Source organism: Schistocerca nitens, chromosome 2 (genome assembly GCF_023898315.1).
Source record: "Schistocerca nitens isolate TAMUIC-IGC-003100 chromosome 2, iqSchNite1.1, whole genome shotgun sequence".
Classification (NCBI taxonomy): Eukaryota; Metazoa; Arthropoda; class Insecta; order Orthoptera; family Acrididae; genus Schistocerca; species Schistocerca nitens.
The window spans coordinates 406,771,330-406,843,418 of record NC_064615.1 but is presented as its reverse complement, the minus strand read 5'-3'; positions in this window follow the sequence as shown (position 1 = coordinate 406,843,418).

The window sequence follows — 72,089 nt, the reverse complement described above, 5'->3', positions numbered from 1 at the left end:
ACATACTACATCGTACGATCACGCTTAATGGAGAGGGAGTACTTCCGATCCTGGCTCCCTTTCAGATGCCGCACGGGAATGCAAGTTTTGGCATTGCTGTAAAGGAACGATGATGTGAGTTTAGCACGAGTGGCGAGTCCGTTCCTCTTCATGCTGAACGGCCAAAGCTGTGTCCGCAGCTCGTGGTCTAGTACCGAGCTTTGCTGTCGCTGGATCCCGGCCGGGTTGGGGATTTTTCTCTGCCTGGGGACTGGCTGATTGTGTTGTCTTCATCATTTTATCATCATCATCATTGGTGACAGTGGCTAGATTGGATTGGGTAAAAAAACTGAACTATGTAAAAATTGGGACTTTGTACTGGTGCTGACGACCATGCAGTTGAGCACCCCACAAACCAAACATCATCATCATCATCATCAACGTTATTGTGACACTGTACATGTTGCCCATGTACGTCTTTCGAGAGTGCTTTCGATCCTGACTTCATTTTTGTGGATGACAGTGCGCGCCCGCATCAAACAGTACAGGCGGAGGAGCTCTTGGAACGAGAGGAAATTCAGCGAATGAACTGATCTGTCCCTTTCTTCCCAAGTTGGCTTTCTTTGAACTGCATCATGGCTAGTGTCGCTGTGGAAGAAACTACTTTCATTCAGTTGTTAATGGAAAGTGATGTGTCTTTCATAAAACTCATTGTGTGTGTGTGTGTGTGTGTGTGTACAGAATTTTCTCTTAAACCACTGGATCGATTTCAACCAAATGTGTTACACATAGTGGTTGCCATATGAGAATCACCACCATGGGGATTACAATCTCCCAGTTGTCATAGAAGTGGAGATAGTTCGAAAAAGTGTTTTCTGTAACTGATATGTAGCCTACTCTGCATGCCAGGTATGCTGTGCAGGTAGCATTGGTATCTGTTACAGGGGCTACATGGGCATGACTGAGTGGAGAGGGCAGTGCTGGAGGTGCATAGTGGGAAATAGGATAGGTTGAGGTGGACAAAGGGAGGAGGAGGAGAAGGACAGGCAGTGGGAAATGGAGAGGGAGAGAGTGAGTGTGTGTGAGAGAGGGGGGGGGGGGGAGAGAGAGAGATTGGAAGGAGCAGATGGACTGAGAGGTGGGAAGGAGGAGATGGGCAGAGAGAGGCAGGAAGGAGGAGGTGAACAGAGAGCCAGTGGAGAGGATGAGGTGGAGAAAGAACAGGTAGGAGGAAATGACAGAAAGGGAGCAGGCAGGAGGAGGTGGAAAGAGAGCGGGGTGGAGGAGCTCATAGACAGTGAGCAGGGACATGGAGACAATCGGAGAGGGAGGGGAGGAGGAAATGGCCAGAGAGAGAGAGAGTGAGGGAAGGTGATATTGTCATGGATAGAAAGGGGAAGGAAGCCATGGTCAGATAGATAAAGAGGGAAGAGGCGATGGTCCGGAAGAGGTAGAGAGATGGACAGAGACGTGGGTAGAGTGTGAGAGGAGAGATGGACAGAAAGGGAAAGGAGAAATGGATGGGGAGGGAGAGGAGAGATGAACAGAGGAAGAGGAAAGATAGACAGAGAGAGGCCTGATGGCAGACAGGGAGCGATAGAAAGAGAGAGGGCAGAGAAGAACCCGTGCGTGTACTTTATTTACCCTATATGTACACAAGCGAAGCCATGGGATAAAGGCTAGCTTGTTAATTTGACGTGTTGTGAAGCCAGACTAGAACGATCATCACTGAGTAGTTTCCCAGTCATTAACAGTGTGCACTTACATTAATGATTCGATACAGCGTTGTACTGGCCAGGATAATAGTCATTATTGTAAACGGATATGACCAACAGATTGCTAATAAAACAGTGATCGCCCAAAATTAAAATGCGGTAACCATGTACTAGTAAAGAGGTTATACTGACCAACACGGTATTTTCTCGTCTTGTAGTATTGTAGATATATGTAAAATAGTAAATACATGAGCACTCACAGACTGTTTGAAATTACCTGTAATGTGGAAGTGCACTTAAATGCACACTGCAGTCGTTGCTTAGTTCTTAGTTTGCAGATGAACTATTTACCTGTGCCACATCTCAGAGGGCAGCACTCTTTCTCAGTCTGAGTGAAGATCAAGTAGTACCAGTTTCTAAGTCAGAAAAACCTAAGTAATTGCTACTCAGTAAGTGAGTGGAAGGACTAAGTTGAGATGAATGTAACACTTTTCTTCAAAATACATTACACTTCTATTGCGCAAAGAAAGACTCCTATTAGAGGAAAACAGTGTTCATTACTCTCATCCACTCAGTTTAAGACAACATATAATTTTGTTCATCTAGATTGCTATACCTCCACAACTCCCTCAGCAATTACAGACTGCGACTACAATCATTTATGATAGCCACCACAATGAAACAATATGTGTAAAACCAATAATTTACTAATCCCTCATTTTACGTGGTTGGAAAATACTGCTGTAACATAAATGGCATGAATCCTCAGCTAAACAAAATATATTGTTTTAACTAGGCAAACAACTATTCACGTATATGAATGGTTAATAAATGTTAAACAATACAGTTTGGTGTTTCTTCCACGACTGCGCTCCTATCAAATAAGGCAATCAGCAAGACTGGAGCCACCACTTAAAATAATCTTAAGAGAATCGTCTTAGGCCAGGCAAACCAACGGTTTTCTGAACCATGGCCAGAGCCTTTCTGGAAAATAATCAAAGCCGCCCAGCCACCCAGCCACTTTCACTTACAATGAGCTACACAACCACTAACAGACACGTTTCACACGTTAGAGCACTTGAATTGATCGGCACTGTCGAGAACACAGAGTCCGAAAACAAGCACATCCAAGACGTGGAAACTGTGTAGTTCGGCAGGACGTGTCCCGTCGGTGGCAGTTACAGGTTCCAAGCTGGCGGAGGAAGAGAACTTCTGGAGCAGACGGCAGGCGCCTTCGTTTACCAGGCGCCACAGTCGCACTGCCCACAGTGCAGCCGAGCACCGCGCACGGGAATTCCAATGCATTTCAGCTCGAATGCATGAATTACGGCTCGTGTGCAGGCGTATAAACAATCGTTTTTCAAAAATGGTTCAAATAGCTCTGAGCACTATGGGACTTAACAGCCGTGGTCATCAGTTCCCTAGAACTTAGAACTACTTAAACCTAACTAACCTAAGGACATCACACACATCCATGCCCGAGGCAGGATTCGAACTTGCGACCGCAACAGCCGCGCGGCTCCGGACTGAGCACCTAGAACCGCTAGACCACAACGGCCGGCGTTTATCCCTCGCTCTATTTGTGAGTGGAAGGGGAAAGGAAATGACTGGTACCGGTACACGGGGTACCATCCGCCACCACAGTACTAGGATTGCACAGTATATATGAGGTTCATTCAAATGAAACTTGGTCAGTGTGTCTACCTTTGCCTCACATGTAACGTGGCCCCACGTAACGGCGGGTATGTTGTTGTTGTTGTGGTCTTCAGTCCTGAGACTGGTTTGATGCAGCTCTCCACGTTACTCTATCCTGTGCAAGCTTCTTCATCTCCAAGTACCTACTGCAACCTACATCCTTCTGAATCTGCTTATTGTATTCATCTCTTGGTCTCCCTCTACGAGTTTTACCCTCCACGCTGCCCTCCAATACTAAATTGGTGATCCCTTGATGCCTCAGAACATGTCCTACCAACCGATCCCTCTTCTAGTCAAGTTGTGCCACAAACTCCTCTTCTCCCCAATTCTATTCAGTACCTCCTCATTCGTTATGTGATCTACCCATCTAATCTTAGGCATTCTTCTGTAGCACCACATTTCGAAAGCTTCTATTCTCTTCTTGTCCAAACTATTTATCGTCCATGTTTCACTTCCATACATGGCTACACACCATACACATACTTTCAGAAACGACTTCCTGACACTTAAATCTATACTCGATGTTAACAAATTTCTCTTCTTCAGAAACGCTTTCCTTGCCATTGCCTGTCTACATTTTATATTCTCTCTACTTCGACCATCATCAGTTATTTTGCTCCCCAAATAGCAAAACTCCTTTACTGCTTTAAGTGTCTCATTTCCTAATCTAATTCCCTCAGCATCACCCGACTTAATTCGACTACATTCCATTACTCTCGTTTTGCTTTTGTTGATGTTCATCTTATATCCTCCTTTCAAGACAATGTCCATTCCGTTCAACTGCTCTTCCAAGTCCTTTGCTGTCTCTGACAGAATTACAATGTCATCGCCGAACCTCAAAGTTTTTATTTCTTCTCCATGGATTTTAATACCTACTCCGAATTTCTCTTTTGTTTCCTTTACTGCCTGCTCAATATACAGATTGAATAAGATCTGGGAGAGGCTACAACCCTGTCTCACTCCCTTCCCAACCCCTGCTTCCCTTTCATGCCCCTCGACTCTTATAACTGCCATTTGGTTTCTGTACAAATTGTAAATATCCTTTCGCTCCCTGTATTGTACTCCTGCCACCTTGAGAATTTGAAAGAGAGTATTCCAGTAAACATTGTCAAAAGCTTTCTCTAAGTCTACAAAAGCTAGAAACGTAGGTTTGCCTTTTCTTAATCTAGCTTCTAAAGTAAGTCGTAGGGTCAGTATTGCCTCACGTGTCCCCGTATTTCTACGGAATCCAAACTGATCTTCCCCAAGGTCAGCTTCTACCAGTTTTTCCATTCGTCTGTAAAGAATTCGTGTTAGTATTTTGCAGCCGTGACTTATTAAACCGATAGTTCGGTAATTTTCACATCTGTCAACGCCTACTTTCTTTGGGATTGGAATTATTATATTCTTCTTGAAGTCTGAGGGTATTTCGCCTGTCTCATAAATTTTGCTCACCAGATGGTAGAGTTTTGTCAGGACTGGCTCTCCCAAGGCCGTCAGTAGTTCTAATGGAATGTTGTCTACTCCCGGGGCCTTGTTTCGACTCAGGTCTTTCAGTGCTCTGTCAAACTCTTCACGCAGTATCATAGTTCCCATTTCATCTTCATCTACATCCTCTTCCATTTCCATAATACATCGCCCTTGTATAGACCCTCTATATACTCTTTCCACCTTTCTGCTTTCCCTTCTTTGCTTAGAACTGGGTTCCCATCTGAGCTCTTGATATTCATACAAGTCGTTCTCTTTTCTCCAAAGGTCTCTTTAATTTTCCTGTAGGCAGTATCTATCTTACCTCTAGTGAGATAAGCCCCTATATCCTTACATTTGTCCTCTAGCCATGCCTGCTTAGCCATTTTGCACTTCCTGTCGATCTCATTTTTGAGACGTTTGTATTTCTTTTTGCCTGCTTCATTTACTGCATTTTTATATTTTCTCCTTTCGTCAATTAAATTCAATATTTCTTCTGTCACCCATGGATTTCTATTAGCCCTCATCTTTTTACCTACTTGATCCCCTGCTGCCTTCACTACTTCATCCCTCAAAGCTACCCATTCTTCTTCTACTGTATTTCTCTCCCCCATTCTTGTCAATTGTTCCCTTATGTTCTCCCTGAAACTCTGTAAAACCTCTGGTTTAGTCAGTTTATCCAGGTCCCATCTCCTTAAATTCCCACCTTTTTGCAGTTTCTTCAGTTTCAATCTGCAGTTCATAACCAATAGTTCGTGGTCAGAGTCCACATCTGCCCCTGGAAATGACTTACAATTTAAAACCTGGTTCCTAAATCTCTGTCTTACCATTATATAATCTGACACCTTTTAGTATCTCCAGGGTTCTTCCATGTATACAACCTTCTTTGATGATTCTTGAACCAAGTGTTAGCTATGATTAAATTATGCTCTGCGCAAAATTCTACCAGGCGGCTTCCTCTTTCATTTCTTACCCCCAATCCATATTCACCTACTACGTTTCCTTCTCTCCCTTTTCCTACTACCGAATTCCAGTCACCCATGACTATTAAATTTTCGTCTCCCTTCACTATCTAAATACTTTCTTTTATTTCATCATACATTTCTTCAATTTCTTCGTCATCTGCAGAGCTAGTTGGCATATAGACTTGTACTACTGTCGTAGGCGTGGGCTTCGTGTCTATCTTGGCCACAACAATGCGTTCGCTGTGCTGTTTGTAGTAGCTTACCCGCATTCCTATTGTTTTATTCATTATTAAACCTACTCCTGCATTACCCCTATTTGATTTTGTATTTATAACCCTGTATTCACCTGACCAAAAGTCTTGTTCCTCCTGCCACCGAACTTCACTAATTCCCACTATATCCAACTTTAACCTATCCATTTGCCTTTTTAAATTTTTTAACCTACCTGCCCGATTAAGGGATCTGACATTCAACGCTCCGATCCGTAGAACGCCAGTTTTCTTTCTCCTGATAACGACGTCCTCCTCAGTAGTCCCCGCCCGGAGATCCGAATGGGGGACTATTTTACCTCCGGAATATTTTACCCAAGAGGACGACATCATCATTTATTCATACAGTAAAGCTGCATGCCCTCGGGACAAATTACGGCCATAGTTTGCCCTTGCTTTCAGCCGGGTATGGTGGCGCCATCTATTGGAAGACAGACTGCAGCATGTGCACCATTTGATGATGCGTAGCGCCAGTGTGGTTTCACGCCGAAGAGAAGGGGGTCCAAAGATTTATCGTCCACTACCGAACCAGCAGGCGAGTAAGCACGAACAAGGAGGATGTAATATCTCTTTATATTCTACTAATTATCCCTGCACAGCCAAACGAGAATTATCAGCAGTACAGTCTGACCTGCATAATAGGTTAAGTGAAAATCGAACCGAATTACAAAATCTTTTACGAGAAAGCTTTAATGAACTAGATCACAGGTTAAATACCAAGACACAGGAAATAAAAGAACAGGCAGAAAGAGCCGAACAAAATCTCACTGCTCAAATTGAGCAGGTCCGTCAGCAATGTCAAGAAACTACCAATAAATTAAAGGCAGAACTAACCGAATATGTATCTGTCAAGATAGACACGATACGAAAACAAGTCGAACTTGTTCCTCAATTAATACAAGCACAAGAGGACATGGAGTGTGCCGTAGCTATGATACCTCAAATAATAGAATCACAAGACAATCTAAAGAAGCTGTTCGACGAAGTCAAGGAAAACCACACGAATTTTGAACATAGAATCAATGTACGTACCGGAAAATTTTCAGAAATAATATTAGAACGGCAGAGTTTTTCTTCTGAAAAGATCGAAGAAACAGTGAAAGTAGCTTTGCAGTCGATTTCTGATAGTTCCGAAGAGAATTTTTTTAACAAAGGGTTGAAGGAAGTCTGTGACCAGCTTGGCGAGGAATTTTCGCGTTGGAAGGAGAATATTGAAAGATCGTTAAATCTCTCTCAGGAAGATTTGGAAACCGCGCGAAGCAAGAAACAAAATTCTCAATCTATACGTGACATTCCGTCAACGTCAATATCAGACGCAGACAGAAGCATAAAGTCACGGGTTAGATGATCTACCAGATTGTCACCATGAAGATTTTGAATAGGATGATTTTTGGAGTCGTAGTACGGTAGACGAAAAAATAATTAAACAAAGACAATTCCAAATCTTTAATCCTGAAAAAGGAATGTCCAACCTGTAGTTTTCATTAGAAGCTTTAGAGGTCTATTTCCACGATCTTGGACAGAATGGCAAAATATTAGTTTTGTGTCTGGATATATTCAAGGATCAGGAGCATTGTGGGCATCTGATCAAATATCGTCCTGTAAAGTATATAAAGAATATGAGCAGACTTTTCTAGTAAAATACTGGTCAGCTGGAATAGAAGAAAGACTAAGGCAGGAAGTATTATATCCTGAGCCTTTGTCATTCTCTAGAGGATCCCTAAAGAAGTATTTTGAGACATATATTAACAAATCATTATACTGGGACGTACCAGTTCCTTTACCTGACATACTCAGAATACTTAAATCCATATTACCCACGAAGATAAAGAATCAGCTTTTGTAAATAAATGATAAGGACTTAGACTCGTTTATGACCACTCTTGATCACATTGATTTAATTGAGGAGGACGATCAAAGGTCAAGAGAAATGTTCCATCAAATCAGAGAAATTGAATCAAATCCGAGCTACACCAGGAACGGAAATGGCAATAATAGTAATAGTAATAATAATCAGGACCAACCATCTTATCCGCGAAGACTTATAAATGGATTAAATGGAAACAACAATTATTATTATAATAGAAATTTCAATATCTCGAGGGGCAGTTTCAGGAGCAACAGAAATTTTAATCGATTTAATCCTATGTATGGGAATGCAAGACAGTTCTATCAACAGCCGCAGAATAATAACAATAACTACACGAACCAATCGAGTAAATACCGACCAAATTCACCTCAACAGACAGGATGGAATCACGACTAACCACAACAACTGACCATTACTGAAATAATTGACGATACAACTAGCCATGGTAATACAAATCAGTCAAACTAATCGTGACTGCATCGTTCCCCGGAGGAGCGGTCAGGGGATCTGTTAGGGGCGAGTCAGTAAAAGTGCAAATGTTACGATATAATGATGATGAGCTAGTAACTGAAGAGTTGACGAAAGATTTAACAATGTGTCAGAATGAAAGATCGAGTGTTCCTGTATTGGAGGTATTTGTCGAAATAGAGGAGAATCCAACGAATGTAATACTAGACACCGCCGCTTCCGCCAATGTCATCTCAGGCGATCTTTTTAGGAGAATTGTTAAGAAGAGGAAGGTACCAATTTTACCGGTACAACATCATCCGAGCTGTAGGAGCACGCTCTCCCAGTGTCAAAGTACAAACCCAACTGGAGATGAAGATGGGAAATGTAGCAATAAAATGCACGTTCCTTGTAGTAGAGAAGGTGTTAGTTCATTGTATTCTTGGTATTGGGAGTATGCAGGAGTACGATTGTAAGATTGATTTTTCGGAAGGGAAGGTCTAAATTTAGAATAAATGGAGGAGAGATAGCACTGGACTTAAATAGAAAGGAGACGGTGCATAAGAAGTATTGTCGCGGTGCCACCATTCAACTAATTGATACTACAAACGGTCGTTGGAAGCATTTTTCAAATAATTCGATGCAGAATGAAGACTCTAATCAAACAGCAATACTTAAAGCCAGTGAATCAAATCAGCTTGCCGTAGAACAAAGGCAGCAACATCATCTGTTAGCGGCTTATGAAGAGATTTTTGATGAGGAACCCGGAATTATGAGAGGGTATATTTGCCACCTGAAAGTAAAGCCACATCAAACTTACTGTCACACTTAACCTTTCGAAAAATCTGTGCGCAGTGCGTTCCCCACCAACTGACCGCCGAACAGCGCAATACCCGAATAGCGCTGTCTTTGAGTCGTCTGCAACGTTGTCATGAGGAGTAATACGGCTGTCTATCGGGTATTATCACAGGTGACGAAACCTGTTGTCACCATTTTGAACCGGAAAGCAAGCGTCAGAGCAAGCAGTTGGAAACATGTGACTTCACCACCTCCAAAGAAAGGTGGTAAGGTCGTGTTGTCCTTTTTTGACCACAAGGGCCCGCTGCTTGTCGAGTTCCTGGAACGAGGAACCACCATCAATGCCCAGCGTTATCAAGCCACTTTACAGAGCTTTAGACGAGCCATGAAGTCGAAACGCCGAGGCATGTTGTCCAGTGACGCTATCCTCCTGCATAATAATCCCGCCCACACACGGCTACTGCGCTGAAGACGACGTTGCAGCAGTTTCGGTGGGAAACGCTGGAACATTCACCCTACAGTCCCCACCTTTCACTGTGTGACTTTCATGCGTTTGGACCTCCAAAACAAGCTATTCGCGCCGGCCGATGTGACCGAGCGGTTCTAGACGCTTCAGTCTGCAACCGCGCGACCGCTACGGTCTCATGTTCGAATCCTGCCTCGGGCATGGATGTGTGTGACGTTCTTAGTTAGGTTTAAGTAGTTCTAAGTTCTAGGGGACTGATGTCCTCCGATGTTGAGTTCCATAGTGTTCAGTGCCACTTTTTAATCAAGCTATTCGCGGACATCGATTCGCAACGGACGACGAAGTGTGTGACTGGGTCCAGGCCTGGATCCAACAGCAGCCTACTGTAGACGTAGGTGTAGATTTGGATTGCTATAGCGGCGACTTTTGCGTCAGCATACCCTCCCACGACGAAACTTAAGGCTGTGGCGTGGGGGGGGGGAGGGGGGGGGGCGCGGAGGGGGGCGGTCAGTAATGCAGCTGAAAGAATTCGCACATTACTATCCCATGCCATCTGCTATTCTCACGATCCATAACGAATAAGTAATAATCCATATACTTCACAAATTTAAAACCACACCAAGCCCTCTCTACTTGTGCCTAACTTTAATATTACGGAACTACTAAAGCTGCGGAAGGAATTCGTATTACCTCCGACATGCTTACACAGTAAATTAAAACTAGTTACTGAATAACAACATTTATGGAGGTGCATTCTCTTCAAAATATGATTTAATCTCTGATATGCTTTCTGCAAAAATTCCTTTAGTTTGGGTGTTCCTTACCGAGAGGTGACCAGGGTCACAAATGCGTAGGATCTGAGGAGGCCCCAAAAACCTGGAAAACAGCTTTCCCATAGCCTTGTCGGCTTACCTCACCGAATTTTGTCACCCAAACGCGATCAATTGGTTTCAGTGAGTTCGGCCGTCTCCCGCCATCATAACGCCGATTCATACTTTCATGAGCCACCTATAGGTTATTACGGGCGCGCTTCCAATTAGTAAAGATATGTGCAGCGTCCTCCTCGAGCAGGCCATTTAGCGACCATAAATTGTCAAACTGAGAGTTGGGTTTGAAGGCAAACAGAAGATCAGCAACGATTTTCTTCCACGTGGGCCCACAGCCTAAACAAATTTGAAGAACGACATGTTTCAACCAGACTGCGTACAAAACTTTTTTATTTTTCATTGTTCAAGTGTGTCTCTAGTAACATTTAGTGTGTCTTTAGTAGAATGGCAACGCCCAAAACCGGTAGTATGAAAAATAAAAAGCTTTACATACAGCCTTATGGAAAACTGTCGTTATTCAAATAAGATCAGCAGCTGTTGCCTTGTACGCATCGTGTACCGCGGTATTAAAGAACTATCCCATCTGGTGTAGTCACTATGCTGGAACGCAATCAAGGCCCCTCGAAAACTGCGGTTCACATGTTCCGCAAAGTCAGGGTTCTGGTAATGTGATGTAGTAGTCCTATGAGCCACTTCTATACCAATTAAAATCTGCTAAACTCAGTAGATTTAAACGCCGTTGCATTAGCCGAAATTAAAATGCGACAAGGCCCAAATGTCCAAAAATCCCATATAAACATTTGATTAACACTTGAGACGTAAAATCACGAGTGGGGAGCAAAGAGCAGAAGCGTGTAACGCACCTCCTCGAACAACGGCGTGCCGGTTACCCTTTCTAGAGATTGGTGAAAGACACACATAGTCCACAAATAACTTTCGCATATGCTCGTCAACCATGCCAGACGACAGAATCCCTTGTTGCGTATTTAATGAGGGTCTGCTAATGCAGCGAATTTTACACCCCAACACCGATGACAATCTATTTATACATCTTCCGCCAAATGACATTCTCTCTATTCTTCATCCGCGTTTTGAATATGCGGAAATGACCGCCCACTAGCGTTTCATGATAATATTAAAAAACTGCGGGTGGCGGACTCAGACGGCCATCTATCCAAGTGCTAGCCACGCCCAACGGTGCTTAACTTGGGTGATATGACGGTTACCGGCATAACCAATGCGGCAAGGCCGATGGCAATATTTTAAAGACTAAAAACATTAGATGAGCCATGACTTTATCACTTCGGTTCCTACAGCCTGCACAATAAAATGTGTTTCCCTTCAAACAATAGGGCTTAACCGCCTCCCCCTTCCTTATCCTTTCCTTAATACAACTTAACTCAGGGTCTATATCCTGCTGTACTACAGTAACTAAGGAGCAATGGAAACTCGCTAAGAATAGCACAGCTTTGATTACCTAATGGTCTGATGAACTACTCTCCAGGAAGCATTCATCAAGGTGTCCACTAGCTTCTTGTTAAATATGCGACTCAAACCATCGACCAGCAGTACCAAAAATATGCCTTGCCCTAAATTGCAATGCTGAAGTACGGTACTTACTGTCCACTCCTCCCCCTCCCCCACCCCTCCCCCAAGGAATTCGCCCCATATGCCTTGGTTTTTCCAATACAAACTGAGTGCCTTGTTCTCGGTTTCCATGACCAATGCCGCCTCCAAAGCTGAGTGGCCAGTGGAGCAGGATGTCATGTGAGTGGCCCAGATTAGAGTCCCAGCTGGGACAGAGATTTTCTTCACTCGGGGACTGAGTGTTGTGTTGTCATCATCATCACTTTATCCTTATCGACTCACAAGTTGCTAAAGTTGTGCCAACGAAAACCACTTGTACCAGGTGGCCGGATTCCCCACAGGTGGGCCTCCTGGCCCAGCCATCCACATTATACTTATTATTCAAGAGAAATTGTTGATGTTCCCGATATAGCTTTAACTTCTGGAGGGTGAACAAAGCCATCAGCGCGTTCAGATCTTACGTGGAATGGAGTAGGCTGTCTTCTTACCACCCCTTCTTGCAGAAGAATGCCGCGACTCCTGATGTGGAGGCGTCAGTTTGAACAATAAATTCCTTGCTAAAGTCAGCCCTGGCCAGTATGGGCGCGCTCGTTAAAGTTTTCTTCAAGGCCCAAAAGGTACTTGTTGGTATGGACCTTACCCAAATTTCCTTCCTTTCTTCTAAAGATCGTTTAAAGTTGCTGCCAGTTGTGCAAAATTAGGAATAAATCATCCCAATAAAGTGAGGCACCGCCTTTTCGTTGTTCGGTATGCTACAAGAGTAAATAGCCTTTGTCTGGCTATTCTGGCGATGCTAACACCTTGATTGGAAACGATATGCCCAAAGAATGAAATTTCAGGCTCAGCAAATTTAACCTTTAGAAGGTTAACTGTGAACCTGGCCCCATGCAGCCACTGAAGCACCTCTCTAGAGTGGCCTGCGTGTTTCTCACCGAAGACAACCAAATCATGAACGTAATGACGGACACAATCGAATTTAGGGTCAGGAAAACTTATCCACTATACCAGACACTGCAGCGGACGCTCTATACAAAGAGGATGGCACTATTATACTCATACCATGACCAGTCTGTTGCAAAGGCCGTTTGGCTTCGAGTCCTCAGCTGCCTGAATTTGATAGTAGGTTTGATTTAGGTCAAAGGTGATAACGACTTTCGTTCCCTGGAACCATGAGAAGCACAGATGTATATGAGGAAACGGTTCAGACGAAGGAACTATTTACTCATTCAGGGTCCAACAGTCAATAACTTGTCTCCCCTCTCCTTTTAACTTGGGCACATGGGGATTTGGATAGTTTAACAACTCCCTCACAAAATATCTCATCGACAGTCACCTTTAACTGTTTCAGCCTAGGTAGGGACAGTCTGCATGGCGGATGATGACTTACAGGAACATTGTATGTTAATTCAGTTTGATACCCTACTTCTTTAAACTTATCTGTCAGTAAGCATATCCTAAAGTTCTTCAAATAAATCCATTGTCTGTTTCCTCTGTTCAGCTGGTGAATCTTCAAGTTGATAAGATGGAATGTCTCTAAGGTGTCAAACAAACACACCTTACATTGAATTCCTCAAACAATTCTGGTTAAATCAATATGTAACATGACACAGTTATGTGAAAATGTACGAATTAATGAGAGACAAAGAGAATAAACAAGCCAGCATTTCGTGATTATAAACAACTAACCCTCACACTAGTAATTTCACACAAGTAATTTCCCAGACCCGAGCTATGAGATGCAGTTCTGAGGGAAGGAGAATTTTATGACGACAATTCCCTTCCCATTGCTAGGCCGAAATCCACACCGTGGGACATCTAGCGGACACAATGAGATGCCGTAGCCACTGCGCAAACCACTGGCAGGAAAAGCCGCCCTTGTCCCTGCGTTTAACAACGACCCTTCGGAAAGTCTTTCTACAGGAACGTGGCGGTAGATGTCAGATAGTACATGAAGAAGCAGCTACTTCTTACGAGGGAGTAAGCACCACGATCAGTTGCCAAAGGAGATGTAACCGTCTCACTGCTGTCTACAGTAGCATCACACTAACTATGGTAGCATTCCTCTTGGACAAAAGAGTCCTGGTCTGATGGTTGGTAGTTTTGCTCATGTGAAGAATAATATAGCAAGTTTGTCCTAACACTATGTCTGTCAAGTACCCCCTCTCCTCAAGCTACTAAATGGTTCAAATGGCTCTAAGCATTATGGGACTTAACATCAGAGGTCATCAGTCATCAGTTCCCTAGACTTAGAACTACTTCAACCTAACTAACCTAAGGACATCACACGCATCCATGCCTGAGGCAGAATTCGAACCTCCGACTGTAGCAGCAACGCGGTTCCTGACTGAAGCGTCTAGAACCGCTCGGTCACAGAGGCCGGCCCACACTACTAAAGGTGATACACGTGGTATCAGTAGACTCTCCTGTGGAACACTGTAGGGAAAGGCTTAAGTCTGATAAATGCATTGATTATTCTCCTTAATACTTAAGGAATAACATTTTTTTGTGAGAACAGACTATAATTCGGCAATATCTATATTGGACTGCGTGTGTGAAAACACAGTTACGGATTGGGATACATATGTTTTGCCTGCTTTAAAATAGCGCCTCTGTGTAATACTTACGTCGCCTCTATTGAAGTACGTGTTACAAAACTCCACTTAGTTTACAAGGGGGAGGGGGAAGGTTATAACTGCATTCAGCCAGAGCATACTGTTTAAGCTTCACATGAAATGTTTCAAACTCCATCCGTCTGGAGCTCCATAAGTATAAACCATACGTTTCTTCTTAACCGTCTGTTATATCACCACAACTCTCTCATCTCTACTATACACCGACAAGAGTTGCAACCCTCCTCAACATGGACGCATCTGGAGAGATCTTATGCATTTGGATGTGTGCCATGGGTAACAGTCTTCACTGGACACCAGTTACCGACACAGGTCGCCCTGTTCCTTCACAAGGCGTGGAATGTAGTGGGTATAGGACCATTACACCACTAGTCAGTTACAGATTAATTTGGTGACCTTATTGCAGGGAGGACTGGTCAAGGAGAATTTGGGAGCGATCTGTCCATCTCTGACTTTATCCTACGAATGAGAGCATACTCTGTGACGCCCATCCACACAGGAAAGAAGGCCAATTGTAATCGTAAGTTCTTCACTATGTCCGATGCACCGGAAATAGGTTGATAACCTAATTGCATCGGCATAAGACGCTGTCTGGTATACTTTGGTGTATATGGACGAGTGGACTTACTGCACAGTCATCTACCTGCATTCACAGTCTAGTATATGGCACTTGCAAAGTAGTGGGGGGTGATTTAGCGATGATATTGAAATTGGGAGGCATTCTGCTGCGTCATTGGCTGGCATTGAAATTACGGATCAGCTGGTGAAACTGCTAAAATTGCTCATGCTATCTACTTCGGTACATATTACAGTACATCATCCCATATCAATGGTGTCTTTCCCATCCCATCCATTCCCCGGTACGCTATTGATCACCTCATAATCACTGCCTGACGCCAACTGGTTGAGATGGAGAGAGTCTTGGTGGAACACTGGATATCTGTGCCTTGTCACTATGGAGCATGGGATTAAATGCAGAGGTCATCACCATCATACAGTTGTTTGGAATCATTTCTCAATGCTGCAGACTCGCCCTATTTGCATATGCTGAAGGCCCTCCACATTTTTTCTCCCAGTAAGGTAATAATACCTCTTTTTACTTCTCTTACCTCACACGTGTTGTGGGCAGCACCTTACAGTAATGGTCAATACCAGAACAGTAATCGTGTACGTGACTGCAAAATGAGGAAACAGTGCTCGTCACACTGAGACACATGCTACCCGATGACTGTGGAGGGTGACATTAACTATATAGACCATCACTTTCGGATAGTTTGTTGCCACAAACTCTTCCAGTTTCCATATGTTGAGATGTCTTCCATGTTTTTGTTAATGAGAAACAAAGCCTCTATATTTTGTTTCTACCATCCTGTGTGTTGTGGGAGCTAAATAGATTATACCATGCGGTGTTCAGCTTTATGTGAGAGCCAGTGGTTTGAAACATGTTAGTGTTGGTTTAGCACCTGAGACAGACATCGAAGTCATGGTAGAAAAACAAGGTGTATGACGGTGTGCAAAGCTGTACTCGTACACTGCTTAGATATGTTACAGCTGAAAAACAATATATTACACTGCTTTGAATGAACATTAGCAGACACCTGTCTTGATAGTCTGATGGATATGGTCTGCCTCCAGTACAGCCTACAGAACTGCGCAGATCTGTACTTTGACCACTGGCCTCCAGCTCCAATGAAGTGATACATGTATATGTAATAATCTCGATCTCAACACACAGACGATATTTGTTTTTCGATATATAAGAAGAGAGAGGAGGTAAAATCATATAGGAGGTTCTGTTAAATGAAGTGGTACAGCTGGTTAAACTTCAGAGGCATATAATTCTCTCAAAATTAAACCGGTTTTGCTCATAAAACTAATAGAAATCAGATGTATCTCTTCTCATGGAATCATGAACACTTTTATTATTATCGTCATGATTTAGTGTTTAACAATGGGTGTCACCGCAAGTCCTATGTTATTTCATACTTCATTAACTCTAATTAAAAAGTCGACACCTTTTGAATTATCGCTTGTTGTGAAACCTCAAAATGACAATGCTTTTCCCTGGCATATGGGTAGATTGCGTGAAACAGGCTGTGGTGATAAAATTGCTTATAAAACTAGAACGCAAGACTATGCTGGTATTCTGAAAAATTGTCTGCTGGATGAAAGAAATTTTACACAAAAGTCGGTAGAAGGGAGCTATGGAGCAAAAACGACGAGTGAAAGGATGAAGATGATAACTGGTTTCGACGTATCAGAGGAGATAGACATGGTAAAATCTTATAGGAGGTTCTACTACAAGGCAGGTCATGATTTGTCTCGTAAATGCCGGTGGGATATAGCTTTGGACTGGTAAAACAGAACTTCCCATACTGTACAAAACAGTAATGTCCTCTTGAATAATAGCTTGTTGTTGTCGAACGTAAAATGATTGTGTTTTTCCCGACATATGAGTAAATGGCGTGAAAGGTTGCCTTGTCTAATGTTATTACACGTGTCTGAAATGTCTGAATACATATATGCATGACAGTTTATTTACAGACACTGGTTTGAAATCGAGAAACTCTCTCAGATCGTGTAATTCGTCAAACAAGCTGAAAGAAATTGCTTAACATAGATGTTTTTTCTTTGAAGTTTAAATTCTTGCTTTTTCTTTACTTCGATGATAGTTTCGAAATGATGAGGGCATTCTGTGGTGATCGGTAGTTCTCACAGCAAAACGGTGGAAGTTTCTTTTCCCAATTTTACGCAGGGTGGAACATGTATATGGAGTGTATAGCCCGACCTCTGAATTTTGGTCATCTGTAATTGGCAGCAGTGCACTACGTCTGATGTCGCAAAATAATGGGATGCAAATAGTATCCTGCAGTCCAACGTAAAAACTATACTAACGTTGCTCTTAAAACTAAAAGAAAATGGTCTGAGCCAATTTATGTGGAAAGAGGACATTTATTATAGTCGCGATTTTGTATTCTTTTTAAAATAGATGTTCGAGTATAAGAGATGCCTTGTCGTAGAATACAATAGTTACAGTGCAGTACTTTCACATTCAGAATGGCCGGCTCTTGCGTGGGCAGTGGTGCGGACCGTACAGAGTGTTTGTGTGTATATGTGTGTGTGTGGGATGAGGGTGGCGGGGGGGAGGGGGAGGGTCGACATGGGCAACAACGCCCCACCAGGGCATGGCTACATTTTATCCTCATTCGTCTCATTTTGTTCTGCAGGCAGCCGGCGTTACGGCCTTTTGCGTTAGCAAAGAACCGCCGAATGGAACATCGGGCCATGTGCCTCGCCCTGGAGGCTGCTCCGACACAGCTGGGCGAAGATTCTGCTTCCAGATGCAGCAGGGGCAGTGGCTGGCAGAGGCAGCGAGCTGCCTGTTTTCCAAGCAGCGGACGTTTCAAAAACCGATCTGGTGAGTTCTCCAGAATTTCATTGTTGTTTCAGGGGGGTTACAGTATTGCTGAGAAATACGTTTAACTGATTGCATCAAGTAACCCCTTCTTATCTTTTGTCTATCTTCGGTGGATTGCAGCTGGCTGGAGACAGTATATCAATGCTACCAGAAGGATCAAGATAGACCAGGCTTCTGTCCCTACGTATTATGAGGAGAGGGAGTGCTGAGGGATGGTAGAGGGGGCGGAGGGTAAGTCTGCCTCTAAGATGATTAGTTCATGGGCACCTATCCAGGAGGTCACAGCTGCAACTGCCGCTTCCTCTGCAATTTTTTGAGTCGATGATTTTCCTCAATACATGTGTTGATTACGAGTGCTATTTTTTTTTTCACGACAATTTCGATGTGGAATTAGAAGAGCGACGCATTTGCCATTGGTTGTGGTAGCGTATATTAGCTTCAGTTACCTGGGCTGCAGGGTGATTGTCAAGCAGGAGTCAAACACTGATAGATACAGTCCTCAGCTGTACGCTTACAGGTAATACACTTATTAAACGTCTCTCTGTGCCACACCAGCATTCCCACACAAGCATCTCGTCAGTTGAATACAATTCCCACCAAATATATAAAGGTAGTACCTCTAACTCCACCCTTTTTTCCTCTCAGCTTGTAGGTGAAGAGTACAATTTGAGTACATCTGTCACTAGTTTTGAGTGGTATTGTGAAATTTTTTCCCAGCAGTATAACACATTTGGTCGGTATTGTCCATTTTGAAGGTGTAGTGCTATACATATGGTTGTGTTATTAGGACCGATATTTATGATGATTTATGTAACGAGGATCGATATTTACTTCAGTTTGCCATCCAAAATAAGTAAAGTCCACTAACCTAACCTAACTTAACCTTCCTCTCCCGCATCTAGACAGTTTCGATTTGGTTGGGGGTGGACTTGGGATTTCCACCCAGAAGAACCATGGTTCGAGTCCCAGAAAGGGCCATTTCGAATTTACCGCCAATTTCTAGGTTGGGGGTGGGGTGGAACGTCAGCACAGCCCTGGAACAAAGTAATTCCCATGAAAATTCGAAATTCCCGCCAATAGTGTAGGTGCGTAAGGGAAGAGGTGGGGAGGGGAATGGGTTGGAGACCCACGTGTTGGCTGAGGAAATCACAGCAGATAATGCTAAGTTCAAGTAATCGAGTATTTTAAACTTTTTTAATTGAACAGAGAAATGATGGGTTAATTTATTTAGTGTTATAAGATCAGTCAAGAAAGTATTTTGAAACAAATATTTTAAAAAATATAGCGCTTGTGGGTATTAATATACAGGGTGTTACAAAAAGGTACGGCCAAACTTTCAGGAAACATTCCTCACACACAAAGGAAGAAAATATGTTATCTGGACATGTGTCCGGAAACGCTTACTTTCCATGTTAGAGCTTATTTTATTACTTCTCTTCAAATCACATTAATCATGGAATGGAAACACACAGCAACAGAACGTACCAGCGTGACTTCAAACACTTTGTTACAGGAAATGTTCAAAATGTCCTCCGTTAGCGAGGATACATGCATCCACCCTCCGTCGCATGGAATCCCTGATGCGCTGATGCAGTCCTGGAGAATGGCGTACTGTATCACAGCCGTCCACAATACGAGCACGAAGAGTCTCTACATTTGGTACCGGGGTTGCGTAGACAAGAGCTTTCAAATGCCCCCATAAATGAAAGTCAAGAGGGTTGAGGTCAGGAGAGCGTGGAGGCCATGGAATTGGTCCGCCTCTACCAATCCATCGCTCACCGAATCTGTTGTTGAGAAGCGTATGAACACTTCGACTGAAATGTGCAGGAGCTCCATCGCGCATGAACCACATGTTGTGTCGTACTTGTAAAGGCACATGTTCTATCAGCAGAGGTAGAGTATCCCGTATGAAATCATGATAATGTGCTCCATTGAGCGTAGGTGGACGAAATTAAAATGAGCTCTAACATGGAAATTAAGCGTTTCCGGACACATGTACACATAACATCTTTTCTTTATTTGTATGTGAGGAATGTTTCCTGAAAGTTTGGCGGTACCTTTTTGTAAGTCCCTGTATTAAACTTTAAACTCTCGAACGACCTGCCTGTGGCCAAAAATCGCAAAGTTACTCGAAACTGGGACAGCCTATCCCATTGCCATATTTTGTTTTACTATGCTTTCTCGTATTAACACTAGTGGATACTTCTCTTCCATTGTGGACATATTATAATACTGCAACTGTTGAAACTGAAGGCAACTTACGATGAATTGACTGAAACCACTTGCCTTTATGGGCGATAATTTTTCCGTGAATTGCCTGGCATCCCATCTTCAGTTGATTACATTTATTTACGTCTCGTTAATATCATCTCTTTGCTAACGACTCTGTAATTTTTTGCAGCAATGATTTTTAAGACAGTTATTGTAAAATGTCATACGTAAACAAGCAATTTATTTTATTGTAAACCAAGTCACAGACCACAAATTCTTATACATCGGGTTATAAGTTTCGATCAACTTGACCATTTAGACCTGAGTACTACACATATCGTGTCCTTACACTGCACCTGCTCAGGTCTGAAGATCGTCGCCATGGACCGAAACTAATAACCCGACTGATGAGAATTTGTGGCCCATGAACAGATTTATAACAAAATAATATTTCCCTGATCACGGGAATACCTTACTAGCGCTAAGTCGCAGCTTGTAAAGAAACAATGTTCACGACGAGTAAATAACTGTCAACATCTGAAGATGGGGTGATTATAAAATGACTGTACTCTCATGTACGGTCGGAAATACGTGTTCTAAGGCATACTTTATTGTCCCGGCGTGCCGGGGAACGGAAGCCATTCATATCGGGCTTTTACCCCGCTAACATTAATGTCACGGACGCTTTAGCTTTGAGTTTGTGCTCTAGGATCACAGCTGTCGTGTCACGTGACAATGCGGCTCGCGAGTTTAAGTATATGAAAAAGGTGCACGGGCCACCAAAGGCTATGCCCATGCTTGATTTAGGGGCGGCCACTGTCCCACTGTCCACAGACGCAGAGTCCCGCGCGGGTGTTCGAATGCACCGCTACAGTGGCGACGTTTGGGTCGGTGTAGTAACTTTGGCTAAATAGTAAATCACGTAACATTCTGTTAAATACGCAATCCGTGAAACGTTTTCCAGGAATGTTAACACAAGAACACTTAATTCTGTTTTTGGGTAGAAATATTGTATTTGAAAGTATATGACAGGGTGAAAAGGATAAAGATCGAGTAAATATCTGACCGGTGGCTTCTTCAAATGGCGGTCCTCATATTTGTATTGTTTTGGGAAAATCACGAAAAAACGCCAGGGTGAACGCACAGGTAGAATCCATTACGTTCACATCGTACCTTCCTGCTTGCATTCGTCAAGCGTGCGTCAGAGGGAAAGGGGGCGTAAATTCATGCCGTCAGACCCATAAGTTGTACAGCTGTGAAGCTTCTTCGTTTGAGGGAGCGAAAGCACAGTAGAACATCTGCTGCAAATGAACACCCAAAGCGTAATGAGAATATCAGAACGCAGTGTAGTCATGTATGGAAGGCCTTTGTACTTCTGGATTCCCTATACGCTCTCAAAACATTAAAAGCTACACTCCGTCTCGTGCTATTTTAGCTGGATTTCCCCTGGCAGTTTTCTACAGGCTGCCGGCTCCTTTTGAAGTGGAGTAGAAATCTCACCAGCTCATCTCCCTACATTGCTAGATACAAAGGAACAGAGGTGTAAAATGTAATGTGCAGTCTGTAACACGTCGCGAACTTACAGTAAATTTTGTTCTCCTTTATTTTCTTTTGAGGAATAGGCGCATAGCTTCTAAGATAAGAAAAACCACGGCAACCAGTTACAGCTTCGTGAATTTACAATTGACAGTAGTCAGACTTTACCCAACTGTAGACAATGCCTTACATGCCTCGTAAAAATTACTCATATAACATCGACCAGTTGTGTGGAAGAGTAATATAATTTATAGAAGTTTATAGCAAGAATAAGAATAGAAAACCTGATTTGCCTAAACAATACCTCTTACGCAATGTGATGTCCTGTAATATTAACGAGGTACAATATTGTTGCCAATTTAATTCGTAAATTATTTTTCTAAACAGTGACCACTGATAAATTATAGATCTGAATATCTTTATTTTGTATAATTTCCGTTATCGGAGATGTCAGTCACATCTTTCAGCGTATTCTGAAACAAAGAATCTACAACTATCAGAGCAATATTTTGTGGTTTTTCGAACTACGTCGAGGCCTTACAACATTGCGCAAAGAAATTAAATCGTGAGATGACAAATTACTAATAATTTACTAACTGAAACTGCAGTTTAAACATATAACTTCTGATTATACGGTCATACGAAGGAAAGAAACAGAGTGAGGGGTGAGTGCTTCGCCTATATATTATTATTCTAATGTTAATAAAAATTGGAATAAAAACACATCTCAAATAACAGAATTCGAGATTGCTATTGGGAGTCTATTCAGCGTGACAGACAATTAAACCTTAATGGAGTATTAATAAATGAATGGAATAAATTTGGCGCGCTGGCTCCTGTGTCGGCAACCAATCAGATTATCCTCCTACTAAACTTGCGTTGCTTCTCACGCAATTTGTTCTCACTGTGCCGTGTGTTGTCTTCACTTCAATCTGCCTCTTTCGTCATGCCTCAGCTACTGTAATCTCAGCCAAACTATGGAGTGAATCTTGGGAAGATATCTCATGGCTCCAAAGCTAGAAATATCACAAGTACACCACATTAATCTGCTGCAATACATACTAGACAACAGGCAGTTCTAGTTGTTTTAGTAACTACAACAGTAAAATTTCTGGAACATATCATGTAACGGGACAGGATAGGATGCATGTGGTATGGAAGCAGAGGAATCAAATAGGTTTTCCTCTAACAAGTCTAGGCGTATCCAGAGGCAGCGATAAAGCTAAATCTGATCACTCATAAAATAACAGTTCTGGGAGCTCTTTTATATATTTATTTTTAAATTGTAATGTTTCATGTCGTGAAGGTATCTATGTAACATATAACAGTTCCTGCAGACTTTGTACGGAAGCGGAAAAGAATAGTGCCATCATCCATAAATTATTCGCGATTGTGCAAATGATAATAAAGTACATATGTTTTCACAAATTTAACACATCATCACAAAAAAAGCTTGTCATCTCCATTCCCCATCGTGTAGAATGCCAGACCTACCAAGCTCATTTCACTAAAATTCGTGGCTGAGTTCCCATTTCTCAACTCCAGGAAGTTATTTAGAGGGCCGCCTTTCAGCCAACCTGCTCTGTGGGTGCAGACTGATTTGCCTCTGTATCCACAACGGACATACCCACTGGTTCTACCCTCGTTAGTAAAATTTGCATTTAAACCTTTAGAAAAGGTTCCACTAATGCAACAGTAAATCCGCTTACATGTATTACTTAACCTCAAAACATACAAGAGTGTTCCATGAGCAGTGGAAACCTTTCCTGAGAGTCAGTTTGGAAGAGACAAGATCCGACTCGCAGGTACTTCGACAAAGAACGACGTCTCAGCGCGCAGCAGACCATCGCATCTCGCGCTAATGAGCTACACATAAGTCTGCAGAGGTTTCAACAACAATAAATTACTCTCCTATTATGGTAGTTTTATTTTCTGTGTTTAATGTATATACAAACATCAAAAAAAGTTTTTCATCAACCCGGTTGAAGACAGACGTTGATTGTGGATATTGTATGACAGGCACATTCCCTTTGACTGTTCAGAGATTTCACTAAATCCGCCCAAAGGTGTAAACAACCATGCATGAGCAGCGCCTATTAGACGGAGGGGGTTCGACAGCCAATCAGTTCCAGTCATTCCATCACGAAGGAGGAATATGGTTCGTGTTGTCTGTAGTTCAACCATGCCTAGACTGTCAATACCGCGGTTCAATCGCGTCCGCATTGTTACTTTGTGCCATGTAGGGCTCTCAACAAGGGAAGTGTCCAGGCGTCTCGGAGTGAACCAAAGCGATGTTGTTCGGACATGGAGGAGATACAGAGAGACAGGAACTGTCGATGACATGCGTCTCTCAGTCCGCCCAAGGGCTACTACTGCACTGGATGACCGCTGCCTACGGATTATGGCTCGGAGGAACCCTGACAGCAACGCCACCATGTTGAATAATGCTTTTTGTGCAGACACAGGACGTCGTGTTACGACGCAAACTGTACGCAATATGCTGTATGATGCGCAACTTCACTCCCGACGTCCATGGCGAGGTCCATCTTTGCAACCACGACACCATGCAGCGCGGTACAGATGGGCCCAGCAACATGCCGAATGGACCGCTCAAGATTGGCATCACGTTCTCTTCACTGATGTGTGTCGCATATGCCTTCATCCAGACAATCGTCGGAGACGTGTTTCGAGGCAACCCGGTCAGGCTGAACGCCTTAGACACACTATCCAGTGTGTGCAGCAAGGTGGAGGTTTCCTGCTGTTTTGGAGTGGCATTATGTGGGGCCGACGTAAGCCTCTGGTGGTCATGGAAGGCGCCATAACGGCTGTACGATACATGAATGCCATCCTCCTACCAATAGTGCAACCATATCGGCAGCGTATTGGTGAGGCATCCGGCTTCATGGACGACAATTCGCGCCCCCATCGCGCACATCTTGTGAATGACTTCCTTCAGGATAACGTCATCGCTCGACTAGAGTGTCCAGCATGTTTTCCAGACATGAACTCTATCGAACATGTCTGGGATAGACTGAAAAGGTCTGTTTATGGACGACGTGACCCACCAACCACTCTGAGGGATCTACGCCGAATCGCCGTTGAGGAGTGGGACAATCTGGACCAATTGTTACTTGATGAACTTTTAGTTAGTATGCCACGACGAATACTGGCATGAATCAGTGCACAAGGACATGCTACTGGGTATTAGAGGGACCGGTGTGTACAGCAATCTAGACCATCACCTCTAAAGGTCTCGTTGTATGGTAGTACAACATGCAATGTGTGGTTTTCATGAGCAGTAAAAAGGGCGAAATTGATGATTATGTTGATCTCTATTCGAATTTTCTGTACAGGTTCCAGAACTCTCGGAACTGAGGTGATGGAAAACTTTTTGGTTTTTGTAGAATCACTAAGTAGTTAAATAGAGGAAGAAAAACGAAAACCAGTTCCACTAGAATCCCTGAAACGATGTCACAAAGTGCTCACCTATGTAAGATGATTACTTAGAGAATCTAATGTGTAAAAATCTCCAGACAATTATTATCATACTACGATGCGAGATTATATTGACAAGATGAAATATTCCCGGCTTGCACAGAGGTGGCGTTGTTGTCAATACATGTTGCTCATACATTTAGTGGCAAGAATAAGTAATCTGTCGACTTTGTCTCTGGAGTTGATTTGTTTATACAGCTATTTAAAATAGTGGTATTGCTTGTGTTTCTTTCAAAGTGCCTCATAAACTCCTTTGGTTTGCAACGATTTGTCTCTACCGGAAACGCATCCTCACACCTTGCAGAATTAAGAGAAGTTAGACCGGAAAAGTGGTCGTATATCTCTTGAAGACGATCAGCTTGGAGAGCACTCAAAAACTGCTAACCCAGATGGAATTTCGGAATATAATATTTGACGATCAGATATTAGACGTACATGAAATAACTCACGATGTAGTCATACCGCAAGGAGCACTATGTACTTAACACTACCATGTAATTAACACTGATAAAGGTTTGTTGAAGATGGGAGCCATGTTTGGTGTATGCTGTGAAAAAAATGTTTCGGCTGCTTCAGCATTGATATAACCGATATTATAAGCCAATTTATGACTGTGGATGAGACAGGATGCCACCGTTTCACTCTAGAAAAGAGACGTCGATCACTGCAGTGAGTGGTGACTGGTCATCCTGAACAAAAATGAAACGAAATGGGTTTTGTCTGCTGGAGAGAATATGGGAAGGGTTTCCTGCGATGCAAGGTGGGATCTTGTTTTTAATTACCTTACGAATATTAAAATTAGCTGCCGAATAGAATCCAACTCCTGTTGGCAAAGAGAACAGGAAAATGACTCATGTTGACACGTAGAACAGGGAATTCAAGAGAAGAGACTAATACTGAAGAAATAAAAACCTAAAATAAAATATGAACAAAAAAGTAACACTTTTTATTAGGATAATGCATCTTTCTACACACGTGCCGTGGCGATTTGATATTCTTTGAACTCTAGCCTTTCATTACATTTGAAGATTTCAGTGGCTGAAAAATATTTCGGGTGAGTGCAGTTACTGTGGCAGCTACGGATGAGTAGTTTACAGGTATTCCAGGAAGTTCTTCGTAGACGGTGTATACACAATGGAAATAGTCGGATACGGTGCAATGACCAAAAGAGGCGAATCGCTGGATTTGTTATCGGTAGGTTCGATCAAGGCATAGCCATTACGGAGATGCCTTGTGAACCCATCTCTGGAGGGAAGACGGCGAAACACTATTGAGAGAATTTAGAGAATCGGCATTTGAAGCCGTTTACAGAACGATTTTACTGCCGCCAACTTACATTTTGCACAAGGACTCCGATAATTTGGTAAATTAGGGCTAAAGGAAATGACTAGTAGTGGTACAATTCAGTGTCTTGCGATGTGTGTATATAGACGTACGTCAAAAGGAAGTACATTTTGGACCCAGAAACGCAGCCATACACGCTACTCTACACAACCCCTGTGATCAGAATGTAAAACTACAGCAGGCTGAACTGTATTTCAGCATTATATTGTGGCAACATGGTTTAGATTTTAGTGGACTTATCATATTACATATTCAGTAATTGTATATAAGTACTGAACAAATTGGTAGTTTTGGAATGAGTTATGCTTCATATGTCGGCTTGGTAGAGACTCAGAAAGCATGCTTCCTTCTTCTTAAAGAAAAAAAGAAAATGGAAAAGAATTTGTTTAACGCCTAGTCGACGATATGAAAACCGCCCCTACCAACCTTACGCCTCTTCACTAGACAGTCACTGTTCAAAGAGGAAGAATAACACTAGAACCGCTGATATTTGGACATACCTAGAACCGCGGCTGGGTCACTAATGACCCGTGATCTTTTCCTTTATTTCCTCTATGTCAATGGGTTATTGTTACTGCTAATGAATCTATTGTTAGAAGCACTAGGAAATTTAGAATGAAATTAACAAAAATAAACAATGTTTACACAAATTACAATTTTATATTTTTAAACTTACATGTATTTGCTGAGTGTTTTTACTGGCTACCGTTACATAATGAACACAAATTATAGTCTTTTGATGTACATTTGTTGCACAAAGTTTTCTTGCAGATGTGACACTTTACAAATGATTTGTTTCCTTCACAGTTAGACTTTACAAGGCAACGTGTTCGCTTTATTTGTCTGTCAGGAATATCTTCAGGTCTGACAGGGACGCTAGTCTTTCTAGTCGTTGCGTACTTCCCAGTAAGCTCTTCCCCCAGCTGCAGGATGAAATCCCTGCGTTTCAATTTTTTATCATTTGGAGAACTGAACAATACCCACGCATTTATCACAGCCAAATCCAGCAAGTTGTAAAATGTGTGAACAGGCCAACGTCTCGATGGTGCTTTGACAGAGTATTTTCGAGCCATTTGGTCGACCACGTCCATTCCATATTTAGAGCTGTTATAAAACTGTATCTGGCTTCTTTTTTATACCATCCTCAATCGTCACATAAGGATGCATAGTGCTCAGAATCAGGACGTTCTTGTTGTTCTTACTCTGATAAACAGTCAGTGTGGCATCATCTTTTTTCAACAATACTGTGCTGTATAACTGTTCTCTTGCCTTCTTGATAAAGACTGGTATTTCCCTGCGAGATCGATTTATTGTGCCCAAAAGACTCGTAGAATTAGCTTTCAGTGTCTCAGAGAGCGCTAAGGAGGTGAAAAAATTGTTACATGTGACATTTATTCCTTTGTTGAGGTAAGGTTGCATCATTTTTTCTTACAAGAAAGTCATCAAGGCGTTCACCACTCCGCCTAGTGTCATCCTTTCCTAGATAAGGGATAGCATTCACAGTATATTTTGAGTCTTTATCTACCGCCATCCAATACTTTTACCCGTATTTGTCCGGTTTTGAGGCCATAAACTGCGTGAATCTGCAACGGCACTTTGAAGGAAAAAGCTGTTCGTCGATTGTTAAGTATGGATCCGGTATGTAGCTAGACTGTGCATTCGCAATGAACTCATTCCAGATTTCTGATTCCAAAGCAAACTTGTCTTCTCTTAGTCGTTCTGATCTTGTGGATCTAATGTCAGATCTGAGATAACGCATTATCTCTCTGAATGTGTCACGAGCCATTGTTGATTTCACAAAATTATTTCCCCACTTCACTGACCACAATGTGTCAGTTCTAAGCTCTTAGCTCCAATAGCACCACGGACGTACAAATAGCTATAAAAGCTTCCAGTTCTTCAATTTTTATAGTCCACTCATGTGAGCTCAGTACACGACGTGCTTCAGCTTCTGTACATTTTACAATATGTTTCAAAATTTTGTCCGTTATCATTAGATGCCGTGCACTGTAACAGGTCTCATTCACGTTTCGGTTTGCATGCGGAGATGGTCCTGTCCTATCTTTGGCCGGCCGCGGTGGTCTAGCGGTTCTAGGCGCTCAGTCCGGAGCCGCGCGACTGCGACGGTCGCAGGTTCGAATCCTGCCTCGGGCATGGATGTGTGTGATGTCCTTAGGTTAGTTAGGTTTAAGTAGTTCTAAGTTCTAGGGGACTGATGACCATAGATGTTAAGTCCCATAGTGCTCAGAGCCATTTGAACCATTCCTATCTTTGAAAACATTCTGTTGTCCATATCTTCCAGCTGAACAGTCATCTATTAATCCAACTTTCAAGGTTGTTCCATCGGGTGCTACAATATCGCTACTGAAGTAGTCCAGAACCCTGGGCATTTTGTTGTTCACGCCGACCTTGAGGACGTCCACTTCCTCGAGTTGACTTAGTCTTCGTGGTAGCTGTTCCTGTAATAGTAATTATACGTATTAGAACGCGATTTAATATTGAATATATTGTGTAATATTAGAACAAAAAAACACCTTCATAAATGTAATATATAACTTGTAAAAAATTAACACGAAACAAAGTATAAACATAAGTGTTGCAATTGAAATTAGTGTCTACGCAACATATACATAAACAAAAATTATTATAAAAGAAACACATAAACAAGCATACCTTTCTCATCAGCATTCAGTAGAACCTTAACGTCTTCTGATGAAGAATCCGGTACTATTGGCGATGGAAATTCTTCCTCAGATAAAGACTCCAGCGGTTCGCCCACAGATTCATTATCTAAAATCTCATTTAGAGCATTTATAATGTCCTTTTCTGTGCGTAGAAATTTGGCCATAATATATTCGTAAGTTACAAGCACTATCTACACATACAGAATGCACTACTAAACCCGTTTTCATGGTACAAAACTCTGGGTGCGCAATATCTGCATGCAAGGTCAGACTTGTTTGAATCTCTCTCCCTCTCGTCCCCTGCTGAAAACTGGAACGTCAGCGGGGAAGTGAAGTAAAAACGAGTTTTTCGATTATTGACCAAACACACACTGACAATAGGCATGAAGCTACATGAAAAAGGCGATTGTTATAGCGACTGCGCCGGGCGGGTCAGAACTGACCCTCCCGCAGTTCTAGGTGAATCTTCATATTTCTCTTTTATGTTCTCGCCATAAAATGTGAAATGAAGTATAATCACTAATTACCTTATTTCATAAAAAGTCACAGAAATGTAACACTCTAGGCAATAATACAAAAGAGTGAGAAACAAAAGAATTATCAAATGGGTCACGAGTGACCCAGCCGCGGTTCTAGTGATAACCGTAACACAGTTCTTGCTGACGATCCATTTTGAGCTGTAATTTACACAGCGTTATAAAAAACCACATGTGGGCCAAAGATTTGTTCAAGTGCGTAATAAAAAGGTTATTTGGGCATACCGGTAATTTTAGCTGGCTGAAGCAACTAATTTACACGAGGTTCGCAGGAGAGCTTCTGTGAAGTTTGGAAGGTAGGAGACGAAGTGCTGGTGGAATTAAAAGCTATGAGGACAGTGCGCGAGTCATGCTTCGGTAGCTCAGTTGATAGAGCACTTGTCCACGAAAGGCAAAGGTCCCCAGTTCGAGTCTCGGTCCGGCACATAGTTTCAATCTGCCAGGAAGTTTCAACTAATTTACATTTCTCACATTAGGTGGTCTACTCGAATAGAGGAAATATTGCAAATATTGCTCATATATTAACATTTAAGTGATAAATATTTACAGAATATGTAATGTTACAGTTTCAAAGTTGTATAGTTAATGTATAATTGATAACATAGGCTTTGTTCGAACATTATGAATTACCTCGAAGAAAACGATTTACTAACAAACAGCCAACATGAATTCAAAAAATATCGCACGTGTGGAACAAAACTAGCTCTTTATTCTTATTAACTAATGAGTGCTAAACATCGAGGATTTTAAATTGGTTCCAAATTTGTAGATTTCCAGAAGGCTTTTGGTACCGTTCCTCACAAGCACTAATAATCAAATAGCATGACTATAGACTATTGTCTCAAATGTGTCACTGGATTCGTGATTTTCTGTCAGAAAGGTCACAGTTCGTAATAACTGACGAAAAGTTATCGATTAAAGCAGAAGTAACATGTGACGTTACCAAGGAAGCGTTATGGGTGCTATGCTTAATATCTGGCGTTCTCCGTAGAAGTGTCGTAGGCCCTCTACTGTTCCTGAACTACATAAACGATTTGGGAGACAATCTGAGCAGCTCTCTTAGATAGTTTGTAGATGACGCTGACATTTACCGTCTTGTAAAGACATCAGATGATCAAAATCAATTGCAAAATGATTTAGGCAAAATATTTGGGTAGTGCAAAAAGTGGCAATTGACTCTGAATAATGAAAAGTGTGAAGTCATCCACATGAGTACTGAACTGAATCAGCTAAATTTCGGTTATACGGTAAATTATATAATCTAAAGGCTGTAAATTCAACTAAATACTTTGGGATCACAATTAAAAATAACTTAAATTGGGGCGACTACAGAGATAATGATGTGGGGAAAGCAAACCAGACTGCGATTTATTGGCAGAACACTTAGGATCTGTAAAAGGGCTACGAAAGAGGGTGCTTGCACAACGCTTGTCCGTCCTCTTGTGGATTGTTGCTGTGGGGTGTGAGATTTGCATCAGTTAGGATTTATGGAGGACGTCGGAATAGTTCAAAGAAGGGCAGCTCGTTTTGTATTATTGGGAAATAGGGGAAACAGTGCCACGGACATGATACAATTCTTGGGTTGGGAATAACTAAAACAAAGGAGTTTTTCGTTGCGGAAAGATCTCCGCATGAAATTTCAATCACCAATTCTCTCCGGGCGTGAGTCGTGCTTCGGTAGCTCAGATGGTAGAGCACTTGCCCGCGAAAGGCAAAGGTCCCGAGTTCGACTCTCGGTCGGGCACACAGTTTTAATCTGCCAGGAAGTTTCATATCAGCGCACACTCCGCTGCAGAGTGAAAATCTCATTCTGCATCTCTCCTCAGAGTCTGAAAATATTTTTTTGGCGCCCACGTATTTCGGAAGAAAAGATCATCATAATAAAATTAGAGAAATCAGAGCCCGCACAGCCGGCCCGCTGTGGTAGAGCGGTTCTAGGCCTTTCAGTCCGGAACTACGCGGCTGCTACGGTCGCAGGTTGGAATCCTGCCTCGGGCATGGATGTGTGTGGTGTCTTTAGGTTAGTTAGGGTTAAGCAGTTCTAAGTCTAGGGGACTAATGACCTCAGATGTTAAGTTTCATAGTGCCTAGAGCCATTTGAACCATTTTTGAGCCCGCACGGTAGGGTTTAAGTGCTCGTTTTTCCCGTGTTCTGTTCGAAAGTGGAATGTTAATAACGTAGCTTGAGGATGGTTCGATGAACCCATACCAAGCACTTAATTGTGAATCACACGGTAATCATGTAGATATAGATAATCACTTTCAGTAGAAACTACAAGGCCTTGAAGAAGAAATCTTTTAAAGAAACATACAACGATCCTCAATACACGTACTCCGACTGGAAACGCAATATAGGGGTAGACACTTAGGTTTATAGCTCATTGCTGCGCACTGTGTCGTAATGTAGCTATCCGCAGAACAGCAGCTGTCAGGGTGGCTGTTCCGTGCAGCATATTGCCGCCGCGTGCTATTGTGTCCATCCGGACGCAGGCAGTACAGTAAATCGGCCCGCCCTATCCTCCTAGTGCTCAACCAATTGCAGCCCTCGCAGTATTAAACCAAGTACAGTATAGCTCAACGCCAGTGTACGAGGACTGTGCTGATTCATTTTCCATTATACTCAATCACTACAGAACAAATTCAGGGTGACAAAAGAGAAAAGAAAATTTCAAATACAGTGATGCGCGAAACTTAAGGACGAAAGCAGCTTTCCCACAATGTGTCACTACCAAGTAACATAGCTCCATTAAACTTAGGCCACACATAGAAAGAACTGCTACAGTATAGTACAGAAATACGCTACAAGGCGAACAGAAATGAGCATTTTATTCAGAGACAGAAACTACGCTGAAAGGACAATTATTTATGCTGGGGCCCTGGACGTTACAGAAGGTAGGCGTGGTTCTTAATACGATGTGTGATCATCACGGACGGCGATGCGTGCTCTGCGACTCTGCGACGTGGTCTGACGCTAGCCACAAGGCTGGTGAGGAGTTCTCGTAGCAGGGAGATTCCATTCCTCCAGCAGAAAACTGTCGGATGGGCCTTGATGCATGTGAAAGTGCTGTAATAAGGCAACCCATCATATGTCACATGTGCTCGAATAGATTTAAATTGGGGTAAACAATCCATTCGCCGAATATCGCCTCGTTGCACGAGCTCCTCCACGTGCGATGCCCCATAATGCTGTCGTGCATTACCATTCGTAAAAGTGGAGTCAGGGTCGAATGCACCATGGAAAATACCCACACTGGGAAGTAGTACAGTTTCACAATAACAGTCACCAGTGAGTGTACTGCGCTCAGAGACTTGGAGGTTGGTACGCCCTTGGAACATATGCCTCCCTATACCGTAATAACTGGGCCAACAAAACGACGTCTTCGACAATGTTCCTGGTTGCACTACGTGTTTCCAACTATCGCCATATGGGAGAACGCCCAGAATCATTAAAAGCACTGATCCTGCTCTCGCCCGAGAAGATATCGCGACTCCACTCCTCGTTGGTCCAGTCGCCGTGCTCTTGAAACCATCGTAAACGGTGCTGCCGATGTGCGGGAGTCAATGGTACGCAATGTACTGGCCTTCGGGCAAAGAGATCGCACACATGCTGCCACCGTGCCACTGTGAAACTTGAGACTGTGGACATTGCAGGCCTTTTAAAGGTGATTGCAATGGCAGCCGCTTTTTGATATGGGTCTGATCTTCTCTGTTGCACAGTGTAGCGGTCATTTACTGCTGCAGACGACCGTGGTCTTCCAGACAGCAGTACCTGCAGCTCGGAACATAGTTCGGAATGCTCCACATTCACGTGGAATAAAGTTAAGGGCAATAGGGAACTCCTGGGCTACACTTGTCACGCCGGCCGTGGTGGCGGAGAGGTTCTAGGCACTTCAGTCCGGAACTGCGAGTCTGCTACGGCCGCAGGTTCGAATCCTGCCTCGGGAATAGATGTGTGTGATGTCCTTAGGTTAGTTAGGTTTAAGTTAGGTTAGGTTAGTGTTGTTTAACGTCCCGTCGACAACGAGGTCATTAGAGACGGAGCGCAAGCTCGGGTTAGGGAAGGATGGGGAAGGAAATCGGCCGTGCCCTTTCAAAGGAACCATCCCGGCATTTGCCTGAAACGATTTAGGGAAATCACGGAAAACCTAAATCAGGATGGCTGGAGACGGGATTGAACCGTCGTCCTCCCGAATGCGAGTCCAGTGTGCTAACCACTGCGCCACCTCGCTCGGTCGTTAGGTTTAAGTAGCTGTAAGTTCTAGAGGACTGATGACCTCAGATGTTAAGTCCCATAGTGCTCAGAGCAGTTTGAACCATTTTACACTTGTCACACTTCGTTCTTCTTCCAGTTTCCCAATGATTCTTCCCGTACGAAGTTATCCAGAAGTTGCTTCCGGGCCATGTTGCAACAAAAAACACCAGCATAATGCAGCGTGAGTGCTCGCTGATTGATGCACGATGTTTTTTTTCCGTTTCTTCAGCTGACATCTGTTGCGGGTGTAATATTTCCCCTACTTCATTTGGTCAATTGTACTGTAAACGGCGACATCTGATACCAGTGTAAATGGGCCGTGTTACTGGCACAGGATTCCACTGCCCGTCGTCGGATTCGAACTTGGATTCTCTGCTCAAATGGTTCAAGTGGCTCCAAGCGCTATGGGACTTAACATCTGAGGTCATCAGTCCCCTAGACTTAGAACTACTTAAACCTAACTAACCTAAGGACATCACACACATCCATGACCGAGTCACCGAGCGAGGTGGCGCAGTGGTTAGCACACTGGATTCGCATTCGGAAGGGCGACGGTTCAATCCCGTCTCCAGCCATCCTGATTTAGGTTTTCCGTGATTTCCCTAAATCGTTTCAGGCAAATACCGGGATGGTTCCTTTGTGAAAGGGCACGGCCCATTTCCTTCCCCATCCTTCCCTAACCCGAGCTTGTGCTCCGTCTCTAATGACCTCGTTGTCGACGGGACGTTAGAAAAAAGAAACATGGCCGAGTCAGGATTCGAACCTGCGACCGTAGTAGCAGCGAGATTCCGGACTGAAGAGCCTGGAACCGCTTGGCCACAACGCCCGGCTAGGTTCTCTGCTGAGCATGAGGAAGAGGATGGTGGGCCTGTGTCCTGATGACAGAATAACATTTATTTATCAACCGCGATACACTGGTTGTTGCCCCTCAGGACGACGTTTTCTTCCGCATTTAATATTCTCAGTTCGTCGGGTGTGGTGGCGGACGCCCACACGCGCGCCACTGATGGGTCTGTGGCCGCGCTGGCGTAACTCGAATCCGCTGCCCCACAGCTGCGCTCCGGCCTTGCCGGGTCGTACTGCGACAGCGGGAATCACGTGCCACGGGCCTCTTGTGATCGCAGCTAAGGGGCGTGGCGGCGGCAGTGAAGAGGTCAGTGCCCCGTCTCCTGAGAGGCAGCTGTCTGGCGTCGGCAGGCCAGAGCCCCGGCAGGCCAGAGCCCCGGCTCCTGCCCCGGTCTCGGCGTTTGCGGCGGCAGCGTCCCAGGACGATGGCGAGAATGACTACAACGCCGACCACGCAATGACTCCCACGACACGCGGCTACCTGTTGATGGCGTCCGACGGTACTTACAGGGGCTGCGTCCCTATGCGCCTACTAGGCGACGATGTCCGTTACGACGGTGACTATGACGATGACTGCGATCACAGTGACAGCTCCGAACTGGTGGCGGCGCTAAGTGGCGCAGGCTCTTTGTCACTTCAATACCTCACGATGGACGATGTTGACGAGCTCGCTGCTGGTCCTTAGATACGACTTTCTGCAGCTGATGTCTACGGTTCTTCTTCCCCAGTAGGTGTTGCTCGGCTGGTGTAACTGACCTACTTACGACCCTCTACGTTGACAACCTGCCATGCGGCGAGCACGCCGTTGACGCCAAGTTCTCCTTTGTTTTGCTAAATTCGGCACTCCGCCAACTCAATTATGCCACTGAACCATAGGACTGAACTGCGCAACAGAATGTCACACACACGCGACTTCTGGCTCCCAGTATTCCTTCACATTATATCTAACTTCATTACTGTAAAATTCCTACTTTTAACTAACTTAATCCCTCTAATTCTACCATCCTCAACAGTATTTAAATTTAAGTAAAAGTGTGCAAAGTACCACGACAGAGATATCTTTGTGCGAGTGAGTCATCCAAAGAGACCGTTTATAGTGGCAGTATAGTAAGGTTCCGTATATATATAAGAACGCTCCAACAGGGCTTGAAGTAGCTCTTCTCTCCACTTATCTCCCACATCTCTTTCACTTCTTGTCGTAACCGATTTTGCTATCACTTTTCGGTGAATGTAAATGTGCTTTTTCAGTTACGATATTTGAAGAAGTAATCAAAAGTGCTGACTTACGTGCGTGTTCTTAGTAATAATAATACTCAACCTGAATCCAGATTTTAATGACTAGGTTGCAATATCAATTTCTGTGATAGATGAAATCAAATTAATAGCCTTTAGTTATTCAAGTATGTTTGAAATAATGAGCCTTCACCTCTTTTCATTTATAGTGTACTATTATCTGATGCGAGTGATTAATAACGAAATTCAGTTATCTCATTGTTTTTCATGACACAATTTAGAACCTTTATTTTTTGTTCCGAAATCCGACGGTCAAAATTTAATAAATATTATTATGTGACATAAATTTATGGCGTCAGAACCGAAGGCAGGGTGGAGAGACACTGCAGGGGGCCAGTCTCATCTGGAGCTGTCGTCAAGCTGACCTCACGCCATGTGACATCCACATCCTTCTTTCTGTGCACGTCTGGCAAACCTCTTGATAACATGCTCCCGCATTTTCAATCGTTTACACCGAGCGGTTAATATGCTACATCGCTTTAACTGTCCCATCCTTAAATTTTTCAGAGCCGAGTTATTATTTGATGCTGAAATATGTGTTCTACAAGAGTGGAAATTTCATTACGCATTATTTTTTTAAAAAAATTGCATTTTACATTACCCACTCAGTGAGTCGATTCTGAAGATTTTGCATAACGCAGCTCAGTGTTTTCTCCAGTATGTTGGCGATATTTTCTTCAGTCTGATTCTTGACCTGGGCCAAGTTTATTGGCCTAAACTGGTACACAACGCTCTTCACCTGTCCCCATAGGAAGTAGTCACAGACTGAGAGATCTGTAGATCGGGCGGCCTAGAAAGTCGGATAGTGTGTGAGGTGGCTCAGTCCACTTGACCAGGTGTGCTAAGTGTCAAGATGCGGAAGAGATCGGAGCGTCGAGGCCGGAAATGCCTCTATCTTGTTGACACAACGCTGAGACATCGCTCTGACGGCGGAGCCTCCTTTATTTCCGAAGCAAGGGCCTGTCACACCATCAAATGATCGCTCCACGAAATGAGACTGCACGCCATACAAGGTCAAGCGCAGCAGTTTTCTTGTGATCATTGACGCATGTTCTGCTCATCCTGCTATCAACTTAGGTGAAAATGGGCTTCCATCTGATATCCAAAAAGTTTCAGTGAAGTTAGGATCCTCGTTGACTTCCGGCAACAGGTTCCCACAAAATTGTATACGCAGTACAGAATCATGTGCAAAGTACACAAGATCCCACCGATTCTCGAGGAATATTCTCCTAAGAAAATAATTGACTGTTTAATGATTGTACCAATATTTTACTTGCAAATGATAAAAAGGGACCGAATGACAGAACACAGGTGTTCGCCAGCGAAAAGGAAAAAGCATGTTTATCAAACTTCTTTGTGGATGGAACCTTCAAGAGTTCGAGCAAGTAGTTTGTACAGTTGTTTTGTAGTCTACTCCGACCTAAATACTTCTTGAGAGGAAACAAACACAATTCCAATTGTTTGAGAAACGTGTGAACGTTTGTTGAAAGCTGTTGAAACTAATGTGCCTGGATGGAACCCTGCACCTCTGACACCTGCCATCACCCAAGCAGCTAATGGCTTGTGTCCTGGAACAGAGATTATCGGTTACAATTATCATTTTAATCAATGTAGCCTCGTTCCAGCATATAAGGAAAACGAGGAAATACGCTGTCACATAACAATGTGTTCTGCTCTAGCACTTCTTCCACTGGAAATGATGGATGATGTTTGGTTGTTTATTCAAGAGAGCACCCCTCAAAACCAAAACTTTCAGAAGTTTTATGCCTGTTTTGTCAACCGGTGACTCGATAACGAACATGTGCCAAGAGAGATGTGGAAGTGCAGTTGGAGGCGTCATTACACCATTAACGTCTCAGAAGGATGGCACCGAAGAATAAATACACAAATATCAGGAGTTCATCCGAAGATTTACTCAGTAGTGAAAATTTTTAGAGAAGATGCAGAGTACCACGGCCGCCGGGCTGACCGACTAATTTTAAACTTTGATGGGAAAAGAAGAAAAAAGTCAGCAATGAAGACCAACGAAACGGTTGCAAAGGCTCTAAATAAACTCCAAACTAATGGGAACCTAAAATAATTTTGGACTTGTTTTACTTATACACAGAAATTAAAATGACGAAGAAAACGTCAGATTCATTGAAAAATTTGTTAACATTGAACAGTAGTTTAATCTACTCGATGGAAATCTTATAAATATTGTAGATAAACTCAATGAGGGATGAAAAGAGACTAGCTCCTCGTGGTGTTCCCTGGAAACGACACAAAGTCGGCTAAATGTCTCTTGAAATTTGTAAAATATTCCGTAATGAAAACTGGCATTTGCCAAAGGTTTTCTAGGAAATTAGCACAGAATTCGACTTAAGAGGTTCTTAGAATCAACATCTATATGGATGGACATCGAATACGAAATCTTTTCCAACGCAAACGCAGGCAAATGACGCATTTAAATCCATACTTTTGGCTCTAGTGATATCTAGAAGAACGCCATTACCAGGGGCACGTTCTGTCTCTACCTGATCTGAAGGCCAATATGCAGCGATAATTGATCACGTCGTTTTACAGGGGCAGCATCTCGTCGACGTCTCTGGTGCTCATATTGAACAAATTGTGTACGCGGCAGAGTCTAATTGAATCAACGTTATATCTGTCTCACTTGTTTGACCTTTTCTTCCCACGTCCCATTCCTACTCCGTTATATGAGGAAACATTTCTATACGTCCTTCTTGCATTCATAGCGCCAGATTGTCACCTGGTGGCCAAAATTGGAACTAATTTTTTCCAGCGCAAATCGACTCCTCAGTAAATCTTCAGAATATCTACAGAGTTTCGGTGTGATACGATAATTACAGCCGACACTGGGCGTCTATGAATAGCTACACTTTAATTATAACCACCCAGTGCATTACCGCTAGAATGACCATACATGTCGGCGTCTAGAATTATGCAGTAAACAGACTCACTCAGATATCTGCGTTGACTTACGTCGCATACTGTGCCTGTCCTTCTATACAGTCGAATGCACGGATTGAAGGGAGACACGTACAGAGGTACGAACAACCCTAACTCTAACGCATGTCTCCACTAACGGCACACAGGGCATAGGCGCGCAGTAGTATCTTGAAGTAAGGAAGGAGGTTGTCTGGATTTACAGGTCGCAGCTCATGTCTATACGAAATTGGATTCTTCTTATAAAGTACCTTACGAAGAGCGAAGAGGTAAATGGCAACTAGTACACACATATTCTAGATCAAAACAATACAGTCCCTTTCATGAAGGCATTAAATCACCCCACAAAGATGCTCTGGCAATGGACAAAATGAGAGACTGTCCGCAGCTCGTGGTCTATGGGCTAGCGTTGCTGCCTCTAGATCACGGGGTCCCGCGTTCGATTCCCGGCCGGGTTAGGGATTTTCTCTGCCCGGGGACTGGGCGTTCGTGTTGTCCTCATCATTTCATCATCATTATCATCATTTGCGAGAGTGACCAGATAGGATTGTGAAAAGAAAATGGAATATGCGAATATGTAAAAATTGGGATTTTGTAGGGGCGCTGATGAAGGCGTAGTTGAGCGTCCCACAAACCAGACGTCATCATCATCAAAATGAGAGATGGATGAGCAAACCAGCGTGAATCTGATAATGAGAAAATAATCATAAAACTGTTACTGGTCGCAGTTCTGCAAGCTTTCAAAATGTTGAAACCAACTTCTATTAACACACATCGTAGACTACAGCAGGCATGTTGAGAGCAAGAGCGTTCATGCTGGCTCGCCGCCTGGGTTGTGAGCGCTCGCGGTAAAATGAGATGGTCAAACGTCGTTACGCAGCGCAGCACGACCGAATGGTATGGCAGGAGAGGTGCAAACCATGTGGTGCCTTCAGAGAAATGATCATAATTATCCTAGATAATATTAATGAATGGGAATATGAAAACTCGTCAAAACTACTTCCTGCAAAAATTTTATTCACGTTGGTTAATATTTGCGACAAAAATGTTAGGACTGAGCTTATGAAAAAAAATAATAAAGAAAAAAAGGAAATAAAATTTATGGTAAAATGTATATTAACATTTTATCAAAAAGTAAATGTTACTACAAGAAACATACCCATTAGAATTCACCAGAACCATAACGTGTTCCCTTTCCCCTTATATGTGGATTCTTGTAATTTAGAGATCAGAGTATGCATTTTCTTGAATTTTCTGAATAAAAATCTACTCACAGTCCTCTTCATAAGGTGCAATGATAGGGATATCCGATTGTAAGCCAATGCCTATTTGCTTGCAGCTTGTAGATTGTACTAAGCAGTGTATTCCCTAAATTTTCATTTACACAGGCAACACACAAAGTAATTGATATCCAGCGACTGGCTGCCACTTGTTTGACTTCTTTTCCCCAGTTTAATCTTATGCCAAGTTTAGAGTAAAGATGGTTCTGTTTGGTGGTGATACAAATCAAACATTATCTCTGGGATCATTTTCTGTGCTAATTCAAACATTTCTTAGACGTACTTGTATTTCGAATACAGCCAAATAGTTTTGAGATATTAGAGTAAACACACCAAATATGTGAAATAGCCACTGATATTTTTAAAAGAAACATTGAAGTTTTAGAGTGGGGTCACCCCTTAAAATGAGGTGTAGCTGTTTTTAAGGGGATGAGCATTAGCACGATGGTCGGGTTAGAAACTACAAAGCAGTCAGACGCATAAACATCAATGTATCAATGCAGGATGCCTTGTCTGTATGTTCATTGTAAGTGATGTTGTCTTGATACGCTTAGTGTTCTATTAATGAGCTTCAAAACTTTGAACACAACGAAGAAATTCAGTTTACAATAACATTAGAATAGATTCCATGAAAAAGATTACAGTCACTTGGTAGAGCAAAAGGTGATGTGCAAAAATTAAAAGAAGAAGATAAGAAAAGAAACGATTTTAAGTGACATGAATGAAGAAAGTATTCGTCATATGAGAGCAGAAATATAAACGTCTCCATAATTTTCCCAGTATTTCCACTTTAAAATTACATTTTTGTTTTCAGGAGGAACATTGAACGAATTAATCTCCAGTTAGATCAAGTTACCATTGTGCTTTTCAGCTTGCAAAAGGTTGTGCAATTTCTCTGATTTTCGGGTATGTTGATAGTGTGGAGACTAGGCTACTGCTGTACCTTATACACCTACAGTGTGAAGTCTGCGTGATTAGTTTTCAAATCTGTTTCCTCAGTGTAACATTTCATGACATTACAAGTCTGCAGCTTCGATTATGTCGATGTTTAGACTTAAATCTCGTGCCTGCTACTTTTTTACCCAATGAAGAGAACGAAATCACCCACAGTAGCTCACTGGCACACTTCGACGTAAGAGCTTGTCTTCGAATTAGCATTACTGGAAAAGTGGTACCAGACATTGGTCCTTTACTGAAAAGCGAAATAAGTAATATTCATTAACATTCTGTGTTTCTATGTTTAACGTTTAAATAAAACGGTAACGAAGCATAAATTTGTCAATTTAAATTTCGTTCTAAAAAGGCCGTCATCATAAGGCTGCAACAGTTGTTAAGAAATACCGCGTATCCTACTTAACTGCCCTTCGTTCTTTGCATCATCAGAATATTAAAAGAACTGCTGAATTTGTCAGTTCTCATTATGCTGAATTTCATTGTCAGTTCTCATTATGTTGAATTTCATTGTCAGTTCTCATTAATCCAACATTCTTAAAAATAGATTTCTCACGAAACGGGTGAAAGAGCTATTCTGAAGCGATAGATGGTCGCTCACTGCTGTGGCGTGACTACAAGCCAGTTAGGACTAGGACCCGTGCTGAAATGCTAGACTTGTTAGTTTACCTGCACCTGTGAAAAGCCGATAAGCGCAGCAAGAGCCCCAGGCTCTGTGCAAATGTCACTCCGTGCAAATGTCACTTTGTGCAAGTGTTCCAACCCCACGCCGAAGTCACTGCTCAAGGAGTCTGCAGTGTCAGTCCAAACAAACGGTCACAGGTCGGTCACGGTCACATGAAGCGTTGCAAATGACTTAATTATTGTCAGTTAAAGTCAGTGTTGTCGTCAACAGGCCACAGAACCGATTGTGTGAGGATTGACAATCGTAATTATTATACTGGACGTGAATGTGATGACCGAGAATCACTGCGTATTATAAAGTGTTGTTAGACATTCTTGGATTAATACGCTGTATGACATCAGTGAGTGTAAGTTACTTTGACAGTGTGATTCGGAAAGACTTGCAGACGTAATTTCAACTGGTACTTTAAGTGTTCCTTAATGAAGTCCTACGTTTTTCACTTTAGTTCGATATCTCGGGTACACCACCTGGTACTATCAATTGCGAAAGTAATATCATCTATATAAGATACCACGTAGGATAGCTGTATAGATCCTCCTGATGAGATGTGGCGGATCTACACATCTCTCGAGTCTACGGTCGATATGTTACAACTAGATGTTGGGTCATGTACTTACCAAACTAAAGGGAGTGTTGTAAAGTAACTGGGTAAAGTATGAACTTGAAATTACCGGTCAGACAGCACTATGAGAGGACTGGATCGGTTTCTGCCACGTAGTTTCCCACGTGAAGGCAGTGAGATAGTTAGCTGTCAGCCACAAACTTGTCCAACTTGTCTTGGAACGTCATGTGTCGAAAATAGTGGCATCAAAAGTCCTTTGAACCCAGATTCCGACGCATAAAATTACTTATTGGTGGATAGACCAGGAAGTGTCAATGGCCATCAGACTAAGCTTTCTAGAAGTTTCTGACACCACACTGCGGGGGCTGCATTTCTGAAGAATTTTGCAAACACGCATCTGGTTGGTGCCTGGGTAGAGAATATTGCACGTTCAGTGCAGTTACCTGCCGCCGAACGGTCGGGCCAATGCCCCCTGTTTATAGTTGCCCTTCCTGTAGAATTTGTCTCTACCACCTGCCCCAGGGACCTCATGTTGCCTGCGACCAGCTTTCCCCCCTGCCGGATGAGGCTCACCCACGACTGTGTTGAGCCATGCGACTCATTAATTAGAGGACATGAAACTAAATACACACAATGAAAAATGGTATTCAGATCTGTGTTAGTGACTCGATCTTTGCAATCATTGTCAAACTCCATATATCAATCCTATCGATAAAACATATAAATTGGTGTAATTGCAATGGTATATGAAACGCATCAATTCAAACACGACGCCAGCCGGGGTGGCCGAGCGGTTCTAGGCGCTACAGTCTGGAACCGCGCGACGGCTACGGTCGCAAGTTCGAATCCTGCCTCGAGCATGGATGTTGTGATGTCCGTAGGTTAGTTAGGTTTAAGTAGTTCTAGGGGACTGATGACCTCAGCAGTTAAGTCCCATAGTGCTCAGAGCCATTTGAACCATTTTTTCAGCCGGCCGGTGTGGCCGTGCGGTTCTAGGCGCTTCAGGGTGGAACCGCGTGACCGCTACGGTCGCAGATTCGAATCCTGCCTCGGGCATGGATGTATGTGATGTCCTTCGGTTAGTTAGGTTTAAGTAGTTCTAAGTTCTAGGGGACTGATGACCACAGATGTTAAGTCCCATAGTGCTCAGAGCCATTTGAACCATAATGATCCATTTTTTCAAACACGACTGACGCATTTCAACTTTAGTGAATGTAAACGTAGGCTTCCGCCATCGTTGTCACAGTCAATAAAATCTTCTGGGTTTGAGACCGCATTGTCAACCGTAAAATTCCGACGTTTCTGTGGCTGTTGCAAGGCGCCTTCCTCAGGGTTAGATGACAACTAGCAGCCACTCGAGCACTCGGCTACCTTCGTGACACGAGTTGTTGATGTGGAAGCTGTAATGATATGGCTATTTACTTTTCCCTAGTAATAACGAGAGACTCGGGGCTCTTTTATCTAATGTGTGATGCAGTCAAACAACTGTTTCTTTTTAACTGTGAATCGCCCCGGTGGGAAGATCGACAATTGTGAGTTGTTGTTGTTGCTTTACAACCTGTTTGGCAGACACCGCGGTGCAGAGTCACTCTGTAATGTTAGTCCCTCTGATATGTAGCTATACAGGATGAGCCAGAACTCCACCGACGGAACTTTGGAATTTGTTCATGGATATTTTATGGATCTTCTTTATAAGAGAGCCAATGTCGCCGGTGGTTCATTGCAGCAAATTAATGTAACTGTGATTTATTCGGTTTATTAGACCAATTAAATTTATTTCTGTGAAAATATCTTTATAACAATGAAAAATGTCTGTAATATGCAATCACCAAGATGTACAACACAAAATATATAGTAATGCAACAACTCTTATACGAAAAACGTACTCTGTTGTATGGATACAATCGCTGTGGGGTCAGTTCACAATAGCGTCGTTGTGCTGCTCTGCTACTGTGTTCATAAAACCCAAACACGAGGTGCATATCGGCCAAGTCTTCTGAACTAAATCTTCAGTAGTTAGCTTCCAGTTAACAGGGAAGGAAAAACAAACCCATGACGGAATCAAGCAGTAGTGCATACAATGTAGAGGGCGAAGACTAGACTCTGCAATACCGTTGTCAGTATTAAGGACAGCGAGTGACTGGAGTAACTTTGTTTCCAAACAAGACAAACAGCGCATACTGTCGACATTTGTACTATTGTTCTGATGCGAGGCTGTAGTAATGAAGCTCATTCAAAGCACAACCCCGCAACCACAACGCTACTGAAACACAGAACACTGGTACCAGAAATAAAGTCTGATCATACCCTGCAAACACTCCGCCGGCCGGTGTGGCCGAACGGTTGTAGGCGCTACAGTCTGGAACGGCGCGACTGCTACGGTCGCAGGTTCGAATCCTGCCTCGAGCATTGATGTGTGTGATGTCCTTAGGTTAGTTAGGTTTAAGAAGTTCTAAATCTAGGGGACTGATGACCTCAGAAGTTAAGTCCCATAGTGCTTAGAGTCATTTGAACCATTTGCACACACTCCACATTTACAAACAAGTCGGTTACGGTGTTTCGATACAAGATCCGATTTACGTTGAACAAACATATATTTATCAGCTACTTTTGGCACTTTGACAGCCGTGAACCTCATTTATACATTTTAGAAATGACATTTCTGAACTTTATCAAACCTGTAGAACGTCATAAAAAAAATATTTTAGATTCATGCAGTTCACATCGAGCTATTGTATATTGCGCCAAGGAGTGTGTTACGTGTATAAGTGCAGTTGGTAATTGACGACAGCGTACTGAACAATATTATATCAATATTTCCTTCATTTACAAATTATTTATTATAGCAAATACGATTGGTACGTGTTTAGGTTGATTAGCATCTCAAAATACACAAGGCACAAGTGAAGCATTATTATATACATTGAATATGGACTCGAATAATGTCTGAAGTAGTGCTGGACAGAACTGACACCATGAATCCTGCAGGGCTGTCCATAAATCCGTAATAGTACGAGGGGCTGGAGATCTCTTCTGAACAGCACGTTGCAAGGCATCCCAGATATGCGCAATAATGTTCATGTCTGGGGATTTGGTGGCCAGTGGAAGAGTTTAAACTCAGAAGAGTGTTTCTGGAGACTTTCTGCAGCAATTCTGTACGAATGGGGTGTCGTATTGTCCTGCTGGAGTTGCCGAAGTCCGTCGGAATGCACAATGGACCTGAATGAACATAGGCGATCGGACATAATGCTGACGTACGTGTCACGTGTCAGAGACGTCTCTAGGCGTATCAGGGGTCCCACATCACTCCAACTGCACACCTCCACTCCGTTACAGAGTTTCCAACAGCTTGAACAGTTCCCTGTTGACATGTAGCGTCCATGGATTCATGAGATTGTCTCCATACCCGTACACGTCCATCCACTCGATACAATTTGAAACTAAACTCGTCCGACCAAGCGACATGTTTCAAGTCATCAACAGTCCAATGTCGGTGTTGAGGAGCCCAGCCGAGGCGTAAAGCTTTGTGTCGTGCAATCATCAAGGCTACGAGAGTGGGTCTTCAGCGCTGAAAGCCCATATCGATGATGTTTCGTTGAACGGTTCGCACGCTGCCACTTTTCGAGTGCTCAGCATTGAAATCTGCAACAGTTTGCGGAAGTGTTGCACTCCTGTCACGTTGAAAGATTCCGTTGAAAGATTCTCTTAAGTCGTCGTTGGTCCTATTTTCGCAGGATCTTCTTCTGCGCCTGCAGCGATGTCGGAGATTTGATGTTTTACAAGATTCCTAAATGGTCGTACGGGAAAATCTACACTTCATCACTGCCCCGGAGATGTTGAGTCCCATCGCTCGTTCGCCGACTATAACACCACGTACAAACTCACTTAAATCTTGATAACCTGCAACTGTAGTGGCGGTAACTGATGTAACAACTGCGCCAGACATTTGTTGTCTTATATAGGCGTTGCCGACCGCAACGCCATATTCTGCCTGTTCTCATATGTCTGTATTTGAACACGCATGCCTATACCAGCTTCTTTGGCGCTTCAAGGTGTTTTTCGTTGGGTAGCAGGTCACTTATCTAAAGGGTGGATGCGAGGATGCTAAAGGGATTGTCTATACCGACAGCCGTAGTCCACTTCGTAGTGCAGTTTCGACTAAGCAGGAAGAATCGGGCAGTAAATTATGTTACGTGCTTGCTGGAAGACTGTTAGGCACAGAGAAAGGACAAGTAACACCAGGAAGCGAGGTCACGTTAAAGTATCAATGATCACAATATCTGTATCTATATCACTAGATGTGTGCTGGATGTACCCTTATATGGAGAGAGATAGGAACACATAATTCACCCAGAAATATTTTCGAACATGAGGGTTTTTGTGGTCCAGTTATGGTGTAGAGAGGCATAATGTTTCTTGGGCCTACTGACCTTCAAATCTATCAACTTAGTACACTCGTCGGGCGAAGTTATTGTGACACTGTACTCCTTCCCCGTATGCATCTTATCAGGGGTGCATTCGGCTCCGACTACATTTTCATGGAAGACAATACAGAACTGCAACGAACAGCGCACCTGAAGTTCTTAGAATGAGTGTATATAGCTGAATGGACTGGCCGGCCCGTTCTCCTATTTAAATCTCGTCTAGAACGTGTGAGATGAACTGGGGAGACGCTTTACAGCCCTTCCATATGCACTAACGATCATCTAGCCGTTGTCAATCGCGCAGGTGGAGGAATGGAACGGCCTATCACAAGAACTCCTTACCAAATGGTTCAAATGGCTCTGAGAACTATGGGACTTAACATCTTAGGTCATCAGTCCCCTAGAACTTAGAACTACTTAAACCTAACTAACCTAAGGACATCACACACATCCATGCCCGAGGCAGGATTCGAACCTGTGACCGTATCAGTCCCGCGGTTCCGGACTGCAGCGCCTAGAAACGCACGGCTCACCTTGGTGCCATTGACAGGTTGGCGTCGTGTGTTGGGATCCGTCACCTCTCGTTTGCTTAGTCTGTTCACTGGCGTCACTACGTTTGCTCGCTTTGTCTGTCCGTCAGTGGCAGCAGCAGCGCTTATCGATAGCAAATACTGCAGTACTATCTTTTGAAACGTCCCCTTAGAAAAATTATAAATGACTGTGCTTAAACTGACACACAATATTTTTAGCGCAACGCAGTCTGACTTTCAATAATCCCTACAAAAGAATGGCCCTGACTAACAATAACCTATACCTTTCATGAATCACTTACCTCACGAAAATCTTCGTTACTCGAACTACTGCAATACAGCGAGCGCCACTACTGCCAGCTAAATAAAAGATTCAAACTACTGAAGGGACTAACTATTGATAGGCATAGTTAGCAAATGAAATATTTTGATAAAGAACAAACAATGTATTTACCTTAATAGTGTTCAAAAGTCATAATATATATAGCAGTTCATGACAGCCATTCTTACAAACGTACTGTTTTTGATGGACACACGTCCAGATCATCCGCTCTCAAAACTCCGCCATTTCTCTCCCCACATCCACCACTGCTGGCGGCTCACCTCCAACTGCGCAACGCTACGCGCTGTTAACAGCCAACTGCCCAACACTACAATAGCGACTATTCCAACAATGCCACCCAGGCACAGACTGCACACAGCACAGCCAGTGATTTTCATACAGAGTGCTACGTGGCGTTACCAATATAAAAACCTAAACAGCCTCCTTACACTTTGGAGCGACCTCTAGTATTTCTGGGTCGTCGTGTGTCAGGCAGTTCGCTTAGGACGGAGGAACAGTCAGGTCCGCACAGCGTGAGTACTCGCCGGGACAGCTGGCGATACAAGCACTGCCCGATGGATGTGGTCGCGAGAGTGCACGACCACGCCTAGGTCCGGATTCAGCGAGTTTAAGTTTTGCCTGACTTGAGCGGGGACGACCGTTGTTTGGTCGTTCGGTCGGTCGTCTCGTCGGACCACGTGTGTTTGGTCTTCCGACCGCTTGTGGGCACTGTGTGTGTGTGTCGACCTGTGGTTCGTGCTTGTTGTTCCACAGTGGCTAGTTTTAACACTGATTGAGTTGTTGGTGGAATTATTTTGCAGGTCCGTGTTTATCTAGTGTATTTGAATGAGCCGTTATTTTAACGCTGTCTGTGTACTGCATTTGTGGAGTGGTTCCTTTTGCCTTTCGGTGTTTTAAAAGCTGGATTCTGCAGACGCACTGCTGTCTGTCACTTCACCCTCGCCTGAGTTATTCCATCGTTGTACTGGTTATCAGATGTTAGGTGGATTTGGTAAGAGGGTTGGTCGGCGTTTAAACTGTCCCCAGTTTGAGTTGCCGTCCTGTTACGTGAGCATAACGTTTGGCTGCCTATCTCACTGCTTACGCAGCTGCAGGGACTTTTCTCAGGTCTATCCTTGGAGCACTGTCTGTGGATCACTACCTTCTGTATTTGGTCTGATTGTGTCAATTGTTTAAAAATAATATTTTGTTTAAATTATTCCTGTTCCTTGTGGCCTTCAGCCGACAAATAATTTGAATTCTTCTTAATAATGCCTTCAGCAGTCAGTGTAGCTTGTGTTACTGTTAATTGTTTTTAAAATGATTATTTAAAAAAATGATATTCGTATTTTCAACGTGTAATTGTCTTCTTCATTTGTAATGCAGGCCTTCAGCCGTTAATTGTTCTGAAGTATTGCTTGTGCCCTTCAGCCGACAAATAATTTTGAATTCTTTCGTAGTAAGGCCTTCAGGCGTCAGTGTAGCTTGTGTTACAGTCAATTCTTTTGAAATGATTGTTTTTAAATAATTATTTCCTTAAATAAAGTGTACTTGTTTACTGCGTAACCAACGGTAACTGATTGGGCCCCGTCCACACCTTTTCCTGCTTTCCCTAAGTTCCACGTTTCAGTGCATGGCAAAATGACGCTATCCAAAACTGGCGCCGAGGCAAATGTGGGGTGATCGACAGCTGCGGGGATGTGTAGGGGCAAGCAGACTTGAACTGCCGAGCAAGTGAGAGTCCAGATAAGCCATGGGGCACCATCAGTGTCTCCGTTGCGCGAACACTGCTGCGCATGGGCCTCCACAGAAGGGCCCTGGTTCATGCACTCATGCTCACATCGGCGACGAAGGCTGGAATTTGCACGCCAGTACCGAAAATGGACGTCCAATAGGTGGCGATGGGTGGCCTTTTCAGACGAATCACGTTTTATGCTCCATTAGCGCGGAACGTCTGAAAGTAGACATCTTGCAATAATCGTCGGAAGGGTCCACTTCTGAGAAAGGACGGTTATAGTCTGGGGAACGTTTTCATGGCAGTCTCTGGGAGGAAGAATGGACCAACACAAATATTCATGTATACGGGGACCATGTCCAATTCTATATGCAGTTTGTTTTTCCTCGACACGATAGCATCTACCAGCAGGGCTATGCATCGAGTCACACAGCTCGCAGTATTCGTGCGTGGTTCGAAGAGTACAGGATGAGTTTGCCCTACTCAAAATGGTTCAAATGGCTCTGAGCACTGTGCGACTTAACATCTGTGGTCATCAGTCCCCTAGAACTTAGAACTACTTAAACCTAACTAACCTAAGGACAGCACACACATCCATGCCCGAGGCAGGATTCTAAACTGCGACCGTAGCAGTCGCGCAGTTCCGGACTGAGCGCCTAGAATCGCGAGACCACCGCGGCCGGCTTGCCCTACTCCCCTAGTCACCAAACGCCCCGAATTCAAACCCAATCGAAATCTATCGACCACATCGATCGGATTGTTCGTGTCATGCATCCTCAACCGAGAAACGTAGCGCATCTGGTCATGCCACTGGAGTCGGCATGGCTCCGCATCCCTGTTGGTACCTTCCAGAACGTCCTTGTCTCTCTTCCTGCACGTCTCGCATCAGGCTGCCCAGCAAAATGTGATTATACAGAATATTCATAGGTCGCCACATTAATGTGACTGGACAGTGTGTTATTAGAAACCGAGTGATCTGAAACGCAGGAGACGGAACTGCACATTAATACAACAAAACTTCTGAACACACAATTTAAAATGCTTTGACATGGAGTTAAAGTTGAAAATTTAGTTTATGTAAATGGGAAGGCCTTTAAAAACGAAATGGCACAACTAATAACAGAGGCAAGACAGATTTACCTTACTATAGAAAGGTTCTTAGTTGAAGCCTATCGCGTTCTTAAATGCATATTTGTACAACGGGGACGTAATTTATATAAACCCATCCAACTTCAGTAGGCAAATCAGGGAACTTTTAGTTCTAACGCAGCCTCTCATTCCCGTTCCTTTAACGATGTCGATATGTCAAAGTGGGTACAGTGGCTTTAACTTAAGAAGGCAGACTGTGGAGAGATGCAGAGTGACAAGGCGCAGTGACGGTTCAGCCAATAGCGTCTTCTGCTGCATCTCTCTGTAGCGCATAGGACAATGTACGTTGATTTTCTTGTTAGTTTAGGTTTGGTGAAGGTACTTAACCACTGTAGCATTCATTATTGGTGGAATAAGGCAAGCTGGACATATATTTTGTTAGAAGTAGCGGCGAAACTTTTGTAAGCATACTGTTTTAGGGAGAGTGAGAAGCAGAATCAACAGGAAATATTTCACTTAACACTGCGTTGCCATTGACCGAGGTTGGCAACAGCTGGAGTGCGCGATATAGCACACAGACAGAGACCACTTCCGATTCTGTAAAGATTCTTCTGTCTCAACCCGCACAGAAAATAAAGCTTCAACAACCTGCCGTCTTAGTTACACACCACTGTAAAAAGGACTCTTCAGTGTCTGATGTGAATTTTAACAAATTCCGTATTAATCAATTAGGAAAAACTACCAAACCGCTCACACCTATGACACATGTGTAGAACGCATAAGGAACATCATAGCTCAGTTATAAAACATTTCAAAAATACTCATGTGCTAAAAACAGATACTTGCCACGCATTTGCTGCAGAATTTTACGTGGCTTATCGATGTGATATGCAGTCTCATCACAATGTCACGCCACAATGCATGTATTAGACGATGATTTCATTCAAAATACGTACTATAGCCTTTCATTAATCGTAACTTCTTCTATACTCTTGTTCATAACCAGCTTCCATGTGAAAACATCATTACATATCTTGTAATACTTTTCTTTTACTAAACATTACTTCTTCAGATTATCGGTGTGAGGAAGGAAGGAGGATTTTGGTTTAGGATCCTGTAAATGAAGAGGTCATTAGAAACGAAAGCTCGTGCTGTAAAAGACAGGAAAGGAAACGGACTAAGACCTTTTCAAAGAAACTATCTCTGTGTTTACCTTAAGCGATTTTGGAAATCACGTACCTGGTTGGGTCTCACGTGTGAGACCTGTAGATCTGTTCGCTGACGGAACATTTGATGTTATGCACAGAGAGTACTATTCCAGATTGCAGCAGAATTGATGGCACTATGATTTTTTCGATCTGGCGCAAGTCTGGCTGGATCTTGGCGACGAGGAGGATCTTCAATTACTCTGAGAACAAAGGGGAGCCAGCTGCAAGCAAGGCTGGGATTTCCCAAACGATTTCTACTGCAAGTGCCGGATGAATGGCCTGACGTCGCAGCCATAGAATGTTACTTGCAATTATTACAAGGAAAAATACTGAAACTGCCTCCAAAAGTCATAGGAAGTAAGTGTGGGTATCAAATTATGAGTCTTCACGCTACAAGTGTAATCAAGCATTGCTCGACGCTGTGTGGACTCTAATTTTTTATTGAAACTGTTATCAATATATGTTGATTGAACATAGACTTTAAATTATATGAGTGGCACACAAACGCTGCTGCAGTCACAATATACACTATCTGATAAAAAGTATCCGGACACCTGGCTGAAAATGACTTACAAGTTCGTGGCACCCTCCATCGGGAATGCTGGAATTCAGTATGGTGTTGGCCCACCCTTAGCCTTGATGACAGCTTCCACTCTCGCAGGCATACGTTCAGTCAAGTGCTGGAAGGTTTCTTGGGGAATGGCAGCCCATTATTCACGGAGTGCTGCACTGAGTTGAGATATCGATGTCGGTTGGTGAGGCCTGGCACGAAGTTGGCGTTCCAAAACATACTAAAGGCGTTCTGTAGGATTCAGGTCAGGACCGTGTCAGGCCAGTAGATTACAGGGATATTATTGTCGTGTAATCACTCCGTCACAGGCCGTGCGTTATGAACCAGAGCTCGATACAATCGCCATCCCCGAATTGCTCTTCAACAGTGGGAAGCAAGAAGGTGCTTAAACCATCAATGTAGGCCTGTGCTGTGATAGACATGCAAAACAACAAGGGATGGAAGCCCCCTCCATGAAGAACACGACCACACCATAACACCACTGCCTCCGAATTTTACTGTTGGCACGACACATGCTGGCAGATGACGTTCACCAGGAATTCGCCACACCCACACCCTGACATTGGATCGCCACATTGTGTACCGTAATTCGTCACTCACACAACGTTTTTCCACTGTTCAATTGTCCAATGTTTACGCTGCTTACACTAAGCGAGCAAGCTTATGAGCAGCCGATCGACCATGATACCCAAGTTTTCTCACCTCCCGCCATACTGTCAGAGTACTTTCAGTGGATCCTCATGTAGTTTGGAATTCCTGTGTGATGGTCTGGATAGAAGTCTGCCTATTACACATTACGATCCTCTTCAACGGTCGGCAGACTCTGTCAGTCAACAGACGAGGTCGGCCTGTACGCTTTTGTGCTGTACGTGTCCCTTCACGTTTCCACTTCACTATCACATCGTAAACAGTGGATCTAGGGATGTTTAGGAGTATGGGAACCTCGCGTACAGACGTATGATGCAAGTGACAACCAATCACGTGACCACGTTCGAAGTCCGTGAGTTCCGCAGAGCGCCCCATTCTGCTCTCTCACGATGTCTAATGACTACTGAGGTTGCTGATATGGAGTACCTGGCAGTAGGTGTCAGCACAAGGCACCTAATATAAAAAACGTATGTGTTTGGCGGTGGTCGGATACTTTTGATCACATAGTGTATATGTCAAACTGGAGATGAAGCTTACAGTAAACACATACTAACCTAGTTTACCTGGATCTTAACGGAGTAATGATGATTATAATTACCAAACTCTCTTAAATTGACTGAGATCAAGGCAGTCCACTAAAACACGTACCTCGATGCCAATAAGTGTTGACTAAACTTTTATATTCTCCGTAACTGTATCTGTGATAGGTGTCAAGCGATGGAATGTGCTGAAAAAGGACACAAGTTACATCGGTCGTAATTCGACTTCGGTCAGTGTTACATAAAAGCAATATGCACCACACGAATGAACAAGAATTTGAGCACTGTTTTGATGTGACATGTTGTTATAGTCTTCATTCCGAATATTAGTTTGATGCACCTCTCCATGCTACTCTATCCTGTGCAAGCCGTTTCATCTCCGAAGAACTACTGAAACCTACATCCATATCAGCCTGATTACTGTATTCATCTCTTGCTCACCCTTTACAATATTTACCCCCTACGTTTCTATTCAATAGTAAACTGATAATTCCTTAAAATCTCAGAAAGTTTCCTATTAATCGATTCCTTCTTTTAGTCAAGTAGTGTCACGAAGTTATTTTCTCTCCAGTTCTATTCAATAGCTGTTAATTAGTTACGTGATGTACCCAAGGTATCGTAGTGATTAGCCCACTGAACTCTCTTTACAGAGGGAAACGGTTCAAATCCACATCTGGCCATACAGATTTAGGTTTTCCGTGAACTGCCTAAATCGTTTAAGGCTAATAGCGGAATGGCTTCTTTGAATGGGAGTATAGATTTTCTTCTCCATACTTTCTTAATCGCTCCTTCTCTATTGATCACAATGTCGACAAAACATTTAACATTAATCTTCCTTCTTGTAACATCACATTTCAAAAGCTTCTCTTTTCATCTTGACTCAGCTGTTTGTCGTCCACTTTTCACCTTCGTACAAGGCTACAATCGATACAGATTCCTTAGAAAAAGACTTCCTAGCACTTACAATTTTGTTAGATTGCAACAAATTGCTCTTATTCAGAATTTGTTGTCTTGGCATTACCAGTCTACGTTTCATACCCTCTCTCCTTCAGCCATGATTAATTATTTTACTGCCCAAATAGAAAAACTCATTCACTATTTTTAATGTACTGATTTCCTAATCTAATTCTCTCAGCATCGCCTGATTTCATCCGGCTGGATTCCATTACCATTGTTTTGCTTCTGCTGATGTTCATCTTATATAATCCTTTGAAAACACTATCCATTTCGTTCAACTACTCTTGCAATCTCTTTGCTGTATCTGACAGAACTACAATGTCAACCGCAAAACACAAAGTTTTTGTTTCTTCTCCATGAACATTAATTCTTTTCCCAAAAACCTTTGGTTTCCTTTGCTGTTTGCTCATTGTACAACAGTAATATGCTACAATCCTGTCTCGCTGCCTTTTCAACCAGAATTTCTAATCTTGTTTTCCAGTCACCATTGTCAAAAGCTTTCTCCAAATCTAAAAATGATATAAATTAGAGTTTACTTTTTTTTAAACATCCATTCTAAGAGAATTCGTAGGGTTAGTATTCTCACTCGTGTTCCTGCAATTCTCTGGTACCCAAATTGACCTTTCGTGAGCTCGGCTTCTAAGAGCTTTTCCATTCATCTGTAAATCATTCGTGTCAGTATTTTGCAATCTGATAGTTCGGTAATATTCACACCTGTCAGCATCTGCTTTCTTTGGAATTGGAATTATCATATTGTCTTAAAGTCTGAGGATATTTTTGACAGTCTGACATATGTCATGGCAGAGACCCACAAGGATACCAATTGTTATAAGTGAATGTCATCTACTCCAGGGGCCTTGTTTCAAGATAGGTAGGTCTTTCAGTGCTTCGTCGAATTCTCCTCGCAGTATCATAGTTCCTGTCTCTTCCTCAACTACTTCGTTTTCCCTTTCTATAATACTACTTTCAAGTTCATTTCCCTTGTGTAACCTCGCTGTATGTTCCTTCCACCTTTCTTCTTTCTTTTCTTTGCCCATACTGGTTTTCCACCTGAGCTTTTGATATTCATATAGCTGCTTCTCTTTTCTCAAAGAGGCTCTTCCATTTTTCTATAGACGGCATCTATCTTTCTACTAGTTATACGTGCTTTATAGACTTGCATTTGTCCTCTAGCAATCTGTGCTTAGCCATTTCACATTTTCTGTCAACGTCTTTTTTTTAGACATCTGTACTCCCTTTCATCTGACTCATTTGCTGAATTTTGAAATTTTCTCTTTTCATGAAATAGATGGAATATCTCCTGTGATATCTAAGAATTTCCACTAGGTGTAGGCTTTTTGTCTACTGGATCCTCTGCTGCATTTACTATTTCATCTCTCAAAGCTACTGATTCGTCTCGTACTGTATTTCAGTTACCTGTTTCAGTTAATCGTTGCCTAATGCTCCCTAATGCTCATTCTTTCCATTTATCCTGGTGTCTTCTCCATAATTTCGTACCTTTTTGTAATTATTTCAGAACATACTTAAGCATATATAAATATTTGTTGATAATTTGTTATTTTATAGGTTGTGCATGATGATACCGTATTATATTTTCATAAACATTCATATAGTATGTGTAAGTAGGCTGTTTAGGTTTTTTTATTGGTAACGCCACCTCTGTATGAAAATCACTGGCTGTGCTGTGTGCAGTCTGTGGCTGCTTTTCATTATTGTAATACTCGCCATTGTAGTGTTAGGCAGCTGGCTGTGAACAGCGCGTAGCGTTGCGCAGTTGGAGGTGAGCCGCCAGCAGTGGTCGATGTGGGGAGAGAGATGGCGGAGTTTTGTAATTTGTCATGAACTGCTATATATATGATGATATCAAGGTAAATACATTGTTTGTTCTCTATTAATATCTTTCATTTGCTAACTATCGCTATCAGTAGTTAGTGCCTTCCATAGATTGAATCTTTTATTTAGCTGGCAGTAGTGGCGCTCGCTGTATTGCAGTAGCTTGAGCAGCGAAGATTTTTGTGAGGTAAGTGATTTGTGAAAGGTATAGTTTAATGTTAGTCAGGGCCATTCTTTTGTAGGGAATTTTGAAAGTCAGATTGCGTTGCGCTAAAAAAATATTGTGTGTCAGGTTAAGCACAGTCCTGTATAAATTGTTCAAAAGGGGACGTTTCATATGTCGACCCTTAGCCTAGGATACCTCACTGGAATCTTCTGATTTTTTCTTGTAGTTTGTGTAATTAGTGTAGCTATTGTTTATTGCTAGCGCGTAATTATAGAGAGAATTTCCTTTGTAGTTGTAGTTTTTCATTGTTGTACAGTAAAACAGTTGTGGCATGCATGTAGATTTGCACCAAGTATTTCGCAGCTGCAATTAACTAGATGTTATTTTCAGTGTTATGTTAATGTGTTCTCTTATTTTTGATCTTCAAATTGTGTTTTTCTGTGTTGTCGTGTGAAATACTGTGACAATAATGGCGTGTGAAAAACGTAATACTACGCTCCAAAGTAAACTGAGAAATGACAGTGAAAACGAAAGCAGTGTGTTAGCGCCACCGAGTAATGAATTAACTGATGTTCAAAGTAATAATTTGGTAATTGTGCATAGGGAAATGGAGCGGGCGGCAAACAATGGCGTAGACAGTGAAACAATTAGTGAGCAGGGAAGCATTATCGATCGGTCGGTCGGCAACAGCTCGCCTCAGGAATCCGAAATGATAGGACATAATTTTGCAAATACTGTAGATTCAGGTTTTGCGTCCTCACCGTTTTCTCAAATGAGTCAAGACACATTTTCCGCTTGTCAAAATGTGAATGTTGCCGGTGCAAATTCACTGCCGAAAAGCGTAGAGAAACAGATTCCAGACACTAACACATTATTATTGCAATTAATGCAGCAAATGAAACAAAATCAGAGACAAACACAGCAACAGTTAGACACAATGGAACAACACCAGAGACAAACACAGCAAAAGCTTCAACAGTTAGACACAATGGAACAAAATCTTCAAAAGTTAGACACAGTGGAACAAAATCTTAAAAAGTTAGACACGACGCTTGAACAAACACGTGAAGATTTAACTAGTGAGTTACATAACATCGAATCGAAATGTCAAAAAGTCTGTAATGATGTAAAAACACAAATTTGTGAGCATTTTCAACCTATTTTTTCGCGGCATGAAAATGCATTACAGAATCACGAAGCAGCCATAAAAGAACTGCAAACCATTGTTCATGAAAATCATGAGACCTTGTGGGCTAAAATTGACTCAGTTGCATCTACCGATTCGGTTACGCAACTTGCAAAAACTCCGGAAAACTTGAAGGACACAGTAGATTCGATTTCAACACAAATGGACACTCTGAAACTTGGTTCAGAAAAACACACTGAGGAAATGTGTTCACTATCGGAGAAAGTAGCCGAACTTTCGGATCAGTTCACTAACTTATCTACGAAGGTAGATGATAATCTGAACGACACAAAACCGGTAGTCTTTAATGACACAGAAGAGTGCGAACAAATTAGGAAACTGAAACAAAATCTGAATCAAATTAATACGCAACACCAAAGAGAAATCCGGGAAGTACAAGATCAGCTGACACAGGTAATACAAGAATTACGTATTTCAGAGGACACTCGCGCCCCAATACGGGAAGAGGGACTTAGAAATACGGAAAAGCCGCAAAATAATAACACAGGGCATTTCGGAAGTTATGAAAGAAACTGGCAATGTGCACCGAATTTTGAGATGGAACCGCCGACACGACGTAACAATGACCGATATGCGACTCACCGACATGATGACTTTGACTATAAGCTGTTCATTACTACACGTAAATTCAAAACGTTTAAGAATTCTGCCAACGACATTCATCCACAAGCGTGGCTCCATCATTTCTCTCATTGTTTTCCTCCCAACTGGTCATTGGAGCACAGGTTAGAATTTATGTGTGGCTACTTGGAAAATGAACCAGCTGTAAGAATGCGATCGGTCATTCACGATTGTCACAATGAAGGAGATTTTTATCATGCCTTCCTCTCAGCGTATTGGTCTCAAGCTACACAAGACCGAGTAAAACATAGCATCATAATGATGAAACATTTCGAACAATCTGAATTCTCCAGTCTTGTGAAATATTTTGAAGACATGTTGCATAAGAATCAGTATCTTTCAAACCCATACAGCCCCTCAGAACTCATCCGCATTTGCTTAATCAAATTACCTGAACATTTACGACATATTATTTTGGCAGGACGTTGCAAAGACGACATTGAAGCTTTTCAGGGACTGTTACAAGAACTGGAAATTGACACTGACAATCGCGGAACGCAGGAGCACAACAATTACAGATCACATCCGTCGCAATTCCGCGATGAAAGAAATAATAACTGGACGCGACAAGGCTATTCTCACAACACAAATCGTGACCAAAACAGACACCACCCGTATAACAACCGTTGGCAGAGTAGTAATAATTACAGGGAAAGATCACCTCTCCGTGGTAATGACTATCACAGAGACAATCAGAGAAACAGACAACATGGGAACCAAAATAATTATTATTACGGGAGACAGAATAACTTTAGACGCAACGGTCCAGCGCGCAGTTACGATTCAGGGAGAAAGTCTCCACCACTTAACCGACAAGGTAGAAACTACAGGAACTACCGACATGACGACAGACGATGAGATCGTAACGACAGACCTGAATTGCATCAGAACTGGCGGGATTTAAACAGGGCAGGGCCCTCTCGTCACGGTGAATTTGTAGAAGTTAGGTCTCCAAATCCCAATAACGACGCGCGCCAACAAAGAGACAATAGGCAATGACTCACACCGATGGCAGCCACAAAACGTACTTATGACACTAACGACGCAGCTGCCGTAGCTAGTAATTACGTAAAAATGGAAGACATTAGGGACATCTTACTCCAAGAACACGACGTAAAACATAACAACATTGCATATCCTGTGATTCACATTACAGTAAATGACGTAAAATTTACGGCAGTACTTGACTCTGGCAGTCCCATTTCAGTAATTAGTGAAACAGCCTTTAGAAAATGCAACAAATCGAACGATTGCCCCACACTTCCGTTACGTAAGATTAAATTACAAGGTGCAATCTTTGGAAAAAGTGTAGATGTACGCCAACAAACCAACTTAGAATTCTTTTGTGAAAGCCACAGTTTCTCTATGAACTTTCTTATTGTTCCATTATTGTCGACGGAAATTGTACTGGGAGTAGACTTTTTGAATGAATACAAAGCAATCTTAAGCTTTCACGATGCTGAAATAAGTTTAGAAAAAGAAGGTAAGTCAGTAGCTTTGAAATTTGAAGACTGGCTCTCAAACCATGACGAAGAAATTAATCGGCTTTACCTCCTGTTAGACAACAGTTCGGAATTCTCGACGGAACTTGACACTAACAATCACTCTGCAAGTACTGACAGGGGTGATATCGACGGCGCATTTGATACTAATGAGTTAATTCAGAATAAAATTCAAACAATTGAGAATTGTAATGACAATGATAGGCAAGACCTTTTTGAGATTTTACAAGCACATTCCACAGTTTTTACTCACAAAACAGGAACAATCAAGGGATTTCAATACCAATTTCGTGTTCGTGAGCATACTAAATTTTGTGTTAGACCATACGTAATTCCGGCGCATTATAGGGACCGTGTTAGAACAGAAATACAATCTATGCTTGACGAGGGCATTATTGAGCCTGCAGTAAGCTCATACAACAATCCATTACATGTTGTTGAGAAGAAAAATGGATCGATCAGGCTTGTCTTAGATTCCAGACAAATCAATACTATCATCATTCCTGAAACAGACAGGCCGCAAACGTTGGAAGAACTTCTTCAAAATTTTAATGCTGTAAACGTGTTGTCTTCCATTGATCTCAGATCCAGATTTTATCAGATCGAACTTCATCCAGAATGTAGAAAATACACAGCTTTCCTTTGTTTCGGCGTTTGTTATCAGTTTCGGAAACTTCCTTTTGGTTTGAACATTTCTTCAGCAGCATTCATTCGCGGGCTAAATTCCATATTACCTGAGTTCTTAAAACGTCACATCACCTTATATGTGGACGATATTCTCATAGCAGAAGCTTCATGGGAACAACATAATCGCATCCTCAACAGTTTGTTACGTATTTTTGCAGAATCTGGAATTACAGTTAACTTGGAAAAGTCTGAATTCGGTAGGACAAAGGTGAGGTTTTTGGGACATATTATTTCTTCTGAAGGCATTCAGCCGGATCCTGAAAAGTTAGAAGCAATCAGAGCCATTCCAGTTCCATCCACAAAAAGACAAGTCCGCAGTTTTCTAGGTCTCGTAAATTTTTACCGTCGTTTTCTGAATATGCAAATCCTTGTTACACCAAAACTTTGTTCTCTCACTGGAAAAAATACTATTTGGAACTGGGACGAACAAGCACAGTTGGAATTCAATTCTTTGAAAGAATCGCTACTTAACGCGCCAATACTAGCTCATCCAGATCTGTCACAAGATTTCTGCCTTAGCACGGATTCTTCTAAAGTCGGTCTTGGTGCCCATTTATTTCAAGAAGCCACAGAAAATGACACTACTGTTCAGAAAACCATTGCTTTTGCTAGCCGAGTGCTAACAAAATCTGAAAAAAATTATTCCGTTACTGAATTAGAAGCTTTAGCTATCGTTTGGGCATTTAACAAATTCCGTTTCTTTCTTTCTGGTAAGCACGTAAAAGTATACAGTGATCATCGTGCATTACAATTTCTTATGTCTTCAAAATTAAATCATGACAGGTTAAAACGTTGGGCATTGTTTCTGCAAGAATTCCACTTCACAATAGTCTACTTTCCCGGCAAGGAGAACATTGTTGCGGACGCACTGTCACGCGCACCGGCTGGGCTTGAGAAAAGTAACACAGAAGGCAACCTCGAGAAAAATTTCAGTATTCTTTACATTCAGAAAGTCGCCTTTGAAAACTTCATCACCACATCTTTAAAGGACATTGCTCATGAACAAGATAAAGATCCGATTTGGAAAGACATCAAAAGTAAATGGCATGAAAAGACACACACTCAGATTCGGCATTATTACCTGGTTAGACACAACATACTCTTCAAACGCTGCACTGTTGATGAGAAGCTATGGGTACTTTGCATTCCAGACGATTTTGTTAATAAGCTCATTTGGTACATTCATTTCAGCTACGCACATTTTGGTCCACGAAAATGTTATCATATTCTTCGAACGACTTGTTATTTTAACAATATGGAAAAGAGAATTCGAAGAGTCTTGTCTGTTTGTAAACTTTGTCAAAAGGCGAAACCATCTACTATCTCCCATCATGCTACGCTGTTTCCTATCATTCCTTCTAAATTAAAAGAATTTGCTGCTGTTGATCTCTTGGGACCACTTGTCAGAACATCTAATGGATTTTCGTACGTTCTAGTCGCTGTTGAACTTACTTCAAAATTTGTTTCTTTCACACCGTTACGTAGAGCCACTGGACGGTCTGTATCCAACGCCTTTGTTAAAAATTTCTTACGTGAAGTTGGACACGTTAGTAAAGTCATTTCAGATAACGGACCGCAATTCAGATCTGCTGTTTGGTCACGCATGCTTCGCAACCATAAAATCAAACCTGTTTTTATTTCATTGTACTCACCACATTGTAACCCCTCCGAACGGATTATGAAAGAAATCAATAAGTTTTGCAGACTTTATTGTCACAGAAAGCATCAGCATTGGGACAGATATTTACACTTATTTCAAAACGTGCTGAATGAAATGCCACATGCCTCCACTGCTTTACCACCTACTCTTGTACTGAAGAATGAAAAACCACCGAATAGAATCAGAGAGCTTGTACCTTTCCCGAATACACGTAAACTGCGACACAAAGACATAATTGATTTGGCTCTTAAAAATATAAAATCTGCAGCAGACAAAAGGAGAAAACTACACGGTAAAGCAAATGCAAAGAAATTGTATATTGGTCAGAAAGTTCTCATTAAAGCTCATTCATTGTCACATAAGAAGAAACACTTGAGTCACAAATTCTTTCTAGTTTACAATGGACCTTACAGAATCCGACGTATACCACATGATAATTGCGTTGAAGTTGAAACTCTGCGTACTAGGAAGAGTAAAGGTTTACACCACATTTCACATGTAAAACCGTTTATTGAGAGATAATCTGCTCTTTAACTTAGTCTTTGCCATAAAACTTTTCACTCCACGCTACTAGTACAATTTGTCACTCTGAGAAACTGTTAACAGGCAACAATGTTTGAAGTTAAATATCCAGTCAAGAACCAAGAGAATTAATTTAAACAGAAATTACGAATGCATTGTTATAGTGAACAGACGACACAGTGTTGTTATTTGTACATTCTTGCTTGTTAGTTGCATGATTACGTAACGACTATAAGGCTCACATACTTAGAACATTTACCAGTACTACTAATGAGATTTTAATTTTGGTTTACTTGAAAATACATTCTGAAATTAAAGTGCTTTCTGTGACATACCAGACGACACGGTTTTATCACGATGCTACTAATGAGTGACAATTTACAATGTTGCTTTTGCAGTGTTTCTGTTTTATTTCTGCACAGTTTTTCTGTATTATTCTGGAAAGTAAAACATGTTTTAGTAGTAACTTTTGTGGTATAGCTACGATGAGACAGCCTTTTCTGTAGCACAACAATACGTTACATTATAGTACTTTCTTGATCACGGTAAGGTACGTAATAACTACGATATCTATAAGCAAAGCATTTCACTTTCGTTTATAATGAGGTAAGTACATTGACTTCAGCAGAACTTTGCTTACAGAGGACGATAACTACGACAGTTCCACAGAATTATCTTACAGCAAGACGCACATTTAGCACTACAGGACACGCATTTGAGTGATTAATTTTGTACTTAAACCATTTATTTTTCAAGATTTTTGAATTACAAAGAAAGTTTTCCCTGATACATTTCATTCCATTGCAATAATCTGTAACACCTGCGGGTATAATTACATTAATCCTCAGGGGGGTACACGCTTACTTTGTGTACCATGTGTGTGGCAACCACAAGAAACCCTAGCTAATATGGTATTTGCTTATACAACTTTACACATCGGTACCATATTTCTCTAACACACAAATTACACAGCTATCTGATCATGTAACTGAGAGATAAACATTTTTTTACTACGTTAGTGACTGATGTTTACATAATTACACAGTTGAATAACTACACACGTATGATATTGCATTTTGTCAGTACTTTGTGAACTGTTCATATTTTTTTTGGAACCATTGTGATACTATGAGAACTTTGAATGATGTATTTGGTATGGGATCATGATTTTTGAAGTGCGTTTGAGGCGGATGACACTTTTGACATGAGCAGAGAATTTTTTTAGGTTTTGAAATTATTGGAGGAAGCTACGACGATTTTGAGAGTTGACTGAGGTATTATGATGTTATTTTTATGACGACGATGTGTATTATGCTGTTGAGGTATGTTTATGATGAACAATTTGATGCTATATGGGGAATTTGATTATGCTATGTATTTATTACGATGAAATAGTGAAGTGTCGTCGCAAGATTGACGTGTCGACGAATATGTATATGTGTAATAAGGTAAGGGGTAATGTAAAGTGATTAGGGACTCTGACTTGTGGAAAAGGTTGTTGGAAACCAATAATCGTACTTTAAGAGTTATGAAATGTGTGTATATGCGTGAATGTATCACAATGCTGGCGAAAATTTTTTGGACGCTGTTACATTTATAGGATTTTGTTTCTACAGATTTGCAACGCAAATTCTCGAACTGTGGAATTTTTATATGAGACTGTCACTGTAGCGGAAACTGCTGTCGTAAATATTTCGGTAAGAAAGTTAAGTGACCACCTGCACGTAATGCGTCGTGGGCACCCAGATTGGCGACAGCCGCCCGAGAAAAAAAAAAAAGCCATTAGCGTGTGCCTTCCAGCGGCACAGGTAGAAAAAGAAAAGAGGCCATTATTCTCGCTATTGACGTTCCTTTGTAGAAAGCATCGCAAAAACGACACGGTCGAACTTGAAAACATATGTTGACACTGTGGAGCTCTTAATTTATGATATTTACAGAAATGCCTAATGAAATGACGAAAAATATTTTTACATCTGCACACCTGATTATGACAAGCGTCTTTCTACGAGAGTTGAGAGATTTTCTGTACTACCTTATGAAATGCCCTATGGCTAATGAATGATGTTTCATGCCTTCCTTTGTACATATTTACTCATTTTGTTTAATATCTAGTTTCTAGCAGCACTGCAGCATTGGTTAAAATAAAATTTAATAGATGTACTAATATAAATATTTTATGCCTACAGATCCAGTAAATAATTTTATGATTATTCAAAAAAAAAACGAAGGAGCATAAAAAGATATTTCCCTTCACAGGAATTGCATACGGAATTTTCTTTTCAACTACTGGGTAATTCTTTTTGGTAGAATAACTTCTTGTGGTGCACCACTTTAATTACTTAGACATTAAGATGTGATTATACATTTCCCTTATCTGCATTGTTATCTTTAGTGTACTATTTTTTTTGCTTGAGCTATGTCATGTTTAGGTATTTCATTTTCTGCTGCTGTTTGCCAGGCATAATGTTACTGAATTTGACTTTGTATTACGCTGTTAAGCCAGTTTTACTACTGATTTATTTTTCTTGTTTGCTGCGCATTGCCTCATATTAGTTGTAATGTTGAATTGCTTGGTAATTTAGATTTACTGTAGCTTGCTTTGCCAGCTTGAAATTTTTGTCATTGATGTTTGTTACTTGATTTGTGCTGCTGCATTGCCTCGTCCCTTAGTTTAATATCTGAGCTCAGTAGATTTAAGTTAGCTTAAGAGGGGGTAGACTATATAAGAAACTAGTTGTGATGAATGGAAAGAAATGCATTGAAGGTATATGAAAACGTTTTGGGCCAAAATGAGTATTGTACAATGATCCGTAATTATTTTGAAAGAAATATGAACAGAGTAGAGAAAGCAGGTATTGATAGGACTTTTTGGAAATAATGAGGAACGAAGGGAGATCTCCGAGAAGTAAAGAAAGTTTTGTTTGCAAAATACTGCAGTAAAACAAACCCTGTCCTTTCCTTTTGTATTATTATCCTATGTGTTTGTGTACCCTTGTGTATTTATTTTCTTCCTGTCTCTGTGTACTGTTTCATAGAACTTTTTTCTCTTCTAATACTAAGTTACATTCACTATGATCAGGAATACTGTTATCCTCAAATACAATTGGCATTAATAATATGTTATTTACTTTGTAAAGATGTTTAGACATTATTAATTCTGTTCTGTGAAAGTTATTCTGATCTTTTATGTATGTACTCATGTCATTATTCCTGTAACACTGATGTATATGTTTATTTCTATTCTTTTGTAAAGCCCCTATTCCTACAAATGTATCTGTATTATTATGTTTTAATGATGTATTTTGTACCGTTGTTATTGTAGTCTTATGCTATAAAATTGTAATTGATATCAGTTCATCAAATTAAGTAACTTGTAAGTTACATTTCATTGCACACGTTTCTGTTGGTCATAGTATATGGACAATATGTGAGAAGTAGGGACTGTTAGTGTTTGCACATGTGTTAATAATTCAGCAAGGGACTAGATAACAGCATTGCTGGTTCTAAGGACAATTCCAAAAACTTTGTGAGTGCACAAGTGGTGGTTTATGGACTTGCTATATTGTCCGCAAGACTCTTCGATGGTGATTGTGCACCTGCACAATTGCAACAGATGGCTGCTGGCCGTCTCTACAAGGACTACAGTGGGTCTGCGTCTTTGCTGACTCACCAGTACCATTATTTCTACAAGGACTGCAGTGGGTCTACACCTCTGGTGGCCCACCAATACCGTAATCTCTACCAGGACTACAGTGGGTCTGCTCTGTGATGCCCTACCTACCAATAATCTTCAAAATTTCGACTGACTCTGCTGTGGGTTTGCTCTGTTGTGGCCCATTACCTGTCTGCATGTCGAGTCAGCACTGTCTTTCCGTTGGAAGGACAACACTACTTCTTCAAGACTGCATGGAAATCCACTATGTCTGTGTGCATTGTCTTTTACTGCTCAGACTTTGAGAAAAACACTGCAATGTGATGAATGATCAGGACTGTCTTTATGGACTGTGAGAAAATTTTAGCTTTTGACCAACATTGTATCAATAAGTGTGTGCATTGGATTTCTTTGTTATTGTAATTATGAAAAATTTTTTCAAATCTGTATTGGCCACTGCCCAACCCAATTTGTAAAATTTTTTGTGGGGAGCATGGGGACTATGTAAGTAGGCTGTTTAGGTTTTTTTTATTGGTAACGCCACCTCTGTATGAAAATCACTGGCTGTGCTGTGTGCAGTCTGTGGCTACTTTTCATTGTTGTAATACTCGCCATTGTAGTGTTAGGCAGCTGGCTGTGATCAGCGCGTAGCGTTGCGCAGTTGGAGGTGAGCCGCCAGCAGTGGTCGATGTGGGGAGAGAGATGGCGGAGTTTTGTAATTTGTCATGAACTGCTATATATATGATGATATCAAGGTAAATACATTGTTTGCTCTCTATTAGTATCTTTCATTTGCTAACTATCGCTATCAGTAGTTAGTGCCTTCCATAGTTTGAATCTTTTATCTAGCTGGCAGTAGTGGCGCTCGCTGTATTGCAGTAGCTTGAGCAGCGAAGATTTTTGTGAGGTAAGTGATTTGTGAAAGGTATAGTTTAATGTTAGTCAGGGCCATTCTTTTGTAGGGAATTTTGAAAGTCAGATTGCGTTGCGCTAAAAAAATATTGTGTATCAGGTTAAGCACAGTAGTGTACTATTATTGAAAGGGGACGTTTCATATGTATGACGAGCGAGGGAAGGTGCTCATTTGAGTTTGTTTACTTTTGAGAAAATCAACCTATATCCAACGAGGATCATTTTGAACATTTTTGTAACAAGTCATGAACACGACTAGGTTGGTCTCGTTCTCGAAGAGTTACATAGACGGCGCCTCGTTATTTTTTCGCTCAGTCGCATCTGTGAAGAGCTGGTGGTGAGTCTCGGTAGCGTTCGGGTGACAGTTGAAGTTTCCTGAGGTTCAGCACAGCACCTTCATTTACACACTGAAAGTTTATAGGCGACACAGGTCGAGAAGCAAGTGGGGACTTACTTGATTTCACATTGCAGTTGTGCCATTCACACTTTCGCAAATGCAGTACATTCAGCGCAGTGCGAGTGTTTTTATTTTTATTTTCTTTTTTTAAAATTTTTTTTCATGAGGAAGTTAAGTGGACAGTGAAACATCATCACTCACAATTTTTACAGTTACGTATAGGCGGAAGTTCGACGTTGGTTTTGCTACAGAGTTAGTTGACTTATCTGCGGAATCTCAAAACATTATTCGCCATTCATGCCATCTGAATTGTACGTAGCAATTGTTTCAATTGTTCAACTAAAGATGGAAACCGACACGCATTTAATAATTTTATGTAATGCCATTTCCGTTCTTTGTGTTTTATTGCGAATACAGTACTCATTATTGAACTTGACTTCGTCGTTGTGTGACGACATTGTTTTATATGTTGATTCCACTTATTTTCTCATTTTGTTCAGCCTGTTTTACTGTGTGATTACCACTGCAGTATAGGTGGACTTCATGTGTTCAATAGGCGCTTGATTGGGATCTATGATAGATATTCGGGACTGTTATTAGGGCAGAAATACAAGAGCTGACGACCTACCCCTACGACTGCAGAGCCGCGCTTTGACGCTAGAGTCGTTCACTGACCCGGAATCCAGTAATCCTAGTACTAATCTGAGAATACGGATGCAAATTGCCGTGATCCTTTTGTCAAGTAGGGGGACTGGGCTTCCATTTCGCGGTCTCTATTCCGGGATTAAATCATCCCACAATGCAGCAACGATTAGAACTCAAGTAACGCATTCTGCGTGGGGATTCGCGAGCTGTAGCATATTGTACAGCAGCTACTCAGTGAACAACATAACTTAAATAGCAGCTATTGGGAGAATGTGACGGCGAACTGCACACGGCAGCCACCGACCGAAGTCGCAGACAACGGCTCCCGACATCCAGCCAGTAGCAGGTAGACATCGTGGAGGCAGCTAAGATAACGGAACATGTCGTAAGTAAAGGTTACTTGTTCTTCAAAATTACATTAAAAGCTGAATTATGGGGTAGTGATTAGATAATCACCATGCGTTTGTGGGTCAGAGAAATCGAGTAGCGCCAAGTCAGGACACGGGAGCAAAGCAACTGATCCACTCTCAATTATAATAGTCAGTGAGAACATTATTGGTACAAATGAGTGGTACTGAAAATAAAATTGGGGGGGGGGGGGATGAAAGTAGAAAATGAAATGCATAGTTTAGAGAATTGAAAATGTACTAGGATAAATCGGGGAGATAACTGCGGAGAAGTAGAGTGAGTTAGAAACAAAAATGAGTGGACTTGCTTCCCAAATCAGGCAGGTAAAAATTCAAGTCGATGATGTAGAAAAGACCTGGCGGGTGTTGTAGGTAATCTGAGGAGTGGCAGGGCTGATGTGGCCGAGCAGAAGCAGACTGCGTTAGAACAGGTGACAAAGCTATTGATGTGATTGTGAAGGATGTGGGAGAATATCGTGACGAGACAAGAATTTGCAGAAGCAGTCTCAATGTGGAAATCAGCATCGAGACTGCAAACTACAAGAAGTAAAAGCAGCACTTGTTAAGATCGCATCGGGTCAGGCGGCAAATTTTCTTGTTGTCGCAATGTGCCAACCGGTAGAAGCGATAATTTTGGTGCGGGGATACCAGATGCAGCAAAGATAACATGTGCTGATCGCCACCTGGACGGCATCGATTTGTGATAGGCAACCCCAATGCCTATAAATCTTTTGACAGTAAAACCTTTGGTGAATGTTTTAAAGTAAAATTTTGGGGGTGATGCGAGGCAGACTCGTTCGCAAAATGAATTTTTGAATCGTCCTGTGCCTACAAGTGGTCAGGGCGCTATGAAGAAATTTTGTGTGAAAGGTTTAAAATGGCTCATGCATAGGAGCATGACAATAGAAGCCTCAACAGAAATATCGGCTCTGAAAAGTCGACCATCGGAGAATTTTCTGTGTGATCTGGTGCGTCTGGCTGACTCAATAGATGCTTTTATAGGTTTTATTGAGAACTTCGACAATGCGTTAAATGTAAATCACGTTGTCCAAATAATAATAATAATGGTAACTTGCGTATTACGGAGGAGAAGCACTGAAATGAGAATAATCAATTAGTTTGATGCGAAAACAAAAAGACGCAATTTTTCGCAGAGGATGGAGAATTTTAATCAGAATTCGATACGGTCGCAGGTTCGAACCCTGCCTCGGGCATGGATGTGTGTGATGTCCTTAGGTTAGTTAGGTTTAAGTAGTTCTAAGTTCTAGGGGACTGATGACCACAGATGTTAAGTCCCATAGTGCTCAGAGCCATTTGAACCATTTTTTTTTCATAATTCGAAAGACGAGAGATACAATCATCATGGGATCGGGTAGAAGAGACAGAAAAGTGATAATCACAGAAATCTGCAATAGGGAAATGAACTTGCGCTGTATCATTATTTCGGAAATGGGGTGGTAGGTGGGCGAGATAAGGGGCCACGAGAAAGGTTGAAAACAAAAATAAGAACAGAGGGGAGCAACCAGAGCAAATTTATGCTATGGAGATAATTTTGAGCGACGGGTAGTTTCGAGGAGGCTGGAGAAATGAAGTTAGCATGGGAACAAAAAAATTAGTGAATAAGTGTCATAATTTTAAAACTGATTGACTGTTTAGTAGTTCAGGAGAGGCTACTGAAAACTGAGTAGAATTAAGTGCAGAATTTTGTGTTCTGAATCGGAGAAGTTCGAGAAATTAACCGATGTGAGAAACGAGTGTGTGGATGCATCAAAAGAGATGGGGTGTCGTAGTAATTTTAATGTGGGATACTTAGTTGATTGCACGATGGAAGATAGATGAACAAAGAGAACGTGATCTGTAGGGAAATTAAAGGGGTAATTAAAGTATTAGATATTGGAGCAGGGGACTATGCGAAAGGCAAGTTGGCTGGGTGGCTTTCAAAGTGCATATGTATTGAAAAAGGATGGGTTGTTGCAAGGAGCAGAACTCGCAAATAATGTGTGTGATGTGTATGGTGATTTGGTAAATACTGCACTCGATTTCTCAGAGGAAAATATCTGCATGTGTGTTTCTGTAGAGGGATGTGAGACCGTATGCTGGACGGTAATGCAGATTCTAGACAGTATTGAAACGAGGAATACTATTTTAGAGTGAATGATTGGAGGTCATGATTGGCTATGAACGAAGTATTTATACCAGGTTGGTGAGAGTAGAAAAAGTGCCAAATAGCGAGGGAGCTGGAACTACGCCAAGTGTGAAGCATGAGCTAAAGAAGTGTGCGGCAGTTCTGCTATTTTGATGAACGTCTGAGCTTTATGAAGAGAATTCCTACCATCACTTCGTGTGTGTTTAAGTTCAGTCATGATTTTAATTCTGATAAATTAGGTCACGTGAACCATCAGTATTAGGCGCCTAATGTAAATATGCCCAAAAATTGTAATGTTCCAGTACAAAAATCATACTGAGACATAGAAAATGCGATGCAACTTCGTTTGGATGTCCTACTTCGTATAACAGTGAAATTCCTCTACTCCATGTACGTGATAATGCAAAGAGTGCCCCACTTTAATTCTAAGAATAAGCAACTCTGCCTAATTCATGTAGCAATTGTTAAATAAAAAGAAACTCAGCTGAAAATAGTTCATGAAACTAATACATATATATAAAAGAATGCCATTTTCGTGAATAATAAGGTTAGTATTAATTAAAATCATTTATTATTTCATTTAATATGTACCTTAACCATCGTCTGTTATCTATAAACATTTATTCTATGCTTCAGTGGCTTAATTCCGCTAGGAAGCAGATGTTTGGTGATGTGAAAATTACGCGCCATCAGCGTGCTATCAAATGCATATTTGCATCTTTTCTCTTATGACCTGAACATTGAGTGTTATACGAATTTCGGTTATTATTGCTGCACACTGTGACACACACTATCCCATTGTGCTGCATTTTAACACAATCAACCATTACCTAACTTATCGCTCTCCTACATCAATCTCTGCGCCTGGATTCATCATAACAAGAAATTTAAAAGGTAACAGTACGCAGATTCAGGTTCAGCGTGCAACTTTGTTTAAATCTTATCTCAACTGCAGCTAAGCATGATAATTTTC